The 72,089-nt window shown below is 44.8% G+C and overlaps 1 protein-coding gene across 1 annotated transcript; it reads right to left on the reverse strand.

The window, feature by feature from the left end:
- Positions 1-10,705: 10,705 nt before the first annotated feature.
- LOC132568798 (sorting nexin-33-like) lies at positions 10,706-58,977 on the reverse strand. The gene is made up of 6 exons (XM_060234990.1): positions 58,780-58,977; positions 58,426-58,602; positions 54,433-54,502; positions 53,358-53,437; positions 12,604-12,661; positions 10,706-11,586 (listed from the first exon to the last, which is right to left on the reverse strand). Exons 1-6 carry the CDS (start codon positions 58,975-58,977, stop codon positions 10,706-10,708), a joined length of 1,464 nt encoding a protein of 487 aa, XP_060090973.1.
- Positions 58,978-72,089: the final 13,112 nt, after the last annotated feature.

Raw genomic sequence — 72,089 nt, forward strand, 5'->3', positions numbered from 1 at the left:
AGAAAGCCCGCATTCCCATGAAATAACCATGGCAGCAGGCCAGGCCATTGAAGACCCTGGCGACCCTGCCATTCAACAGTAACATATTGGATGAGTCCCAGCTGAGAGCCGACCAAAGTCATCCAAATAATGAACAACATCCTGAGATCCAACTTTTTCACAAACAGCCCATTCCAAGAACATGTTGAAACACTCAAAAGCCACACATGAGACAGAACAGCCCATTGGCAAAGCTCTGTCCATGTAAAATTGCCCCTCAAAGGAAAATCCTAAAAGCTCAAAATCAGCCGGATGGACAGGTAGAAGGTGAAACACAGACTTTATATCGCATTTAGCCATTTCTGTCCCTTTTTCGCAGCGTCGTACAACGCCCATGGCCTGATCAAAGTTGGTATACCTAACTGAGCATAAATGCTCAGGAATCCCATCATTAACTGACACACCCTTGGGGTAGGAAAGGTGGTAATCAAACGAATTCACCAGGCACCTTCTTTAGCACCACTCCCAAGGGGGAAACCCTAAGGTTGGGCATGGAGGATTAAAAAATGGACCCAAAATCCTGCCCTCTGCTAACTCCTTGGCAATCTTATCCTTAACTATATGCTCTAAACCTTTAACAGAACTAAGGTTCCCAGACCGAAATGCAATGTGGAGATCCAGAAAAGGAATTCTAAAACCAAAAGTGAAACCATTTAACCCTATCAGCCCTTCGCGGGTACCTATACAGCCACTGCTCAAGAGGTCCCACTTTTATTGGACTGGGCCCCTTTTAAGAACATAAGAACATAAGAGAAGCCATGTTGGATCAGGCCAACGGCCCATCAAGTCCAACACTCTGTGTCACACAGTGGCAAAAAATGTTATATACACACATACACTGTGGCTAATAGCCACTGATGGACCTGTGCTCCATATATTTATCTAAACCCCTCTTGAAGGTGGCTATACTTGTGGCTGCCACCACCTCCTGTGGCAGTGAATTCCACATGTTAATCACCCTTTGGGTGAAGAAGTACTTCCTTTTATCCGTTTTAACCTGTCTGCTCAGCAATTTCATCGAATGCCCACGAGTTCTTGTATTGTGAGAAAGGGAGAAAAGTACTTCTTTCTCTACTTTCTCCATTCCATGCATTATCTTGTAAACCTCTATCATGTCACCCCGCAGTCGACGTTTCTCCAAGCTAAAGAGTCCCAAGCGTTTCAACCTTTCTTCATAGGGAAAGTGCTCCAGCCCTTTAATCATTCTAGTTGCCCTTCTCTGCACCTTCTCTAAAGCTATAATATCCTTTTTGAGGTGCGGCGACCAGAACTGCACACAGTACTCCAAATGAGACCGCACCATCGATTTATACAAGGGCATTATGATACTGGCTGATTTGTTTTCAATTCCCTTCCTAATAATTCCCAGCATGGCATTGGCCTTTTTTATTGCAAACGCACACTGTCTTGACACTTTCAGTGAGTTATCTATCATGACCCCAAGATCTCTCTCTTGATCAGTCTCTGCCAGTTCACACCCCATCAACTTGTATTTGTAGCTGGGATTCTTAGCCCCAATGTGCATTACTTTGCACTTGGCCACATTGAACCGCATCTGCCACGTTGACGCCCACTCACCCAGCCTCAACAGATCCCTTTGGAGTTCCTCACAATCCTCTCTGGTTCTCACCACCCTGAACAATTTAGTGTCATCCGCAAACTTGGCCACTTCACTGCTCACTCCCAACTCTAAATCATTTATGAACAAGATAAAGAGCATGCTTGGAAAAGCATGCTTTTCCAGCTTGGTAAGTACTTCCACCCCCACCTTGTCTCTTTTGGCCCTTACGTGGTCGGGCTCCGGGGCAGTTACTTAAGGAGTGTGGGCCACCACACATGGGGCATTCATGCTTGAACTGACAAGCTTTCCTGCTGCACACTCCTTGGGAGCCAAACTCCCAGCAAAGCAAGCGGGGTTGAACCGCCAGCCCCGCAGAACTGCGGGAAGAGGATGACGAAACAGAAGAAGTAGCCAATGTCCTAGCAACCAAATGACCACTATCAGAGTGGTCACCCAAATTTGGTCGTGCCGGGGACATGACCTGAAGCCACAACTGCTGGTGGATGCGATCCCACTGAAGGGAAGGGTAGAAAGCAGCCCTCATCCTGAATTCTTCATCATATTGAATCCAGGATGGCCCACTAAACATCATGTACCCCTTATAAATGATATCCATATACTGGATGAGCGCAGCAACCATGCCAACATATATAAAAAACCCAGGCAGCCAATTGGCCCAAGTCTAGTCCACTTTGCGCTTCTTCAACGCCTAAAGGTAACGCTACGTCCCTGAAAGGCATGGCAGTAAATGGGACCGACCCATATGCACACCGAACTGAGGGGAACAGCCTCATCCACCTGAAAAGGGGCATGGCATCCCTTGCTGACCGGCCGCAGGTCAGGGTCCATAGGGGTCAAACTGGCCCATTGGCCATGACCAAGCTTGCTGCGGACCAGTGCCTGTGGTGGGAGAGGTACCTGAAGCCCCAGCAGCAGCACCTGGCACCGCCTGAGAAGCAGGGGCCCAAGGACCCCATGGCCAAGTCATGCCCGAGTATGACTGTGTAGTGCCCCCAGCCTTACCCCTGGATCCAATCGGCACCAGTGCTGACCCTGCTCCCGCATCTGCTGGAAACAAAGCTACACCTCCATCTGCACCGCCGGTGCCCTTGACTCCTCCAGTGCCGAGTCCTGCAGACCTGCCCTCAAGGATGGACAATCTAGTTAATATATCAGCCTGCAATGCCACCTTAGAGGTTCTTCCCAAGCCCAAGCCTGACCTCTGCGAGGAAGGAATGCCCGCCACCTTTTCCAATGCCAAAAGCCTTTGCAGAATAGCTGTATTAACCACCTCATCGCCCTCCTCATTGGAAGAAGATGGAAGGGGGGCTGGCCTTTTCGGAGGGGCCTTAGGGGCCTTGGGTGCTGGCTGCTTGCCTTTAGGCTTCCCAGACTCTTTCTTCCCAGGCATTTTGCAAACCGAGATAAAAATAAAAACTAACAAAATGCCCCTAAAAATGGTTGCCCTTGTATTCACTGAAACTGACCTAAAATGGCTGCCGCCGGGCACCACTTAAAATGGCTGCCTACACCTTCACAAAGAACAACCACCAGAAGCTGATACTGGATGCCTTTATGAAGCTGCCTTATACTGAAACAGACCCCCAAAATGGCCTCCGGTCCACTGCCTCCAAAATGGTCGCTGTCCTTATGAAGAAGAAGCAAATATGGCCGACCCAGCCTGAAGCAGCCCAGAAAACAAAATTTTGGCCCCGTACAAAATCCCCCTCCCCTTGGCCAAACTAAAAGGGAAAGGTGCGCAAAAAAACACCACCACCCTGAGAACCCTCAAATACTTAGTTGGCAGAGGGGGGAAGGGAGGGGAGAGAAAGGGAAGAAATAACAGGCTGTGAAATGGAGCTCCTCTTCCAAAACACCACCAATCCAACACTGAGAAACAGCCAGCCGCGGGGCCTTATCAGAGACCTGATCCCAGCAGCTGAACTTGAGACAAGCCCCTACAGCCTCCGTCCAGGCCGCTCTTCAGGAGCGCACCTTATCTACGATCTGATCAGGCAGCAGAGGAGCAAGTGAACGCGCTGCTCAGTCTCCCCGTCCTGAAACTGACAAACACAGCAGAGCTGCCAAAGTAGTTCCGCCTGCCTTGATCTCAGCCTGGAGACTGAGGTAGGGGGCAGATGGTGCTGCTGCTATCACAGCAAGCCCCGCCCCTTCAAAAGCATGCCCAAATGGGCTGCAGAAGTCCTCCCTTTCTTCCCAGGAAGGCAAAGACATTCCAACAGCCTAGCAACGTGCTGCTGGCTGCTAGAAACGAATTATACATAAGCTGATCTGCACCATCTCGATAACACATTAAAGCATTATTGTGCTTGAAAAGCAAGCATCTACCCTGGCTCAGAGCCAGGTCTGGGATGCTTCCAGACCTTACTTGTCACGGCCTGCTGCCAGTGCATAGAGGGAAGAGAAGGCACGTTTCAGCCCATGATTGCAAAGCCTTAAGGCTCATCATATGCTCCCCAACCCAAAGAGGTCCCCAACTGAGACATCCTGACTGCAAAGCCCATCAGTACCCTCGACTGGCCAGTGCTCTTATGCTGAGCCCCAATTGGCTCCCTCTACCTGAGGAGGTGGAGGTAGGGTGACCATAATGTCTGAAGGCCAGCCAGGGACACGTTGGGGGGGGGGGGAGGTAGGGGTGCGCGCGTGCCGCCGGAAACAGGAAGTGACGTCACTTCCGGTGACGGCACTTCCGGTGACGTCATGCCACCACAGGAAACAGGAAGTGACATCACTTCCTGTGACATCATTTCCCCGCGTCACCTGCCGGAAATGGGAAGTGACATCACTTCCTGTGACATCATTTCCCCCAAATGCCACTGCCGGAAACAGGAAGTGACTTCACAGCACTTCCTGTGACATCCCCCAAAATCCCCCAAATATCACCGCCGGAAACAATTTTGTTCTGAAATCCTGTATATACTTCATCAGTATATGGGATAAGGCACTTTCTCAACTGTGCTGCATAATGCAGCCTATTTATTTTGTCCTGTTTGCTCTGTTGGCTCTATCTGCGCCACCTTCATCACTTTCGGGGTGTGGATCCCCCAGTGGGGTGCTCTCCCGACTCCCTCCGCCGGCTGTTTCTGATAGCCCTGCGCCCCCTCTTTCATTTGATATGTGTCCCGTGCGGGTGCCACCCTCCCGCCGGGAGATGCCGCAAAATGAGCCCCCTTGAGGCTTATGGTGGCAGGGCTCGGGGGAAGCGAGCTAGACTGCTGTTCTTTTGAGGGGTTATAGAGTGTTTCGAGCCCGTCCCTGTGGCATCGGTCCCATCGTTGTGGGGCCCAGGGGGCCGGCGCAGCGGCACGCCGAAGCAGCCTGTCACTAATAACACAGGTCGAGATGCAGGACAGGAACCCGGAAGTGACCGACAGGCTGCTTCAGCGTGCCGCTGCGCCGGCCCCCTGGGCCCCACAATGATGGGACCGATGCCACAGGGACGGGCTCGAAACACTCTATAACCCCTCAAAAGAACAGCAGTCTAGCTCGCTTCCCCCGAGCCCTGCCGCCATAAGCCTCAAGGGGGCTCATTTTGCGGCATCTCCCGGCGGGAGGGTGGCACCCGCACGGGACACATATCAAATGAAAGAGGGGGCGCAGGGCTATCAGAAACAGCCGGCGGAGGGAGTCACGAGACCACCCCACTGGGGGATCCACACCCCGAAAGTGATGAAGGTGGCGCAGACAGAGCCAACAGAGCCAACAGGACAAAATAAATAGGCTGCATTATGCAGCACAGTTGAGAAAGTGCCTTATCCCATATACTGATGAAGTAAATACAGGATCTGAGAACAAAATTGCACCAGAAGACACAAACACAAAGCTCCCTTACACTGAATCAGTGCTTGGGTCCACCAAAGTCAGTATTATCTACTCCAGTCACAAACACAAAGCTCCCTTACACTGAATCAGTGCTTGGGTCCACCAAAGTCAGTATTGTCACATAAGAACATAAGAGAAGCCCTGTTGGATCAGGCCAGTGGCCCATCCAGTCCAACACTCTGCGTCACATAAGAACATAAGAGAAGCCCTGTTGCATCAGGCCAGTGGCCCCTCCAGTCCAACACTCTGTGTAACATAAGAATATAAGAGAAGCCCTGTTGCATCAGGCCAGTGGCCCCTCCAGTCCAACACTCTGTGCCACATAAAAATATAAGAGAAGCCCTGTTGCATCAGACCAATGGCCCCTCCAGTCCAACACTCTGTGCCACATAAAAATATAAGAGAAGCCCTGTTGCATCAGACCAATGGCTCATCCACTCCACCACTCTGGTCACATAAGAACATAAGAGAAGCCCTGTTAGATCAGGCCAGTGGCCCCTCCAGTCCAACACTCTGTGTCACATAAGAACATAAGAGAAGCCCTGTTGGATCAGGCCAGTGGCCCCTCCAGTCCAACACTCTGTGCCACATAAAAATATAAGAGAAGCCCTGTTGCATCAGACCAATGGGTCATCCACTCCACCACTCTGGTCACATAAGAACATAAGAGAAGCCCTGTTAGATCAGGCCAGTGGCCCCTCCAGTCCAACACTCTGTGTCACATAAGAACATAAGAGAAGCCCTGTTGGATCAGGCCAGTGGCCCCTCCAGTCCAACACTCTGTGTCACATAAGAACATAAGGAGGGAAGGAAGGGAGGAGGGAGGGAAGGGAAGGGAAGGGAAGGGAAGGGAGGGAGGGAGGGAGGGAGGGAGGGAGGGAGGGAGGAAGGAAGGAAGGAAGGAAGGAAGGAAGGAAGGAAGGAAGGAAGGAAGGAAGGAAGGAAGGAAGGAAGGAAGGAAGGAAGGAAGGGGGAGGGAGGGAGGGAGGGAGGGAAGGAAGGAAGGAAGGAAGGAAGGGGGGCGGGAGGGAGGGAGGGAAGGAAGGAAGGAAGGAAGGGAGGGAGGAGGGAGGGAAGGAAGGAAGGAAGGGAAGGGAGTGAGGGAAGGAAGGGAGGGAAGGAAGGAAGGAAGGAAGAAAGGAAGGAAGGAAGGGAGGACGGAGGGAAGGAAGGAAGGGAAGGGAGTGAGGGAAGGAAGGAAGGAAGGAAGGAAGGAAGGAAGGAAGGAAGGAAGGAAGGAAGGAAGGGGGAGGGAGGGAGGGAAGGAAGGAAGGAAGGGGGCGGGAGGGAGGGAGGGAAGGAAGGAAGGAAGAAAGGAAGGAAGGGAGGAGGGAGGGAAGGAAGGAAGGGAAGGGAGTGAGGGAAGGAAGGGAGGGAAGGAAGGAAGGAAGGAAGAAAGGAAGGAAGGGAGGACGGAGGGAAGGAAGGAAGGGAAGGGAGTGAGGGAAGGAAGGAAGGAAGGAAGGAAGGAAGGAAGGAAGGAAGGAAGGAAGGAAGGAAGGAAGGCAGGGAGGGAGGGAGGAGGGAGGGAAGAAAAGAAGGCCGCCCCCCGCTTTCGGCCCCCTTACCTGATTCCAGGGGGGCAGAGAGTCCAGCGGCGGCGGCGATTCCAGGGCGGCGGCCTCGCGGCGAGGGAGGGAGGGAGCTGCCGGCGCTGGCCTCTGGAGGCCTCCAGGGACCAGCGCCGGGCCTCTCCACTACCGGCGCTGGCCTCTGGAGTCCTCCAGGGACCAGCGCTGGCTGCTCCGCGGCTTCCCCGCGGAGACTCTGGAGGGCCTCCAGGAACCAGCGGAGGCCGCGGGAGGCCTTCGCTGGCCGGCACTGGTCCCGGAAGGCCTTCCAGAGGTTCTGGAAGGCCTTCCGGGACCAGCGCCGGGTGCTCCGCGGCTTCCCCGCGGCCTCCGCTGGTCCCTGGAGACCCTCCAGAGACTCTGGAGGGCCTCCAGGGACCAGCGGAGGCCGCGGGAGGCCTTCGCTGGCCGGCGCTGGTCCCGGAAGGCCTTCCAGAGGCTCTGGAAGGCCTTCCGGGACCAGCGCCGGGTGCTCCGCGGCTTCCCCGCGGCCTCCGCTGGTCCCTGGAGGCCCTCCAGAGACTCTGGAGGGCCTCCAGGGACCAGCGGAGGCCGCGGGGAGGCCTTCGCTGGCCGGCGCTGGTCCCGGAAGGCCTTCCAGAGGCTCTTGAAGGCCTTCCGGGACCAGCGCCGGGTACTCTGCGGCTTCCCCGCGGCCTCCGCTGGTCCCTGGAGGCCCTCCAGAGACACTGGAGGGCCTCCAGGGACCAGCGGAGGCCGCGGGGAGGCCTTCGCTGGCCGGCGCTGGTCCTGGAAGGCCTTCCAGAGGCTCTGGAAGGCCTTCTGGGACCAGCGCCGGGTGCTCCACGGCTTCCCCGCGGCCTCCGCTGGTCCCTGGAGGCCCTCCAGAGACCAGCGGAGGCCGCGGGGAGGCCTTCTCTGGCCGGCGCTGGTCCCGGAAGGCCTTCCAGAGTCTCTGGAAGGCCTTCCGGGACCAGCGCCGGCTGCTCCGCAGACTCTCCGCGTCCTCCGCTGGTCCCTGGAGGCCCTCCAGAGACTCTGGAGGGCCTCCAGGGACCAGCGGAGGCCGCGGGAGGCCTTCGCTGGCCGGCGCTGGTCCCGGAAGGCCTTCCAGAGGCTCTGGAAGGCCTTCCGGGACCAGCGCCGGGTGCTCCGCGGCTTCCCCGCGGCCTCCGCTGGTCCCTGGAGGCCCTCCAGAGACTCTGGAGGGCCTCCAGGGACCAGCGGAGGCCGCGGGGAGGCCTTCGCTGGCCGGCGCTGGTCCCGGAAGGCCTTCCAGAGGCTCTTGAAGGCCTTCCGGGACCAGCACCGGGTACTCTGCGGCTTCCCCGCGGCCTCCGCTGGTCCCTGGAGGCCCTCCAGAGACACTGGAGGGCCTCCAGGGACCAGCGGAGGCCGCGGGAGGCCTTCGCTGGCCGGCGCTGGTCCCGGAAGGCCTTCCAGAGGCTCTGGAAGGCCTTCCGGGACCAGCGCCGGGTGCTCCGCGGCTTCCCCGCGGCCTCCGCTGGTCCCTGGAGGCCCTCCAGAGACTCTGGAGGGCCTCCAGGGACCAGCGGAGGCCGCGGGGAGGCCTTCGCTGGCCGGCGCTGGTCCCGGAAGGCCTTCCAGAGGCTCTTGAAGGCCTTCCGGGACCAGCGCCGGGTACTCTGCGGCTTCCCCGCGGCCTCCGCTGGTCCCTGGAGGCCCTCCAGAGACACTGGAGGGCCTCCAGGGACCAGCGGAGGCCGCGGGGAGGCCTTCGCTGGCCGGCGCTGGTCCTGGAAGGCCTTCCAGAGGCTCTGGAAGGCCTTCTGGGACCAGCGCCGGGTGCTCCACGGCTTCCCCGCGGCCTCCGCTGGTCCCTGGAGGCCCTCCAGAGACCAGCGGAGGCCGCGGGGAGGCCTTCTCTGGCCGGCGCTGGTCCCGGAAGGCCTTCCAGAGTCTCTGGAAGGCCTTCCGGGACCAGCGCCGGCTGCTCCGCAGACTCTCCGCGTCCTCCGCTGGTCCCTGGAGGCCCTCCAGAGACTCTGGAGGGCTTCCAGCGACCAGCGGAGGCCGCGGAGAGGCCTCCGCCACCGCTGCCGGCCCCGCACGCGGGCGGGGAAGGCGGCGAGGGAGGGAGGGAGCGTCCCTGCGCAGGCGCAGGGACGCTCCCTCCCTCACTCGCCGCCTTTCCCGCCGGCGCCCACGGCCCACCGCCTCCGGGGCTGGCTAAACCGGGACCTTTAATGGTCCCGGTATAGGCAGCCCGGGAGCCGGGATTGGGTGGCCAGAACCGGGAATGTCCCGGGAGACCGGGACGGTCTGGCCACCCTAGGTGGAGGGTAGGCAAATGCTAGCACCTGCTCCCAGGGCAGTCACTGGCCATTTCTCTATACACGGAAATACCTTATTTACTTTTCCATTTCCATTCATTAGCAGGTATGGCTATACAGCTCATAGGCGGTTGAGCAGGACAAATTTCTCTTTATAAAATACAAAATAGAAAATAAAACCCAAACTCTGGAGCTACACAATTTCTAACTAGCAAAATCATTAGCAAAATCAGATAATTACAAGGAGCTCAAAGAAATTAAAACAAAATAAATTAGAACTAAATGTATTAAACCCTTTATATCCCACCTTTCATAGTGACTTTATGGTTTACTTCACAGATTCCACTTCATCAAATAGCCACTACATAGGTTCAGCCTACTCTGTGGATTTGGTAATTCTTATAGTGTAGAAATGTTTTTTATAAATGCTTTTAGATGGGCAGTTTGTTTTTAATAAAATAAATTATGGTTGAACTAGTGCTAAATCTCTGTGCCTCTTCTAAGGTAGCCTCTCTGAGATGGCATGGATCAGAAGGATTTGATCCACATTATTTTTAATTGTGCAGCCTTTACTTATCAAGATTTCTGTTGATGCATGACAAGTGTCAAGAGGCCTATCTTGCCATGAATGTATGACTAATGCTTTGCTTTGCACCTGCAACTCCAGCTCTATTTTAACTGTAACATATATGTAACCAGGGCTTTTTTTGTAGCAGGAACCCTTTGCATATTAGGCCACACAGCCCTGATGTAGCCAATTAGGGTTGCCAAGTCCAATTCAAGAAATATCTGGGGACTTTGGGGGTGGAGTCAGGAGACATTGGGGGCGGAGCCAGGAACAAGGATATGACAAGCATAATTGAACTCCAAGATGGACAATTATGCCCACTGATGGATCTCTGCTCCATATTTTTATTCAATCCCCTCTTAAAGCTGGTGATAAGTCCTCAAGTGACATGTGGATCCACCCCCCAATGCAAATCTGCACTCCACCATGGTCCTGCATCTGGGGAGGGTGGGGTGGGGGGAACTGCTTCCCGCACTGCCACCGAGTCAGCTGACCAGAGGGGGAAGCCCCGTCCCCAGAGGATCATGGGCTCTTCAACTCTGGTGTGTATGTGTTGCTGTGAAGGAAGGCACAATGGGCAGCTGGTCCCGTGCTCCGTTGCGGCTGCCCTTCTGGCACTCGCTCGCTCACCCTTCCCAGCAGTCCCTGCCTTCCCCCACTTTGGCCAGGCGACTGTCTGTCCCCCAGCTTCAAGCGCCCAAGGCAATCCCGGCACCTTCTTTTCCAACACTGCCGCTCCCGCCTGCCCATTGTTTAAGGGCATTCCCCTCCCCAGCAACAGAAGCTTCCCACCGGGCTGCCTGCCTGCCTGCCCACCCACACCAGTTTGCCGCCGCGAGTTCACCTGCCCTCCCTCGAGTCAAAGCAGTCAGAAGAGCCAGTCCCAACAAGTCCCGGCACTCGCGTGCAGTCCCACCATCTCGTCCTTCTCCGCTTTACGTTTGCCCTGCTTCCAGGCCTTCTCATCCATGCTGGGGCAGGTGAGGAAGTGTTGGAAAGCATCACACTGGGCCAACACCGGATGGCTACACATATGGTCCATCCACCAGGCCAGGCCCTTCCGCCGCTTGGAGATGAAGTCCTCCTCGAAGCGTCCGGTGGCCTGCTTCTCAGGCAAGTGGGGCACCGAGATGACAGGGAATTTCTCCACCAGGCGCCCGTAGAGCCAGTCAAAGTGCTTGTAGTGCCGGTGCACCTGCTGCCCAGTGTGGCTGGGCACCAACTTGTAGGCAATGTAGCTCTTCATGCCCTTGAATTTGGTCTGCTTGGTGGGGTCTTCGATGGAGCACTGGAAAGGGTAGGGGTTCTCCTGCCACTCGGGCCCGTGGGGGCCCAGCACCACGCACAGCTTGTTGCCGTCCTTCACGAAGCCCGACGCCTCGCCCAGCACGAAGGCCTCTCCTCCTGACTTGACGAAGGTGGAGAAGCGGTTCAGGTTGCGGCTCACCGTGGCCGAGCTCTTGGCCCCGCCGCTGCCGCCCCCCACTGGGTGATGCAGGTGGGAGCCCGGCTGGCTCCCGCGGGAGCTCAGCGACAGATCCGAGCAGGTGGAAAGGTGGTACCTGCCCGAGGCGGGCCCCCCGCCGCCCCCCATGCCGGCATTCTTGTAGTCCGGGTACGAGCTGCCCAGGATGCTGGCTCCTGTAGAAAGCGCCCACTCCGCCAGGGGTTTCCCGAAGTGGCTCTGCTGCGACCCCTGGGAGGAAGTGAGGGCATGGGGGGGGGTGATGCGGCTGGAGCTGTCATCGCCTGCAAAGTGGCTGCGGCGAGCACGGCCAGCAGCAACGAAGCTCACTTTTCTTTCATTTGTTTGCCTGCCTTAGCTTTGATAATGTTTTTTTCCCATTTGCTGCCGCAGAAGAGGCCCACAAGCACGCTTCCCTCCCTCCTTCCGGGGACAGCCAACACTCCACCACCAGGGCGCGGAAGAGCCCCCAGCCAGCCGGGCTGAGGTGGGAAGGGAAGCTGTGCCACCAGAGAAAAAAGGGCTTCGAGAAGGAGCACCCGGCTCCAGCGGCGCGAGACCTCGGTGAGCAGCCAACCCAGCCAGAGGCCCGCTCGCGCTCCTCGTTTTGTCTTGGGCAGGTGGGAAGGGCCCTTTCCCCCCCGCTTTCCAGATTTTTGGTGAGCGGGGGGAGGAGGCTCCAAATCGGGGGTCCCCCGCCCAGGTGGGGGATTTGGGACCCCTATAGCCAATCCACCAAGAGCTTACAGGTCTCTTAGTACAGGGCCTACTATAAACTCCAGGAGGATTGGCTACATTAGGGGTGTGTGGTTAAATATGCAAAGGAGTTTCTACTACAAAAAATGCTGTGTGTAACTGTTCTGCCCTGGACAACAAGCAGGTTTCTCCCTTTTCATGAAGGCCAAGTTATCTGTTGTACTAGTGTTTCCCAGGTTCTGTTTTTAGCACACTGCTCCAGGAGGGGGTTCTTTTATCTTCCTGGGAAAATGTTTTGAATCTTGATTCCCACTATGCAGACCCACCAGATTTTGCTTACATAGTAACAGTTAAGGTAACAGTATAATTGTATGAACTGACCCTGAGAGGTAAGTTCTTCCAAAAGGTATCCTGGCTTTATCATGTCTCAAATAAAGGACCTTATTTGATTTACATCATAGAGACATTCTTATTGAGAACTATGCAGAACCTGACAACAAGATGGCTTCCTTATGTCCCCTATTTTTAAAGTGATAAAGATCTTCTTCAATGGGAAAGGTGAAGAAAAGAGAGTGTGTTATCCAGTAAAGATTTAAGCAAAGCACTGAAAGAGGAAGTAGGGACATACTGTGACTGACGAGAAAAGGAAGAAATGGAATAATCCTATCCATTGGGAAAGTGGAAGCAAATCAAGCATCTAAAGAAAAAAAAACCCACACCAGATAAATCTACTGATCATATGTAAAACTCTACAGATTTCTTCTCCCCTCCATACTGCTGTCATCAGGAAAAAAATAACACAGATGGTAACTGTTTGAGTCTTCCTCTTTTTCTCCTGAGCCCTGGGAGCTCATAATCCCTGTTGCCTAATAAAATGCAGCTATTAGGGATGGACACAATTTTCAGGAAGAACAAGCTCCTTGACAAGTTTCTTCTGTCTTGCCTAAGCCATATCACAGAATCTGTGCCACTGTGACTTCACCTCTGTTTCAGCAGACTGTGAACAATATGTGAAGATAAACAGTGCTTTCGAATGACAGCTTTATAATTACAGTCATGCGTATATGTTTGCCAGGTATTCTACCCAAAGTGCACATTTATCAGTTCATAAACACCCACTGGGAAAAGTTGATCTTTTTATTGATATTTCTCTCCATCACCAAGGGACTGTTATAAACTGTTTTAAAATGTGCAAGTGTTTTGAAATGTTGAGGATATGTCCCTCTTCCTAAGGATCTGGAGTTGAAGAGGCATTTGTAGGAAATAAAATATAAAGGATGAGACATACAGCTGCAATTGGGTGAAAATCAGACTGTACATGTGTGCATACATTTTTTTACATTTGCTAAAAATGCATGTAGGTCCTTCCAGAATAAATTGTTCCCATGTTCAGAAGCAATGCACATATTTTGCATGTGCATATAGTTTCTGTATATTGTGAACTGATCGCTAGGTTTTTCAGAGTCCTGATCTGCATATGCCAAAGCTACATTTATTGCTCCTATTCAGCTCCTATTGCTCCTATATGGTGATTTCGCATATCAGGAGTGTCATGGTGGACAGCACATACTCTTAATAACATGCAGCTGTTGGATTCCTGATACATGTGGATGCAGTGAATGAGAGGGGCTGTACTTCTAGGTAAATGTGCTTAAGAATACACAGGATATTATAGGCTGAATCTTGTTAGGAGTGTACATTTAGATATATCTGAGACATAATTAAACCTGAAATGACCTAAACACATCTGAAATTCCATGAATAATAGTAATCCTGGATTCTGAAGAGAGATTTTGATTCTTTTTTTTTGGGGGGGGGGGGGGAGAGAGACATATAGGAAGCACACACACACACCCAATCTATCAGCTGTTCCATGGTCTATGGTTCCTGAGACCATCTATCAATAAGAGAACAGGTTTACTGCCTGTTGAAAATAACAACCCTTTAAAATATAAAGGGAGGCTATTTTGAATGCCCACAGTGGTAACCAGCTTGACTGTGGGTTCTTCCCTCTTTGGAAATGTGGGCTAAATCATCCATTTTGGGAGGCTTCCAGAAGATGGTGACACCATGAAGATCTCATTGGAAATATGTCCCCATATGTCTTGCTTATACAGCATAACAATTAACCAAACCTGGCTACTTGCAAAGGGATAAACAAACATTGTACTAAATCAAAATAACACTTTATGAACTGAAATAGGTTGATGGCTCAGATAATTGTGTGATAAATGACTGTGACACTGGTTGGGACTGATTGGTTTTTCCAAGGATTCAAAAAGGATACTTCTATCCAGCTATTATACATGATAGCAAATTGGAGTCTCCATGTTAAATAGGAAGCATGCCTTTGAATACTGGGTGCCAGATATAAGCAACAGGAGAGGGCTATTATTTTCTGTTCTGTATTTGATCTTCCAAAGGCATACTCTTGGAGTTCTGTACCTCTATTCATTTGCATTCAGTGGTACAGCAAAACAACAAATTGCTCTAAAAGACAATAATCATGAGCCTATGTTAGAAAGACTACTCATGTATTAAAGAACCTGGCAAAACTGGAGCTATTTGAACTTTTTCCTGACTTCAGTGCCTTGCTCTTAATCAGCATTTTAAGGGTCATTCCTCACAATGACATACTGTTGCTAGTAAGGTTAGAAGTGCTTTTTCTCCTGCCTATGCTTGGCTCTTCAGCAAGTAGCTTATATTCAGCATTTATCTTTGTCTTTTTTCTGTCGTACATTACTTATTTTAGGTTATTGTTCTCTATCAGAAGAAAAGCTCACCATGAGGGTTAACAAGCTTTTTAAAATGAAGAATCGCTTAGGATCCATAGAAAATAATCTGTTACTTCCATCTGCCTTTCTTGTTCACTTTTTTGCTTTTTACAAGCTACTTGATTTACAGTCTTTGTAGAAAGCATGACTTTGAATTTCCAAACTTTGTTGGTCTACATTGGTATCTATATTGCTGAAGGTTGCAGTGTTGCTATGCCTATTTCCACTTACTGCGGAAACGCAGAGGTAGGAATTCCATAAGAACAACCATCCTTATTGGCCATTTTGAGGTACCTTCATTTACTCAGGGACACTACTGGTGTTGGTACCAGCTACACTGGATGCTTAGTTTAGATACAGATTATTGATTCACAGCCCGCAAAGGGTGAAACAGGCCATTCTTATCTATTGAAAAATGAAATAAAAACACAAACTGCTTCTATCTAGCTTATTTGTTTTTGGTTCAATTTGCCACATTTATTTCACATATATTAAATCATGGTAATCCACTTTCCTTAGCTCTTTCAATCAAGGACACTTTCTTAAACATGAATAATCCTTCCTAACATTCATAGAAGGTGGAAATCTTGAAGGACACTGCACTCCTCACTTTTGATGTAGTTCAGCTGATCCTTGCTGACTCAGTTAAAAGCCTTAGGGTCACACTGAATCCATCTTTATTACTGGAAAAGCAAGTTAATGCAGCTGCAAAAAAGTCTTTCTACCAACTCAGTCTAGCTTGTAAAATGGCTCCTTACCTTGATATGACTGACCTGTCCACTTGGATCCACATCACAGTAACATTGACTACTCTCAGGAGCTAGAGTATGCATATTATGGTGCTTCCGCTGACACTCAATTGGCTGTACATGTTGGCTTTCACATACAAAGCCTTGGTCCCGCTTATCTGTGGAACCACCTCTCTCCCTATGTTCAGCCATGACAACTACACTCATCTCAGCTTGAGTGGTGTGACTGCTCCTCCCCAGTGTGCATGACCCATCTCTGTTCTGGCAGCAGGACGCAGACTGTCAGACCACCCCTGAGGCACTTTCACCCCTGCTAGCTTTCTTCTGCCAGTTTGGACTCAGCCTTATGTTCTGGGTCTGTGCAAGGCAGTTTCTTTAATTTAATTAGCTTGACTGGTTTGGTTAGCGAATGGCAGGCTAAGACCTTTCACAAATATATTAATGTTTCTAAATGACAAAATGTTTCTTAAGAAGAAATTTTATTTTTTTATTTATTCATTCATACATACATACCCTGCCCTTCATTCGGAGTCTCAGAACAGTTTACAATCTCCTTTCCTTTCCCCTCCCCACAAGAGATATCCCATGAGGTAGGTGGGGCCGAGAGAGCTCTTTTGAGAACTGTTCTGAGAGAACAGCTCCACTGAGAATCTGTGGGTGACCCAAATGTTTGCTGTATACAGGAAGGTGATTCAGCCAATGGATGAGAGTATCAACAACCTTTGTCTTCCAAGTTAAATTATTTTCTTATTTGGCTTTTGCCAGAGCCAGAGTTTGATTTAAGGAAGGGGGGGGGGATTTCCTTATTTATCTAGGACATAGTTAACATGTCATGTCAAGTCAAGTCAAAATCCTTATTGACATCGATTTTTTTTTGAAAAAAATCTTAAAGACTACACATTTTAAATATACAAAGTTAGTCATCCCACCAGAGATTTAATTTTATATTCTCTAACCCTCATAGCAATAGAGAGGAATCTCACCACTGCAAAGGTACTGATACAATGAAGGATACAAGTCTCTCTTCTGGGCAATTGTGTCCATTGATCAAAAGGGGGCTAATTAAGGCATTCCATATTTTGTCCTATTGATTTTTATTTACTTTGGATTTATATCCTGCCCTCTCCACAAACAGACTCAGGGCAGCTAACAATCAACCAAAAATTACAGTATTAAAATAACTAAGCTTAAACAATATTAAAGTCAATTAAAACAGTATTATGGTGCTACTCAGAATAAATTAGATAGGTAGGATCACAACCTTCTTCAGCAGGCAATTTAGTTCATATTGGCTTCATAGTTACTTTTATCTGTCAGTGGTCAGATAAAACATTCACATATCTATCATAAAGGACTGCTGATGCTAAACCATCAAAGTGGACAAATATAAAAGTTCGTCTTAATGATGGGGCCGTAAGCTGTAAAAAATAGGTGACTATGGCTGATTACAGACTGGCACTTTGGGTCGACTCAGAGACACCTCTGAAGTTGACCCAAAAAATCTGTGCATACGGCAACATCTGCTGGCCATCCTCCTCCCGTCCTCACCCCATCCTCCAGGTGCCTGAGACCAGCTCAAAAAGCTACTACTTCCAAAGTGGTAGCAAATCTTTGAGCCAGCCATCAGTTGCCTCCCCACCGTCTGGATGAGGAAGGGTGCAAGTGAGGTGACTTGGCAGTATGGAACTGCCAAGCCACCCCAAGCTGGTCCCAGGTTTTTTTAAAATAAACCATTCAGAGAGATGGATCACTTGTGCACATGAGCGCTTGCCCTCCCCCAAGGGGAAAAAAAAGGAATCCGGCTTCTGGGGCGCCTTCCCGTGTGGAGGCACCCAGCCACCGCATAGACGGGATGTGGGCAGCATGCGGGTGAGCATGCCGAGGCATTGGGACAGCTCTTTTTGAGTTGTTTCAATTCGGGATGCCTCCAACCCACCCCAGAATGCCCATCTGTTCTCAGCCCAAAAGCCCATTTCTCAATGTTAGATTGAACTTTAGAGGGGAGCTGGTAATTCCAAAACAGAGAGCTTGTTTTTTTCCATGTCAAGGATCCACTGAGTTCTAAATACTTGAAATTTGCCTAATATGAGCAGGGAGATACTGATAGATTGTATTTTCCTCAGTATTTATTTATTTTTATTATACTTATATCCTGCCCTCCCCTAACGGGCTCAGGGCGGTTAACATCAATTTAAACAACATAAAATTACATTATTACAGTAAAATCACAATAGATTATTAAAACATCTCAAACATATACAATTTTAATCCCTAGGTGTTTTTATTACTTCTTAATTAGTGCTGTTTACTGTGATGTTATTAGGTGTTAATGTGCGCATTGCGTTTCTATTTGGGTCGGATTAAGATATTAATGCTGTGGGGTGGTGAAATACTGGATGCCTCCGTTAGATGTTAAAAGCCTGTTTAAACAGTTCTGTGTTGCAGGCCCTGTTGAATTGTGACAAGTCCTGCGGGGCCCTGATGTTTTCAGGGAGAGCATTCCAGAGGGTAGGGGTTGCCACCGAAAAGACTCTTGCCCTGGTGGTGGACAGCCGAGCATCCTTTGGCCCAGGGATCATGAAGAGGTTTTGTGAGCTTGATCATAGTGCTCTCTGGGGCTCATGTGGGTTGACCAGTTAAATGTAAATGAGTCTGACAGCAGCAGGCGGACTTAGCTCTCAGGTTTTGTTCTAAAATAAAGGCATAACCAAAATGTTAAGGCTGATAGCCAATCAAGTGTGTGTGTATACATATAAATACACACACACGTACATATACATACACACAGACCCATGCCTCTCTATAGAGTCAGCTGGCAGAGAATAAAAACATCTTACTAAATGTCCTTGGTAATAAACTAACTTTATTGGTAGACTTTTGAGGAGGTATGCTTGAATACTGATCAGTTTGGCTCTCACCAAACTTTTTGGATGTGCCTGAATGAATTAAAATGTCTTCATTTCATATAATCATGCTGGTTTGTTGCATGATTGCAATGTGTTGTGGTTTTTTTTGCAGCCATTGATTTGGAAAAGGTGCCCAGCAACACCTTATCCAGTCATTGGCTGGATGTTATCACCTGTATTTTAAAGGACACAATCTCCATCAGCTTCTAGACAGAGTTGAGGAAGGAAAGAACTGGAAGTATCCCAGTCCATCATGCTACTGCTGACACCTCTATGAACACCAGGTGTTTGGTCCTCCCTTACTGAAAACATGTCTGAAGCTAAGCTGTAGAAGAACTTGAAGTCTGCCAAAAACAAACAAACAAACATAGAACTATTAATATTTGAATACTGGTCATTTAATAAGCAAAAAAAAATTGTTCTAAATAGTCAATAGTGTATGAATCAGAACTAATTTGTAATTACCACATTTCCCTACCACCTCCAAAATCTAATGACCAAAATGTGTAAGGCTTAAGGTATTCTTGAAGAGGTACTTCTAATGCAAATAATGCTGAAAAGGCTGGAAAACAGCCGACGTGTGCCCTCTAGTGTGTGCTGGATACGTATTTGAGGCCTTTTTGAAGTGGTAATGCTTGGGGGAAAATAATGAAACAAAGGCAGCAAGATACTTTTTGAAACCATTTAGAAGTGAAATATCATGTCAGCTCCCATAAAATGGGAGATAGTTTGCAAATGTGCCTTGGTGTTGTCCCTTTGATGTTTTTTCTTACATGCCAGCTTTGGCAAGGTGAAATCAATTTCCCCTTTTCTTGGGGGAAACAGGCATTCCACCTGAAATATGCTTTGCTTCACAGGACTCTGTTCTGCATCCTAATTGCACCATGTGCCAGGGAAACAGATTGTTTGCTAATTGATATCATAAAGGAAGACAACCCAGTGAAGGATGATTATTTCAACGCCAGCTAGCAGCTGATGAAGAACTTGACAGGGGCTCTGTCATTTTTAACATAAACTGTACCCATAAGCTGATTTTCATGAATTTTGTGCTGTGAAGATAGGTAAAGAGAACGTCATTAAAAAGTCTGCTGTATATTTTAAATCAGTACAGTTACGAGCCATGGTTGACTGGAGAACTAGCTGTAAGCAAACAAGGCCTGGAATCTCTTGCTTATAGTGATAAACTCTGGAGTGCTAAGAACAGTGTGGTGCATATTAATGCATGTGGTAAATGGGAAAGCTGGTCACCATATTGTGCTACACAGCCACACTGAAGTTGTTTTTGACAGTATTTATGACATTGATGAGTATTACAAGTTGAATAGTTTCCAGTACAGGCCTACACAATTTGGGAGCAGATCTATCCAGAATTAAATCCTATGTTGTTCTATGTGAAGGAAAATGACCCTAAGATTAGAAGTCCTAATGATCCATCAAACATATTTATTAAGACTTTCTGGTATTTTGGAAAAATTCCTATTCTTTTCAAGTCCAATGGAGGCAGCAAATATTGGGGGGGGGGGGGTATGTTAAGTCCTTGGTGGGCTCATTCATGGGTTTGTGGGCTGAACTTAGTTCAGTGTATCACAAGCCTATTTATTTATTAAAATATTACACATGCAGTGCCTGAAAGACTGTTCACAAAATATACAAGTTACCATACAAGCCATAAAATTACAATATTTAACGCAATACAGAATTAAACTCCACCAATACAAAAAAAAAGTCAAGGAAGCAGCAAGAGTGATTATAAAGCACAAATGGCCTCTAGACAAAAGTTTTCAGATCTCTGACAGAGTAAGCAAGTCTGCTCAGAATCCCACTCAAGTCTATTCAATAAAACTTATTACTCTTGGAAATGTACCTTTAAGCAGTGTTCTTCCTAAACTGAGTTAGTGTGAACTAGTTTGGTTTTTTAACCTCCAGGTCACACATTTTTGTCTTAGCTCAGGAAAAACGGCCCCAGAACAAGCTAATTTATGCAGTAGCTCACAACTTTAATGCCAGTAGCTCATGAACTAGAATTTTTGCTCACAAGACTCCACAGCTTAGAGGGAGTATTCCTGTTAAGTCTTCTTAGAACTCTGCTACACAGCCACTTTATGAAAACAGATATAGTTCAAATGTAGTTATGAACAATATACATAGCTACTGTGGTCACCTACTTCAATTACATTTGTGAAAAATTATTACAGTGTATCTCCTTCCACTGTCACTTGCTAATAAGAGAAGTCTGGCCAACACAAAGAGAATCCTGTTCTGTAGTTTCTTTCCATGCCAGAATCATGTGGCCTACAAACTGGGATGACACTGGGCTGTGGAAAGACATGCATCCCACATTATGATCAGCATAGTAGGGATTGCATTGGCTCATACATCAGCAGCACAAGAAGGGGGCATTCTAATACATGGGAGAGTTATAAATAAACGTGTAACGATCACTTGTATTTTACCATACTTAGTCTATGGACTCCAGTAAGGGAACAACTAGTGCCAGTGAAGAATGGATCAGGGGTTGAAGGGTTGATCTTCCCTCCCTCCCCTTTGCAGTCTCCATCCTTATTGCAGCCATGTGCAGTTTTCATTTGGCAAATGGGGGAGATTTGATCTTCATTGTGTGTTTTGGCTCTAAGACTCTGTGTTGCTGTGGGGGGACAGGATTTGTCTTTTCTTTGGAGGAATGAAGATTTGTGAGTTTTGTCACATCTTTTGAGGTCCTACATTTTGACAGAGAGAAACAAAAGTAGGAGAGAAGGAAAATGAAAGTGATGAACAAAAAAGGGGGGATTGGGTTCAGTTACACTTTAGATGTGGACCCCAGTCTTATGCATGTTTATCCAAAGAAATACTATCACATTATATGTGGCTTGTTGTCAGTTTAAGTTATGTATATTGCAGCTTTAGTTTCAACTGAGAATGAGAATTTAGGTCACAGTGTTATCTGAATATTTCTAATATATCGAAAATCTGTTGTAGCTAGAAATAGGGATGGTGGCTCAGTGGTATAGTATCTGCTCGGTAAGCAGAAGGTCCCAGGTTCAGTCCCCAGTATCTCCAACTAAAAAGGGTCCAGGCAAGTAGGTGTGAAAAACCTCAGCTTGAGACCCTGGAGAGCCGCTGCCAGTCTGAGTAGACAATACTTTGTTGGGCATATGTTCATATACAAAACATTTTCTCTCTTTTTTTAAAAAAAATATTAACCATGATTATACATTAATGAGTATAACCATTTGACTTCGGTTTTTCCAAACCTCAATGTGTGGTTTCAATCATTTACATATTTACATAAAATATGCTCCTCTTATACTGAACTACAATTGGTTACAATTTTGGAGCACTTTTTTCCCTGCATACATTGAACATATGGCTCTCTTTTGTGCTCTCCATTAAATCAGTAGGTAGATTATTCTGTTTTTATGTTAAGATTTTTATTTCTTATCCATTGGGAAACATCTAAGGGACTACTAGGACAATTCCCTTATCTCTGAAATGCTCCCTGTTCATGTATTAGAAAACTTGCAATAAAGATAATGTTCCAGGAGACAACAAGGCATCTCAGTAAATATAGTCAAGTGTGTTTTGACATCCATATTTATTTCAAAGCCTTCATCCCTTCCAATGTGCTTTCCTTGGGTGTTTTAATGCCACAACACCATATGCCATGTTTTTAGAACATTCTTTCCCTACGTTATCATTTAATTTGCTTGACCTATGGGAGTGATGGCACAAGCCCAAGCTAATCACATAAATCCACTGCACACTCTGTAAAATCTGTTTCTGAAAAATGTCAGGTGGAAGAATTTGCTGATATGCAAACAAACAAGAAGCTCAGTGTACAGTTTTGGAAGCAATATATCACAATGCATTTAGTTGTGTTTCATTTTATTCATTATGCGTTTAATCTTTTTATCACTACACATGAAATATAAACTGATGGACTTCAGATTGTATAGCAGTTGGACTTTTAGGACTTATGTAAGGATCCCAGCAGTAGAACCAGAGGGGGAGAAAGCAATTCTTCTCTTGCCAGGGCAGGAAACCCAACACTGGACACACACACACCCCTGGGTATTTACCTTTATTAGTTAGTGGTTTCTAGCCAGGGCCAGCCCTAGACTGTCTGGCACCCTATGCAAGGCTAACTTCTGGTGCCCCTCCCCCTGCACTGATAGCATAATTGAGTCACATGGGGGACCCCAATTCTGTGCCCCCAGAAGGCTGGCACCCTAGGCAATCACCTAGTTTGCCTAGTGGCAGGGCCGGCCCTTTTTCTAGCAATCCCTAGAATTGCTAGTTTGCCTGAATGTAAACACAGGAAAACTACAATTAACTCAGACCTACTACCATCCAAAACAACAAAAGCTAGTATCCAACTCAGAGCCCTAAAAGCAGGCAATGATCTACATGTGGCCTTCAGGATCAAAACTTTGTTCATTCCTGTCCTTGATTATATGCTAAGCATGCCACATAATGGTCAATATTTGAAACCCTGCTGATATTCTGCCTTTCTCCCAAAGATATATTATGATCACAAGGCACAAACCAACAGGACATTTTAAAGGACCTCTCACCATTGTTTCCCTTCCAAAATCAAGAGTTCAACAGCCCATTTCAGATTGTCACCTGATATGGCTAACTGCATGTTTGCCCCAGTAGGGCAAACAGCAACTACGAAGGTCATTTCAGGTTAGAGAAAAAAGTGCAGGGAAAAGGCTTAAATTGTCCCTCTTCCCATGTCATGACACTGAACCAAGTTCATATTTCTGAACTTCAGAGAGAGAGAGAAAATTACTGGGACCTCATTCCAAAGAATTCCTAGTATCTTTTCTGTTTGAGCTTGCAGATGTGCTAAACAAGGGAACGGGATAACTGCTGGTTTTATTGACTGATTAACTGAGAACTTTTTTATGCCACCTTTACTGGAATCTGCCCAAGGTGGCTTACAAAATAAAAATAATAAAAACAAAACATTAAACATATTATTTTAAATCCAGCATGAAAAAGCAGCCCAGCATTAAAACATAGATGATAAAAGCAGACCACAGACAGCTTTTTCAGTCTACCTTTCCATATGCATACCCTCACTCCAAGCCTAAATGTATGTACTGCACTTGTACCACTATGAACAAGTCCCAGCTTCCAAGAGGCAAGCACAGAGCATGGGAAGCAATCAGACATTAAGTGCCCAATAAAAGCTGGGCAACCTCTGATTAAAACCTTTTCATTGTCCAAAAGTTCCCACTGAAGACAGGACATCTTGACTGTCTAACCATGTCACCTCTCTTAAGAACCGAGTTCCCACTGAAGGCAGGACTCAGTGTCTTGCTTTCAGTTTTGGAACTTGTAGCTTGTATACAATAATTCAGTCAATAAACTCTCCATCCTACCTTCCCTGCTAATTCCCAGCTCTATAGTTTTCTCCCAATAATTCATCCAACTTTCAAATCATTCCTTAACTTCTGCTGCAATCCTTTGTGTTCCAAAAAGAGCCCCAAAACTGTATAACCAGACTGGCTTCAGATCCAATAACGAGTTTGATCCTGGCTACAACCTGGATGGAGACTCAGGCTTCCAGCGCACTGCATCCCTCCTTCTATCCTGATTTCTACACAGACTAGGAAATGTATATCTTTCCTCCTCATCTAAATCGAAAAAGGTAAAGGTAGTCCCCTGTGCAAGCACCAGTCATTTCCGACTCTGGGGTGACGTTGCTTTCACAACGTTTTCACGGCAGACTTTTTACGGGGTGGTCTGCCATTGCCTTCCCCAGTCATCTACAATTTCCCCCCAGCAAGCTGGGTACTCATTTTACTGACCTCAGAAGGATGGAAGTCTGAGTCAACCTGAACTGGCTATCTGAAACCAGCTTCTGCTGGGATCGAACTCAGGTCGTGAGCAGAGTTCAGACTGCAGTAATGCAGCTTTACCACGGTCCTTATCTCATCTTAATCTATCCCCTGCCCCCTATTTTCCAAACCATACTGCACCACACAGAGAGCTGACATTTTGTTCTTCTCTCATATCTGAAAGCTCAAACTTGTCCCAATATACCCACTTCTCCTCTGTCCTATTTCTTCCTTTCCTCCATATTTACATTTTTAGCTTAAAAGTAACTCTTGTTCCAAATTAGATCAACTGGTGATTTCTGGTTATTGTTCATTTAGTATTTGCTAGTTTTGACTTAGGATAATTTCCCCCTCCCTGATATAATACCAAATCCCTCAGTAAAACTCCATATTTTTTTTAAACTTTAATCTGGTATCTGGCATCCTTATCTTACTGAACACACTACTCACAGCCACTTCTTTCGGTAAAAGACTGCACTGTGCAGGGGGTTGGACCAGATGCCCCTTAAGGTCCCTTCCAACTCTATACAAGGTAGCAACTTCCAATATATTTCAAAAATAATGGATCCAAGGTCGAGGCAATAGTGTGTGACAAGGACAGAAAAATACAAGGTTAAGCGTGATACAGAGGTAATTTGCCACAACATCTTACCAACTAAGAGATGGATAGGGAAGAAACAAGGAATAACCTGGGGAACATCTTTCCACTTGTTGGTTAGTGTTTTTTTTTTAAAGCAGTGTACACATGGGCTGGGTCCACACTGCCAGCTCAGGGTGGCAGCAAGCTGATCTGGAAGAGAGCTGGTGGAAATAGAGTGCTCGGGAGTGTTCAGATGGCATGTGGCCTGCCCCTGAACAGGGACGGGCTGTGTACACCCTGGAGGAGTGTCCAGAGTGCTCATGCACCCATCTGCTGTTCCCTGGGCACTCCTACAGCACTTCCCATCTGTCCAGGTGGCCGAGGAGGTGCCTCGGAGCTGCCTCAGAAATTAGGTACCACTTTGGAAGTGGTACCTTTCTAAGGTGGTTTTCCTTCGGGCCAGGACAGGGTGCATATGGGACAGGGAAGGCAGGCAGATGTGCATGTTTGGATGTGCTTTTTAGATCCACTCACCTGCTGTCCCTGGGGTGGCTTAAAGCACCTGTCTGCACCCACCCAAGGTGATTTTTATCAAGAAACTAAAATGAAGACAGAGATAAGACCCTTTTTGGTAAGTCCTTCCTCTGGCCCAATGTAGAACCTTTTGCCTTAAAAACAACAGTCAAAAAAAGATCACTAGGATTCTATGTAATATGTATTTTGGGTTTATAGAATCTGTAACTTGGTTCTTAAGAGAGGTGACATGGTTAGATAGTCAAGATGCTAAAAAGCAGTAGATGCAAGAACTATCTGAAAGTCACAGTTAAGGCCCAAATTATGTGTCTCAAGTGCCAATAAGAAAGCACATTATCTCCAGAAACCATCTGTCATGACGGTTTAAAAGACTGATGCTCAAAATTATGTAACCATTAGGGCTTGTGAAATGCTTTCTCCAACAAATTTCAAGGTACTTGAGAAATGAATCACTGTTTTCCATTATCTGCAATGTGAATTATATTTGTAAAGAATGTCCTACCATGTTATCTTAACTGAGATGAATTTAAAACATTCTAAAACTTGGCTTTGAAGGGAACTAAGTTTCTGTGGAATGGTCTGATTTGCAGGGATATAGGGAATGAGTTGAGAAGAATTTGCTGGTCTGTGGGCTGTACTGGGCTGTCAGAGGCTACTCTGCCAACTGGAACATGCACACACAAATGAAATAACAGGTTTCCATAGTCTAAAGTTAGGGCAGATTTACACATAGTAGGATTCCTCTGACCTGAATACATCCTGTTAGCCATTTTTGTAGTTCATCAAGATCAAGCATAAAATCCAAGGAGCAGAGCTTCTGCCAAGGGCGGATTTATTTATTTATTACTTACTTTAGTCTTCTATCCCGTCCTCTGCACAAGCAGACTCAGGCAGCTAACAGTCAATACAAAAACATTTACAATTACAATTTAAAATGATAAAGTAACAAAATATATTTTAAGGTGCTGTTCAACTTCAGCATAGGTGGGATCTTTCTTTCTTCTGACAGTGATCCTATAACGATCATAGTTCCTCAGCAGTGTAGGATGGCAGTCCCCTCCCGGTTTAAGTGTTGAAGGCCTGTCAAAATAGTTAAGTTTTGTAGGCCGTGCAGAATTGAGAAAGATCCCACAGATCCTTATGGCCTCCAGGAGGGCATTCCACATTTCTGTTGCTGCCACTGAGAAGGCCCTAGCTGATGTGGAACATAAGAACATAAGAGAAGCCATGTTGGATCAGGCCAATGGCGCATCCAGTCCAACACTCTGTGTCACACAGTGACCAATATATATGTGTGTGTGTGTATGTATACACACACACATACACATATACACACACACACACACACACATATATATATACACACCCACACACACTGTGGCTAATAGCCACTGATGGACCTCTGCTCCATATTTTTATCTAATCCCCTCTTAAAGCTGGCTATGCTTGTAGCCGCCACCACCTTCTGTGGCAGTGAATTCCACATGTTAATCACCATTTGGGTGAAGAAGTGCTTCCTTCTATCCATTTTAACCTGACTGCTCAGCAATTTCATGGAATGCCCACGAGTTCTTGTATTGTGAGAAAGGGAGAAAAGCACTTCTTTCTCTACTTTCTCCATCCCATGCATAATCTTGTAAACCTCTATCATGTCACCCCGCAGTTGACGTTTTTCCAAGCTAAAGAGCCCCAAACATTTTAACCTTTCTTCATAGGGAAAGCATTCCAAACCTTTAATCATTCTAGTTGCCTTTTTCTGCACTTTTTCCAATGCTATAATATCCTTTTTGAGGTGCGGTGACCAGAATTGTACACAGAATTCCAAATTAGACTGCACCATCAATTTATACAGGGGCATTATGATACTGGCTGATTTGTTTTAAATTCCCTTCCTAATAATTCCCAGCATGGCATTGGCCTTTTTTATTGCAATCGCACATTGTCTTGACATTTTCAGTGAGTTTCATTTTCATTTTCTACCACGACCCCAAGATCTCTCTCTTGGTCAGTCTCTGCAAGTTCACAACCCATCAATTTGTATTTGTAGCTGAGCTTCTTGGCCCCAATGTGCATTACTTTGCACTTGGTCACATTGAACCTCATCTGCCACGTTGATGCCCACTCACCCAGCCTCAATATATTCCTTTGGAGTGCCTCACAATCCTCTCTGGTTCTCACCACCCTGAACAATTTAGTGTCATCCGCAAACTTGGATAAAGAGCATGGGACCCAGTACTGAGTTCTGCGACAGCCCACTGCTTACCATCCTCCACTGCGAAGACTGCCCATTTATACTCACTTTCTGCTTCCTATTAATTAGCCAGTTTTTGATCCACAAGAGGACCTGTCCTTTTACTCCATGACTCTCGAGCTTACTAAGGAGGAACCTTTGATGAGGAACTTTATCAAAAGCTTTCTGGAAGTCAAGGTAAACAACATCTATTGGGTCTCCTTTGTCCACATGTTTGTTCACCCCCTCAAAGAACTCTAACAGTGAAGCAAGATCTTCCCTTACAGAACCCATGCTGAGTCTTCCTCAATAAGTTGTGTTCATCAATGTGCCTACTCATTCTGGTCCTTGATAATGGATTCTACCAACTTTCCTGGTATTGAAGTCAGACTGACTGGCCTGTAATTTCCCGGATCTCCTCTGGAACCCTTTTTAAAGATGGGGGTGACATTTGCTACCTTCCAGTCCTCAGGAACGGAGGCAGATTTCAATGAAAGATTACATATTTTTGTCAGGAGATCCACAAGTTCAACTTTGAGTTCTTTCAGAACTCTTGGATGTATGCCATCTGGACCTGGTGACTTATTAGTTTTTAATTTGTCAATCAGTTGCAGGACCTCCTCTCTTGTCACCTCAATCTGACTCAGGTCTTTCAACACCCCTTCCAAAATTAGTGGTTCTGGAGCGGGCAAACACTTCTCGTATTCCACAGTGAAGACTGAGGCAAAAAATGCATTCAGCTTCTCAGCCATTTCCCTATCCTCCTTCAGTAATCCTTTGACCCCTTGGTCATCCAAGGGCCCCACTGCCTCCCTGGCTGGTTTCCTGCTTCTAATATATTTGAAGAAATTTTTATTGTTGGTCTTTATGTTTTTTTGCAATATGCTCCTCATGGTCCCTTTTTGCCTGCCTGATCACATCTTGCATTTGATTTGCCACAGCCTGTGTTCCCTTTTATGAATCTCACTTGGACTAGCTTTCCACCGCTTAAAGGAATCCTTTTACAGCTCCCATTACTTTGTTAACCATGCAGGCCTTTTCTTATGCCTGTTTGTGCCTTTCCTAACTTGTGGTATATATTTTATCAAGGTTCTAGGATTGTAGTTTTAAATAGCCTCCAAGCTTCCCCAATGGTTTTGACTGTTATTTACCTTTCCTTTCAGTTTCCTCTTCACATGCCTCCTCATCTCAGAGAATTTACCCCTTTTAAAGTTAAACGTGGTTGTGCTGGTCTTTTGGGGCAACTCCCTATTTATACAAGCCTGGTGTCACAGGTGATTGCCCATATTTTGCTGTTGTTCAGTCACACAGTCGAGTCCAACTCTTTGTGACCCCATGGACCAAGTCATGCCAGGCCCTCCTGCCTTCCACCATCCTCCAAAGTCTGCTCAACTTCATGTTAGTTAGTTACCAGTCCCTAAATCCTTCTCTGGTTGGCAGATTACATTCTGTGCATGCGGTGGGGTGGGGAAGGGGGGGGGTCACAATTTGCACAATTCCGCCCAAGGACTTTTTGTCAGATGGTTTGTGCTTTTTTCCCCCCAGTGTAGCAGCTAATGTATTATATTCTCTTTTAGTGTTGCTCTTCTTGTTGTTTTGGGAGGGTGACTTGTATTGTTAAGAATCTAAGAGACAACAGTAATAAATAACTTAAAGTTCTCATGAATTAAAAAGTCCCTGATTTCAAAAGAGACAAAATTTTCACAGGATGAATATATTTTGTAAAAATATCAAGAGAAAATGGAAGCAGTCGACACAAAACAAAGCAGAACAGCATATCTAAATATTGGTATACATTATCAGTGAAAGGACATGGAAAAGAATCTGATTTGTAAGTAGATAGAATTGTAGAAGAAATGTTCTGTACTTTTGTTGAACTGCATTTTCCATCTCTGTCTTCCAATAAGAGGGTGTATTTACAAAGATGGTTGCTGCTGAAATTTCAGCTGTAAGCAAGTCAGGGGATGAGCAAACAGGATATATCCTCAACATCATTTGTGTTGGCAAACTTCTCAGCTAGAAACCTTCATCTCTGCAAGACATTAAATAGATTTATGGCCTATCAGCTTTAAACCAGAGGATGGATGTCTGCTTCTCACACTGAGTTGATGCATTAAATAATAAAAGCAGAAATAAAAAAGGCAACTGAAGTGCTAAGAAATCATTGCTCATTCAAGTTAATATGTATGACAAATTCCCTTTGTGGTTGATCTGTATCTAGCTATACCTGCCTGTAAAAGCTTTCATGAAGAGATACCCAATAGTTTTTAAATATAGAATAACTCAGAAACACATCCCCTGGTATCTTTTTGACAGCCTTCTAATCTCTAGTTTCTTAGTAAGACTACAGGAAATCAACCTGCTTTATATCTTCTCTCTCTTTTTCCCAAGTAAATCAAAAATTAAACTGAATAAAGAAAGGAAAGAGATAGATGCTGCCTTCAGCTCTCTTCTCATTAATACAAAGTAAATTTACTCTAAAGAGCTGTTTCACTTGATGGGAGAGACAAAACCCCTCCCTAACAATGATTTTTTTGTTCAAATTCTGATAGCACAAAAATCAAAACACTAATGCAACCCACCAGCTTTCATGGACAGTATTATGGGTTTCGTATACTATTTGTATGTTGACTTACTATGCATAGTCCAATGAAGCATCTCCATTTGCTAAAATTTTGGGAACTTGATGGAGATTACAGTCCCCCCACCGTCCTGCTTCTTTTTTCTTGTTACAGGCCTAGAACAAGGAGCATTGTCTTACAAAAGTCCTTTGCTTTATTTTTAAACACTTGATAAGCTCAAAGTATTTGTTTTCTTCTCTTAAATGGTCAGTGGCAGGACTCAACACTGACATACACCTTTCAATGCTCACATTCAAGCCTACTACCAGTCCCTGGTCCTGAAATTTGTTGCCTTCTTGCCAGATCTCTTCAAACTAGAGAGCAGTGAAGGAAATAAAAAGAAGGTATAGCTACCACAGTTCACCTCAGCCTTTTGCTCTGGGAACTAAACCCAAAGGGAGAAGACAAACTGAGTGGGTGGTGGCAAATATGATGATACAGTTAACAGACAACCAGTGGAGGATGGGGGGGGGGGGTGGCTTCAGTGACAGTGTGGTCAGTTGTCTCTAGAAATCACTTAACACTCTATGGCATTACCATAGGGTTTCTAGTGATTCCCAGAGAGGGTTTTTTGAGAACTGACATCACACCTTCAGCCTAGCACCAATGTTTTATTTTATTTTTCTCCCACTGATATTCTGAGAGGTTGCGGAAAGGGGTAGTTTAGGACAGGAGATTCTCTGCCCCAACTGGAAGTGTTTTTTATACCTCTAGATGCAAATCATCTCAAAGAAAGAGAACCACTGAAAACATTTTGCACAATGAAACCTATTGTCTACTCAGACTGGCAGCGGCTCTCCAGGGTCTCAAGCTGAGGTTTTTCACACCTACTTGCCTGGACCCTTTTTCAGTGGAGATGCCGGGGATTGAACCTGGGACCTTCTGCTTCCCAAGCAGATGCTCTGCCACTGAGCCACCGTCCCTCCCCAAATGATTCTTGAAGTATAATCATCGTAAGAAAACCTTACTCCCATCATACTTGTTAAATTATTTTCTCCTATGTGTCCATAGTGACCTGATAAAGATTTCCATCTTTATATGTTTTGGCTATTTCCCCATTTTTTGGGTGGGAGAAAATATTAGAAAGTTTGTCAGAGTTCAGCAGAATTCTCACAGTGGGTTTGAGCAATGGGGCCCATGTGGGTGGGGTAAGAAAGAAAGAGCATAATAAAATTTAGAGGTTCCAGAGTTCTGCTTCTATGAGCTCCTGCCCAAAATGAGGCCTGGATATAATGGACTGGATGTAGTGGGGTGGCAGCTTTTGGTTCTGAGGCTCTTTCCTTACAAGCAACTCTGTCTTGAATTCAGCAGCCGGAACTGTGCTAGAGCTTATTGGATGCAGCTGTGGATGTGGCAGGATGTTTTTACCTGCTGTTCCTAAAATGCCAAATCATTGTTTTGCTCCATTGCCTGAATGTGAGGTTTGATTGAAAATGCTTTTATTTAAGCTCTGTTTCCAAGAAATCACATTTTTTTTGGTTAAAGTTCCCCCGGTGCAAGACTGCAACTCATCACATTAGAGCGGTCACATCTTATTACCTTCCATTAGATGTGATTGACACAACTAGATGTTTTGTGCTACAACACAGCATATCAACTTGGGATATACTTCTTTTCTGGGGAAAAAGTGAGTCTTCTAAAGCAATATGCTGCAATGTTGTGATGAAATCATTTTTTTTAAGCTATGAGCCTTTACCATTTATGCTCAGTGTTATTTATTTTGGACCAGAAATAGCTTTGGATGTGTCAGTTATAGAGTATTAGGGAAAATCTATTAATAGGACCTTACTGGTGGTAAGGGAATAATATCAAAGGCATTTCATTTTTGATAGAAAGGTTTAACTTTATGTTGCTAGAAGTTTAGGAATAATCTTGTGAGATCTACTGGTTGAGAGAGGTAAACAATATTTACACATGCATACATTTAATCATATTAGTGTCATAAATCAAAGAGAAATGTTCTTTTTTTACTTGGAACAGGAGAAATTATGCTGCTTGTTCATTTGAGAAGTGATAGGGGGGAAATCAGTATAGAAACATTTCCCTGTTTCTGCAACCTGATCTTGGAAGCACAAATGAAGCTATATCATTCTGTGACAATTTTTAAAATTCAGTACTGTCTAGATGAAATGTTGCTTGCTGTTAGCATGAATAGTAAATAATGGCTTTGATTATAATCTATAAGAGTACAGCAGTATTCACAGAAGAAATATTCTGACCTACTCCCTCCCATTGCAGAGTGCCTTGCCTCTAAAATTCTGCTTCAGGGAACAGTGTGAGAACAGTGGAGATCTGCAATGAGACAGAGGAACTGGCAACTATAACTCTTCCTTCTATTATTTGATTTGCTTTGTATCAGCAGAAAATGTAGTTAGGATCTATGAGTGTGTATGTGTCAAGTTTCAAGTCACTTCCAATTTATGATCTCCAATTAATGATCTCCAAAGCATTCTATTGTTAACAGTCTTGCTCAGACCTTACAAACTGAAAGCTGTGGCTTCCTTGGTTGAGTCAATACATCTCTGGTTGAGGCTTCCCACTTCCTCTGTTCCTGCTGCCTTCAAGTTTTCCTAGCATTATTGTCTTTTCTAGTGTCTCTTGTCTTCTCATAATGTGATGGAAGCATAAGAGAGAGTTCAAGCTTGATTTGATTTACAACCTACTTCTTTGTCTTTTTGTTGGTTCACAGCAGGCCTTGAATTCAGCAGGAGCTCACAGGAGCACAGCTCCTGAACTTTTCTGACAGTTCCCCCTCCTCCTCTCCACCTTGTCCATTGACTAGTAGGTGCAGCTGCATAAAAATCTCTGGATGAACTCCACTACCTATTTTTCTAAAAAATGACCCCTGGTTCACAGTATCTATAAAATGCTCCTCTAATACAACTTTTCAAATGAATCTGTTTTCTTCTGGTCAGCTTTCTTCATTGACCAACTTTCACATCCATACATAGTAATGGTGATTACTATGGCATGAAGTATCTTGATATCAGTTGGCAGTGCCAGTGACACATTCTTATATTTAAGAATCTTTTCTAACTCCTTTGTGTCTGCCCTTCCAATTCTCAATCTCCTTCTGATTTTGGGGTGCACTCTCCCTGTTGGTTGATGGATTCAACATCTTTACCAATTTCATTTTCTTCATCATCAAACCTTTAAATTGTGTAATTCCCCAGTAATCACTGCTTCTGTCTACTTGATGTTTAGCTGTAATCTTGCTTGAGCACTTCCTTTTTCTAACCTTCATCAGTAGTCATTTCAGGTCTTCACTATTTTCTGCCAGTAATGTGGTGTCATCTGCACATCTCAAATTGTTAATATTCCTTCCACCAATTTTCATTCCACCTTTATCTAAATCTAATCCATCTTCCATTCTGATATGTTCTGTATACAGACTGAAGAGATAAAGGATAAAATACATCCACATTTGACACCTTTGCTAATTGGAAACCATTCTGTTTCTCTATATTCTGTTCTAATAGTCCAGAGTATAGGTTGTGCACCAAACAATCAGATGTTGTGGTACACCCATTTCTTTTAAAATATACAATAGCTTTTCATAATCTGCACAGTCAAAAATTTTGTTGCATTCTATGGAACATAAGCTGATTTTCTCTTGTCTCATATGTTCCAGTAAAGGTAAAGGTGCAAGCACCAGTCGTTTCCAACTCTGGGGTGATGTTGCTTTCACAATGTTTTCACGGCAGACTTTTTATGGGATGGTTTGCCATTGCCTTCCCCAGTCATCTACACTTTCCCCCCAGCAAGCTGGGTACTCATTTTACCGACCTCAAAAGGATAGAAAGCTGAGTCAACCTGAGCCGACTACCTGAAACCAGCTTCTGCCGGGATCGAACTTCTTCCTTTTCTGAATCTAGCTTCGACATCTGGCATTTCTTATTCCATATATGGTAACAGTCTTTGTTGTAGATTTTGAGCATCACTTTACTGGCATGAGAAATTAATGCAATGATCCAATATATATAATATATATATTTCAGAACCGGAATGTAGATTGATCATTTCCAGTCTGTGTAGTTCACTCTCTCCTAAGATGGCAATGTTTAAACATTCCATTTCTCATTTTACAATTTTGAGTTTACCTTGATTCACTCTTCCCACATCCCATGTTTCTATTATATGTGTCAAACATCTTTGGACTTCCCTTTTGTGTCCATTCACATCAGCATCTAAATATCCTTTCATACTCAATTTTTTTATTATAGACTCATTACAATTACTACCTGTTCCAACAGGTAGGTGTACCATAATAACAAATCAAAAACAACGCAACTTAAAAATATCTCATATGTTACCATTCCACACCACTTAATATATATATGTGTCTATTTATATTTTCTATTTTTTTATAGCAGAGGAATAATTAAGCTTAACAATGCTGCTTTCCCGAACAGATTTTTTAAAACTTAATACCACAAGCATTCAATATAACTTCTTATTTTCCTTCTTCTTCTATATCTTGATTATTCCTTCTACTCTCAAAAAAAATCCATAAAGAATAAATTCTAACTATATATCTCAGTCCCTAGAAACCTTAAAATTAAGGTCAAGAAGAAAAAAAAAAGAAAGTCCTTCTTTCTTCACCTGGGCTGAATTAAACAAGGAGGGATGTTACCCAGGTGCTCTCACCAGCTGACCCCACCCAGCCTTTAATTCTGAAAGAAAAAACAATAAATATAAATTATAAGTTTCTTCAGCTTTTCCCTTTTCTTGTTGCTTCAGTGTCTTTTAAATAGAGTCCATATTTTCTTCCAGATTGACATGAACTTCCTCAGTACACGCACGGGTTGTCCTTGGAGGAACAAGTGGAGAGGATTCCTTTCTCTTATTAACTCTTGATGTAGGGGAGGAGGGAATTAATTTAGAGAGTAGTATCTCACCCGAGGCTGCGTCATAAGCTGTAAATGAAGTGGAGCCTTTTTGGACACATAGTTTGCCTGATTGTAGCCATTTATATTTAATTTTTAAGTCCCGTAATTTGGCAGTTGTGTCCTTAAGGTCTCTTCTGATTCTTAAAAATTCAGGAGGAAGATCCGGAAAGACCTGAATCTTTAACCCCTGGTAGTCGAAGCCTCCCCTTTCCCTAGCCTCTGCAAAGACTCTTTGCCTCATTCTATAATCCTTGAACTGCACCACAATATCTCTGGTATAAGACGAATTGTCTTCACATACCTTGCCAACACGATATGCTTTCTGAATGAGTGGGAGAATTTCGACTTCCAGATGGGTTACTTCAGCAAGCCAATTTGCCATGAATATATATAAACCCATTTCAGCTTCCACATCCGATTTAAAACCTCTAAATTTTAAGCACAGCTCCCGGCTACGAAAGGCCATTGTTAAAACTCGTTCCCTTGTCCATGCATCTGAAGTCGTCTCTTGAGCTTTTTTTAAGGCTTCTTGTGCGGTCTGGAATTCTTGTGCCAGTTTACAAGAATTCTCTAATTCATCCAGACGCTGACACATTGGTTGAAGCATAGAAGTTATGTCCTCTCGTAATTCTTGTCTTAATTTAGACATTGCTTGAGACAATAAATTCACAGTGAGAGGGCTATCTTCAGTTTCTGGTTCCTCATCTCTCCCCAACCTTGCGTGGGAGGTGGACGGCTGTTCCAAGAAGTTAGTTAAAGGCTGAAAGCTTTTTTCCTTCTGCTTGGTTTTTTCCCCCCCTTTCGGAGGCATCTTTCAAAAGTTCAAAAAATATAGTTAAAGGGGTGAAAAAAGATATAACTTTGGAGACAGCTGGGAGAGCGTTAGGCAAAAGCTCCTGACCGGATATTGGTCAGAGCCACTCCCCCCCCCCCTAAATATCCTTTCAGTTTTAATCCAGTTACATCATTAACAAAATACTTGTGCTCTGTTCTCCAGGAGATGACTCAGTGACATCCAACCTGGGGATCCTGTCTTCCAGCACTTCATCTTCTTTCATTTTGGGTGGTCTCCTCATAGGGTCTTTGAAGTATATGATCAGAAGTGGTCTGCTGTTGCCTTCTTCTGCACAGTAGTACCCAGGGTCAGCTCAAGTGTCACTGCCTTTGTCTGTGATAGTCATCATGTCCTCCTCCAGTGTCCCCATCCACTACTACCATTGCCCATTAGCTACCCTTTCTAGATTCCTCTGCCATAAGACCACATTACTGTCAAATCAAAATAACTTATCTTCTGAATTAATTAGGTTTGTCAATGATGTTTGTTCAGTTCAAGTTTAATATTATGACATGGGTAATTTGTTCTGTTTTAGCTTTAAAGGATCATTAATTATCCTTCATCAAAATTATATGAAATACATTTTATAACAAAGACAAAACAATTGATAAGATATATTCAGGAATTATAATTATTTACATACAAATGGGGGGCTGAAAGCACTTCCTAGTAGCATTTCATTTTCCAGACTTCCGGGGGAGAAAAATGCCGAGCTGAGCTGTCTCTCATAACAGGAGCAGGCTGGAACTTCTGTTCGGGGTAGTGGAAGGCAAATTAATGCCTACTGCCTACTTTTCTCAGTTAGAGAAAAGTCCAAGACATGCACGGAAAACTTTGAGGAGATTTACCTTGGCTTAAAGGGAGCCCCGGAGGGGACTTCTTTGAGGCTTTGAGGGGTCTCAGGGGAAGTTGCATAGTCATCATCTGCAGAAGTGCCCAGAGTCATTTATTTGACATAAGCTCATCAGGATCTTAACCTTCTTGGACATTGCTAAACATCTAAAGCTTTGAAAGACCAGTGGAAACTTGGATAATTGGAAGAAAAGGTACAGAAGATTATTTTTTCATTCCGAAGCTATTTATAGCTTAAAGGGACAAAATTAAAAGGTGAGAAAAGAAATTATAAAAAGCTTGGAAGAAGAGGGAAGGAAGAGACGAAATTTGGATTTTATAAATATAAAGGACAGTGTTAAAACTGCTCAAAAGTGAGAAGGAATTTATTGTTTTGTCTACTTGCGGTTTGGAAGTAAAAGCAACATCGTCACACTGGAACAGACCTGCAGCACATCTGAGCAAGACAGGAAGGATGGCAAGTATCGTGAGATCTCCTTGTGAGTTGGTGGCAACAAAAACAGGAAGCAGTAAAAAGAAAACCTACTCTAGGAATATATACCATTGAGAAACATTGGCAGCCATTGCTGGGAGGCTAAATTAAAAACATTGTTTTTAAAAGAATTTGGGATATTAAAAATTGTTGGAATCAAATGAAAAGAGGGTAAGAATATAAGTACTATTGGTCATATTATTTGTGGGCTCCTCAGAATTTTTTAAAAGGAAAAAGAAATAATAAGAAATAATAAAAAGTCGTGGCCGCCATTTTGGAAAATTTAAAGACTTTAAAAATAAATATCTGGACTTTGGGGGCTCAGAGGACGGCGGAATTGGGCTTGCCATAAAGGGCAAGTCCTAATCTATTTAACCTGATAGTCAAATTGAAAATTGGTGAGGTCAAAAATTTTGTTATTTTTGGAAGGGTTTAAAAGTTTTGGAAGGGTTTAAAAGTTTATCTTGGCCTAGGAAGCTCCAAGGAAGATGAAATAAAGCTTATTATAAAAAGTAAGCCCAAATCTCTTGAATCTTATAGCTAAATATGAGATTTGTGAGATTAAAATTTTTGGTGGTTTTTTTTTAATGTCTGAAGCCAAGCAGCCCCAAACAAGGGCTCTTTCAATGGAAAAAATGCAGGAACAATTGGATGCAATGGAAGCCAGAATGATGAGAGGGGTCAGGAAAATGATAGATGAATTGAAAGAAGAAATTATTGCAGAGATTAAAAAAGACATGGAAGATCTCAAAAAGGAAACTGGGGAAACAGCTAAGAAAGTGCAGGAAGTAGAAGGAAAAATGAAAGTATATGATTCCACCTTGTTGAAAATTCAAGAAAAAGTGACAATTAATGACTGCAAATTGATGGAAACTCAGATACATCTGAGAGGAGTACCTGAAGTGGAGGATGGTGATCTGAAAGGATATATAATAAATATAATAACAAAATTCCTAGAAGAAGATCCTGATGAGACTAAAAATATGTATGACTATATGTACAGAGTGAACTCACTTTCTGCCAAGAAAAATAATTTACCAAGAGATATTGTTATAAAATATATGACAAAGGAAATGGTGGGAAGGATCGTGAACAAAAATTTTGAAAAGGCATTGATAGTGGGAGGCAGTAAAGTGAGAATCATGAAGGAGCTGCCAAGGCAAGTGATAAATGATAGGAGAACATACAAAAAGTTGACAGAAAAATTGAGAGACAATGGCATGAGGTTTAGATGGATAATACCTGAAGGTTTGAGCTTTGAACTCCAGGGGGAAAGAGTCACAATTACAAATGCTCAGGAGTTGCATAGATTTTTTGAAGAAAATAAAGAATTTGCACCATGATGGATTACAAATTATTGTCTTGGAATGTTAATGGATTAAATTCACCACAAAAAAGAAGGGCAACATTTCATTGGATTAAGAAACAAAATTGTAATATAATTCGTTTGCAAGAAGTACACATTAAACAAAAGGATTATAATTTTTTATGGAACAAACAATTGGGAGCAGAGTTTTTTTCACTAGCTGAACAGAAGAAAAGGGGAGTGGTTTTATATATTAAACAAGAATTGGAGCCAAAATTAGTATTTAAAGATAAGGATGGAAGATTTGTAGCAGTGGAGATAATATTAAATGGGGAAAAAACGTTGTTATTGGGACTGTATGCGCCTCATGGTGCAAAGGATGCCTTTCTTAAAGACATTACACAACAGTTGGATGAGCTGATTTATGACCAAGTATTGTTAATGGGAGACTTTAATGGAACAGTTAAGAACTCATTGGATAGATCTGGAGGGAAAAAAATAGTCGGAAAGAAGGGAAATTGCCAAAGTCTTTCTTTGAATTGGCTAAACAAGAAAATTTAGAAGATATATGGAGGAAATTTAATCCAGAAATACGGGATTACACTTTTTTTTCAGCAAGACATAAAACTTTTTCTAGATTTGACATGCTGTGGAGAACTAAAGACTTAAGTCTTATAACAAGGAAGATAGAGATTTTACCTAAAATTGGGGCTGACCATAACCCAAGAATGTGGATTACAAAACTGTCCAAGAAATTGCGAAGATGAAGATTGAATGAAGATTTGCTACAGAATAAAGAAACAGTGACATTCCTAGAAAAGGAAACTAAAGCTTTTTTCCAAGTGAATGATAAAGAAGATATTGATTTTCAGACGGTCTGGGATGCTTATAAAGCAGTAATGAAAGGGGTGTTGATTACTTTGAATAATAAAGACAAAAGAAAAAAAGAAAAACAATTGTTGGACATCCAAAATGAAATAAAGGAAAAAGAAGGGAAGCTGAGAAAAAGACCAGGGGGATAGCAAATTCTAAGAGAAATCTCAATATTACAAACTCAATTTAGACATTTGTTAAATAAAGAAGTGGAATGGAATTTGAAAAGACTTCAGCAGAAATCATTTGAAGGGGCAAATAAAATGGGAAAGTATTTGGCTTGGCAATTGAAGAAAAAGAGAGAAAATAAAATTATTAATAGAATTGTGATAGATGGAAGAAAAGTGGTTACTCAAGAGGGAATAAAAAGAGATTTTTTAAGTACTATGCCAAACAGTTTAAAGTTATTAAAGTAAAGAAAGAGAAGATGGATGAATATTTACAAAAGTTAAAAATAGAGCCCCTAACTGAAAATATGCGAAAAGTTTTGAACGATCCAATTGAAAAGATAGAAATTGAAGTAGCAATCAATGCAATGAAAGATGGGAAAGCTCCCAGGCCAGATGGATATACAGCTAAATATTTTAAAACTTTTAAGGACGAATTAATACCAAAATTGCAGAAGTTGATGAATATAATAAGAATAAAAAGGAATGTACCAAATACATGGAAAGAAGCTGTCATTTCCTTGATACCTAAAGAAGATAGAGATGCCACGAATGTAAAAAATTATAGACCAATTTCGTTATTAAATAATGACTATACAATATTTATAAGAATCTTGGCAGAACGACTTAAACAATATTTGATAAACTTTATAAAGGAAGATCAAGCAGGATTTCTTCCCAAAAAACAAATAAGAGACAATATTAGGACTGTTGTAAATATTGTAGAATATTATGAAAGACATCCAGAAAAAGAAGTAGCATTATTCTTTGCAGATGCAGAGAAAGCATTTGACAATTTAAGCTGGGACTTTATGTTTGCGGTAATGGATAAGATGGAGCTGGGAGAAAGTTTTATAAGAATGATAAAAGCAGTATATTCTGAACAAAGGGCAAGGCTGTGTGTTAATGCAGACCTCACAGAAGAAATGAAAATTAGCAAAGGTACTAGACAAGATTGTCCGCTTTCACCATTGTTGTTTATAATGACTCTTGAAATTTTATTGATGCAGATTCAAGAAGAAAAAGATATAGAAGGCTTACAAATAAAAGGATGTACTTACAAATATAGAGCATTTGCTGATGATATAATGTTTAAACCCCATACAAGTTACACCTTTGTTGTTAACAAAAATACACAAATATGGGGAGTTGGCAGGACTTTCTATAAATAGGGAAAAATCTAAAATTCTGTGTAAGAATATGCAGATGAATAGACAACAAGAATTACAAAGACTAACGGGCTGTGAAGTCACCTTCAAGGTAAAGTACCTAGGGGTGGAGATAACAATGAAAAACATTGATCTGTTTAAAAATAATTATGAGAAGTTATGGCATAAAATAGATGAAGATATGCTAAAATGGAACAATCTTAATTTGTCATTGTTGGGCAGAATAGCTGCAATAAAAATGAATATTCTGCCAAGGATAATGTATTTGTTTCAAACTATTCCTATTGTGAAAAATGCCAAATAATTTGATAAATGGCATAGGAAAATTTCAGAATTTGTGTGGGCTGGGAAGAACCAAGGATTAAAATGAAAATTCTGTCAGATGCAAAAGAGAGAGGCAGATTCCAAGTACCAGATCTAAAATTGTATCATGAAGCAGTTTGTTTAGTATGGATGAAAGAATGGATAACATTGTTAAACAAAAAACTTTTAGTGTTGGAAGGTCATGGAAATAAATTTGGCTGGCACGCATATTTGTATTATGGAAAAAAGAGGCTGGATGGTCTTTTCTCTCACCATTATATAAGAAGCAACCTACTAAATACATGGATAAAATATAAGAAATATAGTGATGAGAGAAGACTTTTATGGATAGTGCCAGCTGAAGTGATAAAGATAATGGCTAAAACACGCGAAGAAAAGTGGCTGTCATATAATCAATTATTAAAAATACAAAGTGGGAAAATAGAACTGAAAACTGCTGAAGAATTGAGTCATAAATATGATTGGTTTCAAATGCAACAAATAAAAAGCTTGGTGGAGAATGATATCAAAACTGAAGGAATAAGGAAAGAACAAACAGAAATGGGAAAAGTTCTGCTTGGAGACAATGAGAAATTAATTTTAAAAGTATACAAATTACTTTTACAATGGTCTACAGCGGATGAAGTAGTGAAATCTCAAATGATAAAATGGGCAATTAATGTAAATAAAGAAATAAAGATGGAATCTTGGGAATATTTGTGGAAGAACTCTATGAAACTCGCAACATGTCAAAGTATTAGGGAAAACTGTTTTAAGATGATGTATAGATGGTATACGACTTCTAAAAAATTAGCAAAGATGAATAAAAAGATGCCGGACAGGTATTGGAAATGTAAAAAGCATGGCGGCGGTCAAGTAACAGGGGGAGGGGTGGGGGGAAAAGTAAGATATGGGGTAGGTAAATCTTTCTTTTTTTTAAGTTGTAAGATATAGATATAGATTTGCTACCATATGTTACCAATAAAATTGTTTTAACCACTAGTGGCATTTCGTTTTCCCTTCCCACTATTTCCTCTTTCCCTTCCCTAAGCACCCCCAAAACTTCTCTACTTTGCTTGCTTCCTTCTCTTCTTCCCACTCACCAGCCAACTTCCGTTTATCTTCTCCTTATCTTTAGCTTTTCCTCCTTCCCTCCCCTCTACCTGGGAAAACTATGGCCCAATTGTGTAGTGCTGGCCAATAGGATGGGCCCAGTTAAGTTTAGGGAAAACCCCTCCATTTGCCCCTGTACCCCCTCCCCCACACTATTTCCTCTTTCCTTCCTCCCATATCTTCATTTTTTCCTGATTCTTTCTCTTCTTCCCAACCATCAACCAACCTACGTATTATCTGCCACACACCTGTATCTATACTTGTTAGTTACTTATTATTTATACCCCACCTTTGTTCATAATGGGGAGCTAAAGCAGCTTACACCTTATGTAATTCTCCTGTCCTCCATTTTATCCTCACAACCACCTGTGGTGTACGTTAGGCTGTGTGACTGGTCTAAGGTCACCCACTGAACTTCCATGGCAGAGTGGTGATTCAAACTTGGGTGTCCCAGATCAGAGTCTGAAACTTTTGAGAGAGAGGGCCCCTTTGTTTCTCTCTAGTCTGAGGAAAGGAATGTGCTGAAGCTGTAGAAGCTGCAGAAAAACTGTGCAAAGAGTCTTGTACCAGGTCACTACCTAGGTCGGTATGCGAAGAGATAAGATAAAGGGGAAACTTGGGAGGGGGGAAATGTACTCCTAGCTTAGACATGCGCGGTGTTGTTTAGTTTAGAATGGGAGGGGATCTTCTTATTGGAGGATCTCACAGGTTTTAGGATTTTTTGCATAGACTATATATTAAGCTGTGCTGCGACACAGAGTTAGAGTTGCTGGGTGGATCTTTCTGCTCTCAACTCTCCATGCAATTGCAATTCATGTAATCAATAAACGATCCTTGCTGGACCCAACCGTGTGAGTATTTTACTGTCAGGGGGACAGTTTCTTCTGGGTTAAAGTCCCAGGTCTGGGTTAGAGTCCCAGGTTACTACTCTACACGTGACACTTTGACCACTACATCACAGTAGCCAGCAGCTAATCCTGGTTAAGTCATGCAAGTTGCATAGTTCAAGTTACTTGCTGGTTGCTGCTGGGCATGGCTCCAATGAGACTACCCTCAAAGATCAAAAAATCCCTGAAAAAAACCCTGCCTTTTGCTTACAGAAACCAAGACTTGGATACTGTTGTTGTCTAGCAACAGCCACCAAGAGTATCTGTTTCTTAAAGCTTAAAGCTATATGCACTCATTTTAGCACCCCATGTATGTTTTTAGATTTCTACCCTGCAAAGATAGATAGATAGATAGATAGATAGATAGATAGATAGATAGATAGATAGATAGATAGATAGATAGATAGATAGATAGATAGATAGATAGATAGATAGATAGATAGATAGATAGATAAATTTATTGTCATTGTTCTCAACAAAAGAGAGCAACGAAATGAGGTGCTCTTCCACAAACATACCAACTCATCAAATACACATATTCATAAACTATTTAAATACATTTAAACTATTTAAATACTATTTAAAACTATTTAAATAAAGTTAAGGCTTTCTCAGGTTTGTAGAAATAACTGTCCTGTTTGTCCATGGCCCCAGTCTCCAGATTTAAATATCCACAGATGCGGCAACATTGAGAATTACACATATAGATATATATCTCATCTGCCCTCCAAATAGCAAAGGAAAGATTACTTGGCTCCTTCTCTTTATCCTCGCAACAACCTTGTGAGGTATTTTAAGATAAGAAGCAATGATTAACCTACAATCAACTAAGAAGCTTCACAGCTAATGAGGTAATTTGACCTAGATCTTTCAAGATTAAAAGCACAATCTGGTACTTTGGAAAAGGTGATGACAGGCAAACTTCTTTCTACATCTTGCAGGGTCACTCACTGTAGACTTTTCCCTGGTCTACAAATAAGATCAAAATAATAATAATAACATTTTATTTTATTTATATCCCGCCCTCCCTGCCGAAGCAGGTCACATGACCTATAGTCACATGAAATATATGCCATCAAATATTGCCAAGAGACTTCTCTGGGAAAACTAATTCTAAAGGTACAAAAGTCTGGTTTTTGGAAGTTCTCTTCCATCTCTTAAATTCATCTGTGTCAAAGACTGATTTATCAAAAAAAGGTAGTACAACTAACCCATTCCCCCATCTTGCCTGTCTTTCCCTTACCTGGGTTATCCTATATGAGTCTATAGTCAAAACCATTTTAATCCTGTAACACTTCTTTGTAATAGTTTTTTTTTTGTCCTGGCTATTAGTGGTCACCACACACAGTAGACATTTTTGCATTAAGATTACATTACATAACTCCTGAAAAAGCTATGCTGCTTCCTTGCTCAGACACATTGGCTGCTAACAGATGGGCATTTTGGGGTGGCTGGGATGTGTCCCAAATCAGGATGGCTCAAAAAGAACCATCCCGAAGCCTCCATACACTCCAGTGGGAGGCAACCCCATCCCGTCCCCAAGGCAGCTTGGCGCAATCAAATGGGGGGGGTGTCTAAAAAGGTGGCAGGGTGATAGGCAGGATTTAGGGAGTCAGGGGGCCTTGGGATGTTTGAGGGAGCACTCAAGTTCCCCCCCTGCCCAACTCCCCTCCTGCAGCTGACTGAGGGCTGTGCTCCCCAGTCTCCACCTCCCTCCCATCCCTGCCATTTCAATGCCTTGGAAGGGGCGATGAAGCAGCCGCGGCATCCCGGGCATGTAAAGCCCCCCCTTGATCAGCAGAAAAACTGCCTGAAGGGTGCCTGATTAGCTGATCGGCAGGAAAACTGGCTCTGAAGGCTGGGGGCTCCTATGACCGCCCTCTGGTGTGATCATAATCCTGGATTGTGTGGGATGGAAGGGGGGAGGAGGCAACGGCAGCAGTGGCCACGGTTGCTCTGTCTGTGGCTCATCGTTCCCGCTGCTGCTGCCCTCTCTCACCTCATGCTGATCATGATCACACCAGAGGGCTATCTTAGGAGCCCTCAGCCTCCAGAGCCAGTTTCCCTGCTGATCAGCTTATTGGCAGGGGAAGCTTTACATGCCTGGGAAGCTCTGGCTGCTTCACTGCCCCTTCCCGGGCACTGAAACAGCAGGGATGGGAGGGAGGTGAAGTCTGGGGAGCCAGGGAAGGATTCCCGCAGCCCTCAAGCCATGTGGGGGGGGGCAATTTATCCACTTCAGCCTGAAGTGGGGGGGCTGTGCTCTTCCCCTCCCATATGTTAGGCACTCATGCAATTCAGCGCTCCAGGCAGGTTTTTGGAGGGGCGAGGAGGCAGAAGTGGCTTCGGGCAGCTTGGCGGTTTCATATGCCAGGCTGCCTCACTTCCACCTTTTTACTTCCAGATGTGGTCCGGGCGACTGGCTGTTGGCTCAGAAATCCAAAGTGGTAGCTTTTGGGGCCTGGAGGATGGGGTGAGTATGGGACAGCCCAAAGTACCAGTCTGTAAGCAGCCATTGTTTCACTAACACCATCACAACATTGTTCTAGGAACAACCACATCATGGCCCATTGGTCTCTCTTGTGTCTTGACCTCAAGGTCCACCTATCTCTCTCTCTCTCTCTCTCTCTCTCTCTCTCTCTGTCTCTGTGTTTAAACATCCACTAAATTTACATCTCCAACATAAACTGAGTAGAATACTAGGGGTTTTTTGCTCACCTTTCTCCTTGAATCTCTGGTCTGGACTAGGTAAATATAGCCCCATGTAAACATAGGTGGAGATCCTGCTTGTTCACCCCCTCTTGCATTGTCTGGGTCTCCTTACTAATTCCTTCAACAATCTCAAGGGACTCTCACAACTACTTAGGATAATACAGACTAGAGTAACTTTGCACAGGATTATACAGCAAGTCAAATATACTATCTGCTCTTCCACATTTATAATTCCTTAAGGTTCTTTTGTAAAACAGCTACAAAATACATAATTAACAATGAAATAATTGAGTTCCAAGGACAATGGAAAATCTCTTTGCCAACAAAAATCTCCTGCCCTGCCTTCTTCATGAGATAATTCACCCAATCATGGCACCTATAGCCTTGCATCTAAGCCCATAGATGGTGTTTCAAAAATCTCAGTGTTCATATTTATTCAACAGACCATGTAAACTCTATGGTGATTTAGTGTCATCATCAAATGTGTTTGATGAAGTAATAGTGCAAAGCATGTTTTCAGGATTCTTATGAACAAATCTGATTACTTGCTAACTCCTGTGAACTGCCTTGGAAATATGACTTGGTGCACTGAAATAATGTATAAATATTACATTCAGAAACCAAGCTTGGCAGAAGCATTAATATCACTGAATGCTTGATCTTTTGTTTTCATTTTGCCTCTCAACCAATTACAGTATTTGTACACCTCTTGTCAATTAACTTTCCTACACGTTTCATACATACAGAAGCTGAAATAAAATTTGACAGCCACTTTCTTCTGGGCCTCAGGCCAGGCAGAATTTCTAAGTATTCTTTTTATTATTTCCCCCCCTTTAATTTGCTACCTGATCAGTGTATTGAAGCTCTCTGCTTTCTTAACATGCTGCATACATTCTAAATAAGGGATTTTTAATCATTATCCAGAAAGTTAGCTTGCAAATGGGTGATTTGCCATTTGTATTCAAAGGATGCCAAATTCTATCTCATTTTCTCAGGTATATTCATGGATTAATTCATTTTGGTTTCAGCTGAGATCCTCCATGCTTAAAATCAAAGTAAGTGAAAGCAGAATTTTTCTCATGTATTTGCAATTTCATTAATTTTGTGAAGGATTTTAGCAGGAGATAGTATGTTATTGCTAAGGGTTCATGCTAACAGATCAGTGGCCACGACTTTCAACTTGTACAAAATTATAAGTAGTTTCATATGCTACTTTCCTGCAGGTAGAAAAACTGTTCTTGCCAGGTGTTCTACTTAATCTGTTAGAGAACAATTAAGGCAGAATGGGATAAGAAATTGATTTTACTAGTCAGATAACCTTGAACACAAAGCTTCAGAAATTGCCTTGGCTTTTACCATTTTACAGAGATCGTGAAGAAGATATGTTAACATTATCAGCTCTATCTGTTACTCCCATTCACCATAAGCAACATATTTTTGTAGGGGATGACCTTGTACCAGCATTGCATATCCAGTATTGTGAAGGAGCATATGGGATTCTAAATATAAATCTGGAATGGCTTTATTCCAGTTCAATTAGCAGTTCCTGCAACAGATCAGTATTCCTGGTGCACTCTCCTATACTCAAGCCCTTATATTTATTTAATTTATTTTGGGAGGAGAACTTTATTCCTCTTTTTGTGTGCACTAACAGTACCACTCTAAGGTGAGATACTCTCCTAAACCCACTGACTTCAATAGACTTAGATAGATATTACTGTGCTTATGATTGAATAAATAACATAAAACAATGATATCATGGTGCAATTAGATAAACAAATACAATAGGTGCTAAGGTGCAAAAAAGCTCAAAGATGCAACCATACCCAATAACAAACGTGTCAAGCCAGCATGTCTCTTACTAATACCTCAGATCTACAAGAGAACCCTGACAATGCAACTCTGCAGCACCAAAAATCTGCAAGAATACACTTAATTCTTGAAGGTTTGTTGGAGATTTAGAAAACTTTGTCAGAGTAAGTGCCCTTTTGACCCACTCTGGCAGACTATTTCAAAGGATGGGTGCACTCCTCTAAAGATCATTGATCTTATTAGGACCACTGGCATCACTAGAACAAAGGTACCAGGAAAAGCAGGTGATCAAAATTGGCCAGGTAGTTCTTTGAATGTGTGGGTCCCAGGTCATGAAAGTTAAAGACCAGCCCTTAAAATGCTTTAAAAAAATAAACAATCAGCCAGTGTAACAATTGTAAAATTGGTGCAATGTTTGTACAAAGTTCCACATTCATGAAGAGATGAACTACTACATTTTTCAGAAACTAAAGTTTCTAGATTACCTTCCAAACACAGAGTACATAATTTTTCAATCAGGTACAAAGCTACAGAAATATCTGATGTCAAGGACAGTAATAAAATCAAGAGGTCCCAGTCCTGAGGTAGTTCTGGTTAACACTCCTAGTACTAAACATAACATCTCACCATCTAATTGTGTGAATGCCCCTTTCCGCAAGGTCATTTACACTCACCCCTCTGCTATTATGCTTTAGGCCTCAGAACTGTAGAGCACTGTGGATGAGCCCTACAGGTCCCTTATTTTGTCCTCCCTCTCTGACATTGTGCTGCTTCCTTCTTCCATGGCCTGTTTGTAAAGCCTACCTTTTATTTTCCTCTCTGGCCTTACTCTTGCCTCCTCTGCCCTTGAAGACCCAGTCATCCACCCCCTCATTCATCCTACAATTGGGTCTGGCCTAGCCTCATCCATTTCCCTGGTCCAAGTGTTCCTGCTCAATCATCTACTGACTGGCTCCTGTAGATTTCCTTATCTACCTTAGCTGGGCAATCTGTTCCCTGGTTTTGGAATTGAATTGAACCAGGGATTGAATTGAACCAGGAAAATGAGGTTCAGTTCAGTTGGTTCATGGCAGACACATAAACTGAACCACTGACCATTGTCAATGAAAAACTCTTCATATGAATTGAACCCACGAATGCGAAGTCTGTGATGTGGTAGACACCCCACCAGCATGCTAGAGACACCTAACTCACAGTGGATCTAGACTCTAGCTGACTTTTCTCTACCTGTCTTCCAAGTCTGATGAGGACTGAATTTACAGCATTCAATTTATTTGTTGTTGTTCAGTTGCACAACCAATTCTGACTCTTTGTGACCCCATGGACTAAGTCACGCCAGGCTCACCTGTCTTCCACCATCCTCTGAAGTCTGCTCAAATTTGTGTTAGTTACATCAGTAATACTGTCCAGCCATCTCATCTTTTGCCATCCCCTTCTTTTGCCTTCTGTCTTTCCCAGCATCAGGATCTTCTCCAGTGAGTGCTCCCTTCTCATTTGGTGGCCAAAGTATTTGAGCTTCAGCTTCAACATCTGACCTTCCAGGGAACAGTCAGGGTTGATTTCCCTTAGGACTGACTGACTTGATCTTCTTGCAACCTAAGGGACTTTCAAGAGTCTTCTCCAGCACCACAGCTCAAAAGCATCTATTCTTCTGTGCTTGGCCTTCCTTGTGGTCCAACTCTCACAGCCATACATTACTACTGGGAATACCATCGCTTTGACAATATGGTAGGGTGGCAGGGTGATGTCTCTACTTTTTATTATACTGCCTAGGTACACCATAGCTGTCTTCCCAAGGAGCAAACTTCTTTTAATTTAATGGCTACAGTCACCATCTGCAGTGATCTTGGATCCCAGAAATGCGAAGTCTGTCACTACTTCCATGTCTTCCCCTTCTATTTGCCAAGGAATGATGGGACCGGATGTCATGATCTTAGTTTTTTTGATTTTGAGTTTCAAGCCTACTTTTGTACTCTCCTCTTTCACCCTCAACAAGAGGTTCTTTAGGTCCTCTTCACTTTCTGCCATTAGAGTGGTGTCATCTGCATATCTGAGGTTGTTGATGTTTTTCCCGGAAATCTTAATTCCAGTTTGTGCTTCATCCAGGCTGGCATTCCGCATGGTGTACTCTGCATATAAATTAATATAAATCCAAGTTATACCTCCACCACCACCACCACCCCCCCAAAAAATAAAGCTCTGTCAAGACCACAGCAGTTCAGGAAAGACAAACAATTCACTTCATGAATGGCAGTTTATTATTCGCTGACATATCTGAGTCAAAACGAGTTTTGCAAAGACTGGCGGGCTGACCCTTGGGTCCCCTATATATCGAATTATATTAATGGTTACATTTTCAAGCAAAAGCAGGAAGCAAAGTGCTGGCATTTCTGACCCCTCCTCCATTCTCCAGTCTCCTCTTCTTGCAGGTGTCTCTTAATCAGCAGTCTTACCTTGGGGTTCCCTTGGTAACCTCCTAAGGCTGGCGGAAAGGATCTTGGTAACTTGGTACAGCAGATAGCAGGGCAGAAGCAAAAGCAAAAAGGCATAGCAATATGAGTGTTAACCCATTAAACATGACAAGGCACTTGACAGGCTCCCCCATCCTTCATTGTTTCCAATGGGGGGTAAAAAAAAGCAATGACAATAGAAACCCAGCAGAACATAATCAAATTCCCTGAGAATCTCTGGAACAGAAACTGAAGATGGGAAGAATTTTTGCTAGTCCAGCAGAATCAGTGCAATGGGCCCTGAGACCACCTGAGACTCAAACCCAAAAGCATGCAATAACATATGTAGACATGGTGGCCCAAAGTCCTGAGACATATGTAGAGATGATGGCTCAAAGCCTTGCATCCATTCCTGAAACTCAAACCCCAAATGGTGTTCTGACATATGTAGATGTAATGGCACATAGCTCTGAGTCCAACCCTGACAGCCAAATAACCAAAGTGTACAACAATGTATGCTGACATGATGGCTCAAAGCCCCAGTCCAGCACTGACACTCAAACCCCAAAGAGTGCAAAGATGTATGTAGATGTGGTGACTGAAAACTCCAAGATCAGTCTTGACATCCAAACCCCAGAGGGTGCAATAAGTCCACCACTGACACCCAAACCAAAATGCTCACAGCCCATAATGGTCACAGCCCCCACCTCCAAGGCTGAAACACACAGCCAGTATTTCGAGGGCAGATGGAAAAAGCAGAAATCCCCAGAGTTTCAACAGGGGCTCCCCAAAGTACCTCCAAGGTTAGGATCCCAAGGCAGGCCACCCTCTAAGAGGTCATGCTGAGCTTTGCCCTTTTGGGTGACACTGCTGGCATCCCTTGGAGCATGACCTCTTAGAGGGTGGCCTGCCTTGGGATCCCAACCTTGGCACTCAGAGTGCAGGAAGCCTTTCATGGTGGGGTCTCCTGCTCCCCCTCCATTTGTCTCTGCTGAGAGGGAGTGGGCTTTTCTTCCTCCTACTGCCCACCACACTTCTTCCTTTGGTGGCAACAAAGTGGGGTGCACCCTTTGCAGATGCAGGAAGACAGGTGTTGGGTGTTTGTGCCCCTCCAGCATGCTGTGGCATATCTGACACTCCACCACACAGGAGTCACTGGGAAGAATGCACATCTGGCACTCCACCACACAGGAGTCACTAGAAAGGGGGCCCCATGATTAGAGCAGGTGGGACTAGGACTAGCTACTTTCTGGCGCTGGATTGGGAGACACCAGATGGGGTATATGCTTGGGGCAGCAGGGAGTTGGAAGGAGATTATGCTTCCCCATTGATCTCTGAACTACTGCTGTCAGAGTTCTCATCAAAGACTTTCAGCAACTGCTGGCATCTGGACATTGCTAAAATCTCTGTTTCCTCTTGGGAGAGCCCCAAGAACAGAGCAGGGGAAGAAGTCTCCAAGATCCTAGTGATGACATGCTGGGGTGGGACTCCAGAGGGAGGGTGGCAGGCTGGGTTTGATGACAGGTGATAGGGGCCTCTAATATGTCAGGGGGAGGGTTCCTTCTCCCCATGCTGAGCACCCCTTTTACCCGCTTTCACCATTACAGTGTTCACAAGCAGTTGTCAGGAGGGGTGGGTATAAATATGAGCCCTCATCTGAGGCATCCACTAGCTAAGTTCAGCTGGAGCAGAGAGACTGTATGGCTCAGATCCCTGACTTTACTCCACACCCAAACCCCAGAATCAGGGAGATCAGAAGCAGGAAGGGTGGGGGATATATAAACGTGAATCCTCTGGGGAGGCACCAAGTAGCTAAGCACCAATGCTCAAGGCAAAGTGGCAACACAGTATATAACAGACAAAGACAATCACAGCTGTGTATGCAAACAATAAATAGTTTATAAATCAAAATTCAAAAGTCTTATTATTTCTCAATAATACACAGTACAAAAACTTCTTAAAGGGAATGGGTACCACAACACAAATTTCTGTCCAATTCTTTCTGAAGAGTTCCAAAATTTATTGACAGAAATTTCTTATAGAAGCTTTCATTTGGAACATATAATCACAGTCCTCATTGTTGTGGCAAGTCCAGTTCACCTAAGGTAAAGGCTCCAGTCTTCTCTTTTATGTGCCTGTCGACTTTATGGATCACATTTTGCAGAGATGCTTTATCATAGAGCCATTCTGCAATATCAATCAATTGACGTCGAGCTAAGACTTCTTACAATTTACAAAATGCACAAGCTGTGTTCTTAGACCTCCCCCCCCCCCGCCCTTTACTTTAAATACAGATCTGAGAATGTCCCTACTTTTTAGTCCAGTATAGTTTTTGCCCCCAGATTGGATCAGTTGAGGACTCCATTTTTGAACAAAATGGTTTTCAAACCCTGACTCTGTGTAGTTTGCCATTTGAAACTGTGGCTTTTGCTGAGACTGCAGTAATACAGCACTGGGTTTATTGCTTTGCATTCCATAAGGAACATCTAACTGCAAGTAGCTATACACACTTGAAAAGAACCTTTTAACACTGATAAAAAAACTTTTGTTCAGAGAGGCAGCTTGTCCAAGTAGATTTTTAAAATAAAAGACTTCTCCCTCCAGATGACCCTATCTGTGTTTGGCTCTGCAGTGTATTTGGTGAAGGGAGAAGCATGATTGATGTTTGAACGCATGGTAGTGATATTTAAATAATTTCTCATAATCTGCATTGTTTCATTTATGTTAATCACTCAGATATACAGTGAGAAAGCTTGTGTAGTATGTTCAAACCACTTGACATAACTGGTTAGAATAAATCTAAAATTTCTTCAGTAGTTTAGATCTCACACTTTTCTGAAAACTAAACAATTAAACTAGTAGTGTATAAGATAATTTTTCTGTAAGGCTGTCAGGGTACATCAGACAAGAACCATTCTATCATCTGTTTTAAAAGTAGAATGTTGTTTGTTCTCTCTCCTCTCTCCCCCCCTCCCCTTTCCTCCTGATTCAGTATATAAAATAGGACGCAGCTGAAAATCCCAAGAACCATTACAAATGATTACAAAAAAAATGATTACACTGTCCATTTTAAAGGAGCTAACAGAGCCATACACCTCTTCAAATAGATGACTGTCTTTCAAGAGCATCATGCCCTCATATATTTCCACTGCAAGCAAAATTACTTTTTGTTCATTATGTTTACAGCATTTCACCTCTTATCTGATGAAACTAAAGGAACTGAAGGCAATAGCAGAATAAACTTCAAAACAAGATTCAGCCTGATGCTATGCATATTACTCTGATGTAAGTCTCATTGATTTCATGGAAGTTTAATTCAATGGGATGCACATCTTTGTAAATGTTCTCAGGTGTGCAGCCTATATTCAGAACAAGAACAAGAGAAATATAAAAGCAGGAGACAGAAAGTGTTTCCTAAAGTAAAGGTTTTTTAAAAATAAAAAACCTGGAGCAATTTGCACACTAAAAACAAAATGCTAAAATAATCAATGCATAAACTTAATAGAAAAGTAATCAGATTAGAGAAAAGGTGCAAAACTGGAACTGGATAAAGATTGCTTTTATCAATAGAGAACAAGGACACTGGTGAGTAAATTGACCTTTTTGACTCCTGGCATAATGCAGAGAACTAGCCAAGTAGCTCTGTGTCTTGTCACATCTTTTGGTTGCAATCTCTTGCTCAGCTTCTAACAGGCTGCTTACAGACCGGCACTTTGGGTTGACTCAGAGATGCCTCTGAAGTCGGCCCAAAAAATCCTTGCAGATGGTAACATCTGCCAGGTGTCCCCATCCCACACTCACCCCGTCCTGTGGGCCGGTTCTCTCACCTCAAAATGCGATCACTTAGGAAATGGTAGCAAATGTCTGATGTGGCCAGGAGTTGCCTCATTGCTGTGTGGAAACATGGTGGCAGCATTCGAGGGGGTCTGGAAGCGGCAAGGCGTGGTGAGACCATCCCACCCCATTTCCCGTAAGCAAATGGGTGACAGCAAGCGCTAGTGTGCTCATGCACACTAGTGCAGTCGGGATGCACCTGGTGGAAGTTGCCCAATTTCTGGCCCACTCTTGCTGTTCCCAGGCCCCCCATAGCAGCTAAAAGGGCCATGGAGCGAGCACCTGCTGCCCTCGCTGTCAGAATGGCTGAAGTCAGAGGGCCTGGTTGGAGGAGGGAGGAGGTTCTGGCTCTCATTGCTTCTTGGGGGCACCCTGAGATCCAGGGCAGGCTATGCCAGAGCCATAGGAACTTCGAGATATTTGAGGAGATTGCCAGGGACCTGGCAGATAAGGGGTTTGCCCGGTCCCCTGCCGAATGCCGCCGGAAGACAAAAAATCTCCGGATGGAATACAAAGATACCCTGGCATACAATAGCACACCAAGCAATGTCCGGAGGACCTGTCCGTACTTCAATGATCTGCATGCCATTCTGAAGAGGAATGCAACCATTACAACAGCTACCCCGCACAGAGCGCCACCACAACCAGATCATCACAGAGCACTGTGCAAGCAGGGGCTTGGGGTGCTGCAGGTGGTTTCCACCTTGCCCTGCAGTCGGAGACTGAGGATACCCAGCCTTTGAATCTGGTGCAAGGCAAGTTACACCCTGGACTTTGGGCGCTGCTTGCACTGGAAGTAGAATCCACTGGAGCCTGCTATTCAGGGTGAGGAATGCACGGAGAAAGCGGCTCCACTGAGGGGTTGTGTCAGCATGTGGTTGGCATGTGGTACAGGAGAGCAGACAAACCTGGTGGCCTGTGTTGGCTCTGGCAGAGGGTGCCCAATGGTGCAGCAAGTGCTGACCCCCTAGTGTGGAGAGTGCTGGCTAGCTGAAATGGTGGCACTCACTGGCCTGGCATGGCCCTGGTGGGCCCCAGCTCCACGACAGCCAGCAGTGTGCAATGAGGGCACCGACCATAAAGGCGTTCTCCCCCATGAGTGTGATGGCACCACTCAGCCCCTGCTTCTGCACTGCACCCGGATTGCAAGCCACAGTGAGGCCTGAGGCCGCAGAGGGGCAGGGGTCCCTCTTGGGGGCCCAAGTGGAGTCAGGGTCTATGCTAACCCTGCTCATGGTCACCTGCTCCCTATAACCATATAGAAGGGGAGGCCACCCTTGGCCTGGGCCTCCAATCCATGCCTTGAAGGGTGTTTGGTGCCCCTCATAACCATCTTCTTTGAGCCACAGATACAGCTGAGCATGCGAGGGGCAGGGACTCTGAGCAGGCAACCCACAATGAGGATGGTGATGATGAGACCATGGTCAAGTTTGAGCTGCAGCCAGGTGAGACCACGAGGGGAGTGAATCTGGCTATGAGGGGGCCTGCAGACATGGGCGCCGTACATTGTGTCACTTGGACATGGTCACTGGATACTGGGTGATACTGGGCCCCTCAAGTGGCCTGCAGGGATGGTGGTGGTGACCCATGGTGTGGCTCTGGAATGCTGCCCACACATATGTGCTGGTTCCCCCATTGTGATGAGAGCTGGGAGGGGGTGGGAGCATGCTTGCAGGCCACCTGCAGGGACCCCACAGTGTGGGTCCAGGGAGTGTGGCAAGGGGAGGGTGAGCCGGCAGAAGAAGGTGACTCTGTAATCCCTCATGGTCCCCCCTGACCTCCCCCTACAGGTACCTTGGATCAGAATCCCCAACATCCGGTGCATGTCAAGGACACCCACCAGGGTGGTGGATGGTAAGTGACTGCAGCCATCCCCATCCCAAGCGGTGGTCATCTGGTCTCCATAAAGATAGGTGCCGGGGCACCAGCACCAACCTTGGATGGTGGGGAGCCCTCTGCAGTGGGTCATCCAGAGCGCCAACCCTCAGTGAGGCTGGAGGGCAGAGAAGGGGCATGTTTGGCTGCCCTTCCACCTTCTTACACCAAGTGCACCACTCTGCAGACTTGCCACCAGGAACTGCCCTTCGAGAGATGTCGCCGGCCACCAGGGACGCCATCCGGAGAGCCCGTTGATGCCATGTATCAGCATTGTAGAGGGTGGGAGACTACCTCCTAGAGCAAGGTGACCACCACCATGAGCATGTCAAATACCTGGAGGCTCTGATACTTGGTCAGGAGGAGGAGTGAGGCAGCAGACAGACCATCATGCAGGCCCTAACAAGGACAGTGGACCACCTGGATGTATTGGCTGCATTCTTGGGGGGGGGGGCTGCAGTGCCTCCGGTGATGCGTGCAGTGGGGGTACAGGCTAATATAGCAGAGGGGCTCAGCCGGGTGCAGCCCATAGACGCTGCAACCACCATGGAGGAAGAGGAAAGGAGGGCCGCCAGGGGGACCACCTAGGAGCCAGGTCAATGGTGAGGCAGCTGACACGCGATGCTCCCTGTGGGGTCAACTTGGAACCTGCCCCTGCAGCAGCCCAGCAAAGTGTGCAGGCCACTCATGGGAGAAGAGTGACCTACACCCCCCTTAGCGCACACCAGTACCCACAAGCACATGTGGTTCTGGCTCTGCATACTACAAAGGGGTGTGCACATGGGTGGGTTTCCCCTCCCCCAATAACAGGACACTGGGTGCAATGAGTGAACATGGGAGATGGTGTGGAACTGACTGGCTGGGGAATGTGGGGAGAGGAAACCTTGGAGGGAAGCCTGTGATAGGGTATCAACAATAAACCTGGTGGGGAAACATGGGCCTGGACACAGACGGCATGGTGCTTGTCGTGCTGGTCAGAGGAAGGGTGGTGTCACCGAGGCCTGGTCAAGTTCTCTCACTCCTTCTGGCTGGTGGGTCCAGAGGGCAGGTCGCTGTCTCCGTAATCCGGGTGTGGCGACAGACCCACAGCTACCCGCACCTCACACATATCCTGGTTCAGGCACAACAGTAGGCACTGGTGGCCCATCAGGAGGTGCAGGACACAGTGGTCTGTGGGGACAGAGTGGGACCCATATGTCAGGGACCCCTCTATGCTACGCACAAAGGGAAGTGGTCCACCCTAGGGCATTCCTGCAAATGTACAGAGCGCAGCATTCAGCTGACTAGGCAGGACAACATGTAGAGGTTCATAAACCCAGAATGAATAGGGTGGGTGCTGCCACTCACATTGCCACTCAAGGCACTGCACAGTCACAGCCAGGGCAGGAGACAGGGGGTCTGGAGAGGGCCCACCTTCCCCCCCCCATCCCAGAGGTGACCCCCGCCATGCTATTCCACAGTGTGGAGAGCCTACCCCATGGACTCGCCAGCAGTGCGGTCTCCTCGCAGGCGGCCACTTTCACCTCTGGTCGACATGCCCCCCTCATGTGACATGGACGGCCCTGAGTGACATGGTGGAAGGCTGAACAGGCAGCAGCAGCAGCCCGCAGAGGACATAACGCGGTGTCGAATGTCACACAAAGCATGGGAATGCATCACGGACACTCAGGAGCAATGTTTCAGAACTAATGAAGAAGGCCCCGCAGGCATCTCTTTGCACATTTAGGGCATAAGAGGGCTCTGAAATAGGGTACAGCAGCCATGAGGGAGCTGCAGTACAGAATGATGTATTGGAAATGTGGGCACACAAACATTGCATCCCAGGGCAGGATGCTTCTGGAGCACCCCCGATCAGGTGGAAGGGTCAGTCAACACACAGCAGTGTGAGAGGACAGGAAACCCAGCTGGGTGCTTGTTCAGCACTGTAATAGAATGCTTGGGAACTCCGAGGGCAGAAATGCTCCGCACCTAACTGCGGTCTGGTCCGGACGGGCATGAGCACACAGTGGCATGAGCAATTAGGAAATGAGAGCAGTAGTGGAGGAGGTTGGATGCATCGCGGTCAGTCCGAGGCACGTTTTTGGAGAACATAATGCACACAGAGCACACTTGTATTAACCCCCAGCCCTGCTTCATTTAACTTTCCACCCAAGCTATAGCAGCCTCTGCATCACTGGTTTTGCTCCCCGCACATTATAAGCAGCTCACTAGGGCCATCCCCCCATCGATTTGATATTTTGAGGCACAATGTGGAGAAGCATGGATCACACTGGCCCGGTGGAAGTGCTGTAGTGCAGTCGGTGAAAATACTGGTCAAGGCAATCTTTTTCAAGCTCTGTGAGGGATGAATCTCTGCCTGCCAGCCAGGCAGACTCATCCTTTGGAAAATCTCAGATAGCCACCGCTGGTCTGACTGGAGGCAACTGCCAATGTGGAGTGCTGCATCACCCATTCGTGTGCTTCCCTATATCATGACATCACTGCCGTGCTGTAACCTCGGGGTCCCATGGTGGCAGGGCTGCCTGGGGAGTGGCATCCTCCTTGGCACACCTCAGCCACTGCTGGCTGCCCCCCCACACACCACCTGCTGCACGCATCCTGTTTCGTAGCTCACAACATGCCAGTGGTGGGGGCCCACATTGACATCAATGAATCGGCCCTCGTGGTCCGCCGCAGCTTGTAGGATGATCGAGTGGAAACCTCTCTGGTTCCTGTATCTCCCCTCGTAGCCAGGGGGGGCCTGCACCGGGATATGGCATCCATCCAGGGCAGCCACACAGTGGGGGTACTGCAGCGCTGTGAAACCCTCAATCACCTGGAAATGCAAATGACAACACATTAGAGAAGCAAAACATGGGACCTAATCCCACCCCCTCATACCTGCCACCACTGGACAGTGGTGGCTGTGCCCCCTGGCACCTTGCCCTGGGGTTGCAGATCACAGGCCAATGCCACTGCACATGGTGCCTGGAGTTGGGGGGTGGACCCTCACCTGTCCAACGGCGCGGAGATTTATTGTAGCTGTCAGCAGAACATTGCCGATCGCCCAACACACCTCTGCCACAATTTCCGCCATGGTGGAATGTCCCAAGCTGAACGGGCTGCTGACTTCTTCTGCATAGCCCCCTGTTGTGGAGAGAAACCAGATGGTGATGCCCACTCGCTTTTCTGGAGAGATAGCTGCCCTCATCACAGTTTGCTGGTGCGTGATCCATGGCTGCAAGGTCTCCACCAGCCATGTGAATGTCCCCCTGGCCACATGGAAATGTAGGAGCCACTGCTCATCCTCCCAGACTCAGCACACAAAGGTCTCCCACCACTGCACTGAAGGGTACATCCACCAGCACCGTGTCCCCCCGCTCTGCCCAAACCCTGACTAATGCTGCCCTGACTCGGGCTCGCATGACCCTCGAGTGATTAGCTCTGGCTCTTCTGAGAGCCCAGTACCACTGGGTCACAACTGCCCTGTGGGCTTCCTGTCTGTCAACGGCAGCGAGCCATGCCCTGATTGCCTGGACGAGCACCTTGCATCCCAATATGCAGGCTAAGAGCCCAGCTGCCTCCCTCGCCATGGTTTCCGGTAATGTGCATCAAGCACCCTGGGCCCTGGAATTTCAGGACCTCATGGATTCCTGGGAAGGAAGAGCCCCCCCCCCGCTGTGTGCGCATGGCTACGAGGGGAGATACATGTGAGTGCCCATGCAAAACTACATACGGATGCTTACCACTCACGGGATATTTCCACACGCCACTCTTTCGCGGACAGTGACATCTGGAAAGCGCCAGCTGACTCATGGATGGGAACCAAGTGCCTTGGAAGGGGCAGCACAGCAAGCATCTGGGAAACTCCGGGCGGCTTTTTTTGAGCCATCCCAATTTCGGCTGCCACCCAGCTGTCCCAGATTGCCCATCTGGTATCAGCCACAGTGTCCTTATGTAATTTCTCTTGTCCTCTCATACCCTCTTTGTCCCAATGCTGTGCTGGGGATGGTGGCTGGAATGCATCTCTTTTGCCTGTCCTGAAAGCATCCAGAAGCTATGTCTTCTTAAGCTCCACACAAGAAAGTAACTTGTACTGCTTGACGTGCGAGCCTGGAGGTGACCAGGCAGATGAAGGGGAGCCAATATTTTCACTAAAGGACTACTTAGATGAACACTGGAGGGCAGGATTTTATTACAGTACAGCATTTATTTATGACTGATTTATATAATCTGTGAGATACTTCATTGTCTAGTTAAACAATTGCCTGCTGAGTGGAAGAACTTTTATTCAATGAGCATTTAAATTGTGGGATTTGCTGCCAATGGATGACCATGATCATTGATAACTTTAGATATTAGATTAATGGAGAATAGGTCCATCAGTAGCTACTAACCAAGGATACTAAAGGGAACCTCCATACTCAAGAGGCAGTAAGCCTGTGAATACCAGTGGTAAGAGGCCACATCTGGGGAAGCCCTTAGCCTCTATGGCTTCTATATGAGACAGGTTGCTGGTTTTGTCCAGCAACCACTGGTTTTATCCAGCAGGGCTCTTGTTATGTTCTTAAAGGGGGGGAGGGGGGTTGGAGGGGGGGTTGGAGGGGAAGGGGATATAATTCAATTGGGTTGTCTGAGAATGTTCATGTACAAAAAGCTGATTGCACTGTACTGCATGGTTAGGAAGCTAAACAGTAAAGAAACCTGTCAAACAGCCACAAACAGATTAACAAATGGTGGAAAAATTGGCTTTCTGTCTGTGACCAGTGAACAGGATGAGCTGAAAATGCAGATGTTCATGCATCCTTGGTTAAATGTAGTTCTTGAGTCTAGAAAGTTGGGAGATAACTGTATGGGAACCCTTATAACTCATCCTCTTATTTAATATTAATGCCCAGGGGAGAATGGCTTGGAACATCTTTTTAGCCAGCAGAATGAGATCTGGCTTGAGCTTCTGTTATTTCTTTGTTTCAGGTATTTAGCCTGGGTTTGACCCTCGGCTCTTTGCCTATGGTTTGTTTACCATGGAACTGTGAGGAGGGCCAAAACATACAGGATTAGTCCAAAATGTAGTATATTATATTGCTTGGGGGTTTTCATAGAATCATAGAGTTGAAAAGGACCTCCAGGGTCATCTAGTCCAACCCCCTGTACAATGCAGGAAACTCACAAATACCTTCCCCTAAATTCACAGCTGTCAGATGGCTATTGCTGTCAGATGGCCATCTAGCCTCTGTTTAAAAACCTCCAATGAAGGAGAGCCCACCACCTCCTGAGGAAGCCTGTTCCACTGAGGAACCGCTCTAACGGTCAGGAAGTTCTTCCTAATGTTGAGCCAGAAACTCTTTTGATTTAATTTCAACCCATTGGTTAGAACATAAGAGAAGCCATGTTTGATCAGGCTAATGGCCCATCCAGTCCAACACTCTGTATCACACAGTGGCTAGTATTAACACACACACACACGTTGGGACACAATGGCCCATCCAGTCCAACACTGTATTACACAGTGGCCAGTGTGTGTGTGTGTATACACACGCACATGCACATTCTGTGGCTAATAACCACTGATGGACCTCTGCTCCATATTTTTATCCAATCCCCTCTTGAAGCTGGCTATGCTTGTAGCCGCCCCCACCTCCTGTGGCGGTGAATTCCACATTAATCACCCTTTGCGTGAAGAAGTACTTCCTTTTATTTGTTTCAACCTGACTGCTCAGCAATTTCATTGAATGCCCACGAGTTCTTGTATTGTGAGAAAGGGGGAAAAGGCCTTCTTTCTCTACTTTCTCCATCCCATGCATAATCTTGTAAACATCTATCATGTCATCCCGCAGTTGGCGCTTCTCCAAGCTAAAGAGCCCCAAGTGTTTTAACCTTTCTCATAGGGAAAGTGTTCCAAACCTTTAATCATTCTAGGTGCCCTTTTCTGGACTTTTTCCAATGCTATAATATCCTTTTTTGAGGTGCAGTGACCAGAATTCTAGTCATACCTTCTGGGGCCACAGAAAACAATCCCACACCATCCTCTATATGGCAGCTCTTCAGGTACTTGAAGATGGTGATCATCTCACCTCTCAGCTGCCTCCTCTCCAGGCTAAACATGCCCAACTCCTTCAACCTTTCTTCATAGCACTTGGTCTCCAAACCCCTCACCATCTTAATTGCTTTCCTCTGGACCCGTTCCAGCTTGTCTGTATCGTTCTTAAAATGTGGTGCCCAAAACTGAACACAATACTCTGATTTGTTAATATAAATGGTATTTTTTTATTTTGTAATTGGGATGGTCCAGGGTAGCCTGATCTTGGAAGCTAAGCAGGGTCAAACTTGGTTAGTACTTGGTTGGGAGACCCTGAAGGAAGTATAGGGTTGTCACACAGAGGCAGGCAATGGCAAATTACCTCTGAACATCTCTTGCCTTGAAAACCAAATAGGATCGGCTGTCACTTGATGGCACTGTGCACACACAAGTTGCTTTGAGTCTTCATCTGAGGAGGGGGGGAAGCATGGTAAAACCACTTAACAAATAAATATATTTTATTGTTTTCAAAGACTGGAAAAGTTGTGTCCCAGCTAGGAAAAATATACTACAAAAGAACTATAGCATTTTATTTTTAATGTTTCTTTTTTTCTTGTTATGCAGTGCTGTGTGTTTATAACACCTCCATGATATGATTGCATTTAAACTATTTTCTTCCTACTGTCTCTATTAAACATATAGTTAGCAATGGAACCTAACTGGAGGGTTTCATACTTGAGCAAAATGTGCCTTCTTACACTGAGTTAGTCCCTATGAGGCTAATAAGTCTTAAAAGAGGTGACACCCTGAGAGGGTGAGACTTGTTCATGGGCCTTTGGCAACTGACTCCTAATCTAAAAAGAATGTGTAGAGGAGGATGCTAAAGCAGGATTTTCTACAGAGAGAATGAAATGTGTGCACACACTTTTAAACATATAAGTGTGTGTGTGTGCGCATGCCCCCTTTCACCTCAGGATGTGAATGCTGTTTTTGCTGCAGCTAGGCAACTGGCAAATTAAAGTAGCAGCAGCCCAGCTATCATGGTGACCTGATATAACTTCAGAAATTATTACTTTCACATATAATTGGGGGCAACATGGTGAGCCAGTGTTCATAAGCACAGGCCATATGCTCTTAAACAGGCCCAAATTTGTTTGTGCACTGTTTAAGCTCAATAAATTAAAGCAAAATGAAAAATCTGCTGACAGAAAGTAAGCAGCTATAAGGGGAGAGCAGTGTGTTAAATCTTTCATTCTGGATCATTTAGGTAATGTTCCAGTCATTTCCAATTCATGAGCTGAGCCCTTTTTAGACCGAACAAGCATGCTATAAATCTCAGGTTATCCATTATTAGGTGCTATTTGCAATTGTACAGGTTTATTTTGTGCATAATTAACTACATAATGGCAGTCTGTATTAAGTATGCAATTTTCATCCACATTCCCATCTAAATAAAGTAATACTAGAATACAGGACATTCTGATCATGATGGTTGTGGGTTTTCACATAAATGTCCCAGACCCTATCTGCAAATAAATAAGCAAACAAATATCATCATAGTCAAAGAGTCACATGACTTTACAGACTTCGACTCTGGCATTTTGTTGCCCACATCACCTTTCCAGACTCCCTAAAGAAGGAAGTAGCAGGGCTTTTGCCAGACTTTCTAATAAGAAGGCACTTAAAAGAAATGAATAGCAAATCCATAATTTCCTGATAGTTATCAGAAATTTCATAATTCTCTTGCCAAGCCAAATGATCTAAGTATATTCATGAATGTCAGCATCAGACATAAAAGACAGGTACTAAGAGGTTACTATTTTATGAAATTGAATTTGTTATTGTCCTTCCTCAAGAATCACCTAATTTCATTGACCACCTAGCTTAAATAAAAGCTCCCTTATATAACACCTCTCTCTACACTTAAATATCCTTACCTATCGTATTTTGATCTAGATAGCTCTGGCTAGTCCATTCTTGTCAGATCTTGGCAGCTAAGCAGGGTTGGCCCCAGCTCTAAGGCAATGGCAAACTACCTCTGAACATCTCATGTCTTGAAAAGCTCACAGTTGGTCAACTGTGACTTGACAGTACTTTCCACCACCACCAATCATGGAAAGGGTTGTAGTGATTGGGGTGGGGGGATCCAACTTGAGGCAGAGGGGATCTTGAGTGGGCAGGGCTAGTCTGTGCAATGAAGTTGGAAACATAGCTACTTTTGAAGAGAAACCAGCCACCATTGATTTTTGACCTAAATGTCCCTCTTCTGAAAACAAGATCTCATTCTTTAAAAGAATGGCAAGAGCCAGAAGGCCTAACAGGCTCAGTTCCCGACTAGGATAGAGAAGATGCTGACTGGGTGCCAAGCTGACTAAAATGCTCATTAAGGAGGACCAATGTCTGCAAAATGCCCTCAAAAACCAAATCAATGCATGCAGCCAAAGATGCTGGGACAACAGAAGGCATTGAGGAGCCACTCAGGGGCCAGCACCCCTTAGGAACCACCCTTGCTGATGATTTGCTGATGATTGAATTTATGGAGCCCATGTTACAGGCCCCCCCCCCAAGAAGGAAATTACAGATCCAGGAGCATATAGAATGCACCATGTGCAAGCTAGAGAAATCAAACTTTCCTCTACACACCCTCCATGCTATGTGCAGATTGGATTTAAGGGGTCCAAGTGATGACACCCCCCCTCCCAAAGAAGATGTCCCAGGAAAGTGCTTTTGAGGAAAATATCAGGTTCAAAGGTGTATAGAATGAACCCCCAGCAAGCTACAGACACCAAACATACAGCGCCACCTGCTCCTCTACCTGTTCTTGTTGGGACAGATTACATTTCTCGGGTCCCAGTTATGTGCCCTCCAAAAAATAGGTCTCCCCGGTGTTCTCTCTGGAAAAGACAGCTGCAGTTACAGGAATCTATGGAACAGCTCAGGAACCAGCAAGTGACACCACACATATTGGGAAACTTCACTTGGGTGGACCCTCCCACCCCCGGCCAGACACTGGAAACAAGGCAAGCATTCCCCCCTTCTACACTTGCACACACCCCCAGTCTCCTAAGACAAGTTCTGAAGGACAGAAAGGCAGACAACCCCAGAGCTTCAGTAGGTAGTCCCCAGAGTAACTCTGTGGCAGCTTTGCAGACACCCTAGCCACACAGCACAAGAAATAGAAGGATGCTTACAATTCTCACAGCCCCACCCCCAGGCTAAAACACTCAGGTCCAGAGTACACCCATCAACTAGAGTGTTTTAAGTAGCAAAGGAAAGCACATGTGGAGCAGGCAGTGCCACCCCCAAGTCTCCAATGGCATGTTTTGAAGGGCATAAAGGCAGACATCTCCATTGTTTCAACAGGGGCTCCCCAAAGTATGCCCACAGACAGGGCCAACTTGCCTACTAAGCAAACTAGGCAACTGCCTAGGGCACCAAAGAGGGGCTCCGAATTGGGCTCTTCCCTCCTCCCCATACCCAAGGCAAATGCCTAGTTTACTCACCGCCCCACCAGGTGCTCAGAGAAGTGCAGCTAGAATTGGCCCTACTCTTAGACTTGGCCCAGGCCTCTCAGAGTTCCCCTCCCTCACTTTCACCAGAAGTGAGAGCACTGAGAGGTCCGGGTTAAGTCTAAGGGTAGGACAAATTCTAGCCATGCTTCTCTGAGCATGCAGGGGGATGGCAGAGTGTGGCACCACAGAAAAAAAGGGAAGGGGAGAGAGAGGGCAGCAGCAGCAGTGTTTTACCCACCAATAAGCTGATCAGTAGGGGGCATGGCTATCAGCAAGTCTGCCTGGGACGCCATGCGCCCTAGGGCCAGTCCTGCCCACAGCAGCTTGGCAGAGACCCTTGGCAAGGCCAGGAACACAGTGAGGTGTGCCCACAATGCTCCAAGGCCCCCTCATTCCCAAACAAATAGATCTCTGGCCACAGCCCACTTCTAGGTAAAATTTCACCATTAGTCAAACACATTGTACAAAAAAGAAATCACATGTTGAGAATTGCAGCAATGCAATGGAAGGGGGTAGTCAAACGGGCAACCCAAATAAACTGTGGCAACCCAAATAAACACAATCACTCTCTGCCTTTTGGAATAAAATGGCTACAACTTTATTAGTCAGAAAGGAATGAAAGAAGGAGAGCAAAAAGCTTAACCCAAATAACTGAATTAAGAACCTAGAAGGTTTAATGGATGCATATCTGAGGGCCAATTACTAAAAACAATAAATGTGAAACATATTTAAATAATGCAAAATTATTTTAAAAATGTATTTATTACAAGGCTAGGAGTAAGGCCCATTGTGGAAAAAAAATGCAATGGGCTCTAGAAGGAGGCTCTGGGCAAGTGCCTGCCACCCTTGCTGTCTTCCCATCCACTTAAGTGAAATTATTAACTTCCCACCACCTTAAGGGGAGCTTATCTTTGCTATTTAGAGAGCATCTGTAAATCTGAGCGATCTCCAGTGGTTCCCTAGGAGGAAATGGCATTGTACCTGTCTGAGGTTCCACTCCTCCTCAAACCCCACCCCTTAAATATCCATGAATTCCCTAACCTGGAGTTGGCAACCTATCGCCTTCCGTTTATCTGCCCCTCTGACTTCAGCTTTCCATCTCCTTTCCCCTCCCTGCAGCTTCTACATAGGTTGTCTTTCTCCACAGTGGGGAGTGGGGAACCAAATTAGCTTACATAATTCTCTTCTGCCCCCTTTGATCTGAGCAACAACCCTGTGAGGCAGGTTAGGCTGGAAGTTTGTGACTGGTCTGAAATCAGTCAATCAGCTTCCACAGCAAGGACCTGGATCTGGCAGACCCCAGTCTGAAGCCCTAACTCCTATGCCTTCCTCAAAGTCTACCACAGAATCTCCAGGAATTTTCCATCAACATGGAAAGATACCACTGAAGGCCTCTGAGTGAGTGTCTGCCACCCTTGCTGTCTTCCCACCCATTCAAGTGAAAGCATTCACTCCCCCCCACACACACAAACACATCAAGGGAAGCTGATCTCTGCCATCTGGAGAGTAGTTGTAATTCTGAGTGCTCTCCAGCCCTCACCTGGAGATTGGCAACAGTGGTTACCAGGAGAAAATTGTTGGTTTGGAGTCTATGGCATTGTGCCTCTCTGAGGTCTCACCCCTCCTCAAACCCTGCCCTCTCCAGGCCCAGCCCCTTAAATCTCCAGGAATTTCCTAACCTGGAGTTGGCAATCCTATCTCCTTCCTTTTATCTGCCCCTCTGACTTCAGCTTTCCATCACCTGTGCCCTCCCTGCAGCCTGCATATAGGAAAATTAGTCTTTCTTCACAGTGAGGGGGGGAGGGGGAACCGAAGCAGTTTACATCATTCTCTCCCCCCATGTAATCTGTGAGGCAGGTTAGGCTGGAAATCTGTGATTGGTCTGAAATCAGTCAGTCAGTTTCCACAGCATGGACCTGGGTCCGGCAGACCCCACTCTGAAGCCCTAACTCCGATGCCCTCCTTAAAGTCCATTACAGAATCTCCAGGAAGTTCTCACCAACCTGGAACTGGCAGCGATAGCATTGGGCCCAGTGAGTTCTGACTCAGAGGCCTGTAGTGAGACCTTTCAGACCAACAGGCTATCTCTAACAAACTGTTTAATAGGGAGGAGTCGTCAGCCATTACATCAGCTTACACCATTTCCCTCTCCTCCCCCCCTTTTATCTGAACAACAACAACCCTGTGAGGCAGGTTAGGCTGGTTTGAAATCACCCAGTCAGCTTCTACAGTCCTTACCTGGAGATTAGCAACAGTGGTTCCCCAGGAGGAAAGGCCTCCCTCAGAGGTCTGTAGGGATACCTTTCAGATCAACAGTCTCTCTCTGACAGACTGTTTAATAGGGAGCAGTCCTTAGCCATTACATCAGTTTACATCATTCTCTTCTCTTCTCCTCTCCCCTCCCCCCTTTCATTTGAACAACAACAACCCTGTGAGGGAGTTTAGGTCGGTTTGAAATCACCCAATCAGCTTATACAGCCTTCACCTGGAGATTGGCAACAGTGGTTCTCCAAGAGGAAAGGCCTCTCCCTCCCATTCTGTCATATGAGCCCACTGTAGCCTAATTGGAATAGAAAGAGTGAAGAGTATTGGCAGCTGGAAAGGGCCCCTCCCTGCTGTGAATGAACATTCCTTTTGCCTCAGTTGAAGAGAAGGAACTCTACTGTTTTCTTATGAACACAGGCCCGTAGCTGGGGGGGGGGCAGGGCTGAGGGGCCAGGCTCCACAAATATTTCCCTTTTTACACCCTCACACCTCCTTGCCTGCTCTCAGACGGACTGTCCTGGGCTTCCTACAACAGGCCCTGAAGAGAAGCAGTCCTGCTAAGTAAGCTCTCTGTCAGCAGAGAACTGTCTCCGTCAAATGTCAGTGGCTTTCTGCTGGGGTTCTTGCCTGATGGGGCTGGCGGCGGGCGGGGGAGAGCAGAATCAGCCAATGTACAGCAGAGACAGTGTGAGCCAATCCTGTGCAAGCCACATCTAACCAATGAAAATCCTCAGAATTGCCACCACGGTTGGGCTTTTATTTATATAACTGATTAGCCCTATATGGCCTAGGACCTGCCTACCTTAGGGACCGTCTGTCCCCACACATTCCCCAGAGAGTACTTAGATCTGGATTTCAAAATCTATTAGCAATCCCTGGGCCAAGGGAGGCCAAACTAAAGAACATTAGAGAGCCTTCTTGATAGCAGCCCCCTACTGGTGGAACCAAATGCTAGAGGAAGTGAGGGCCTTGCGGGACCTTGCCCAGTTCCTTAGGGCCTGCAAGACCACTCTCTTCCGGTTGGCTTTTAACTGATGCTGAACCTGTACTGTAGGGAAATTGAAGAAATACTGTTGCCATTGAAATTATATAACATCAAAGAAGCTAGCACCAAATCATTTTTTGACTTTTAATTATTGAATGTGAAATTTTTATAATACTGTATGGATTTTAATTGTTTGTTGTGGTTTTATGCTGTGAGCCGCCCTGAGCCTGCCTCGACGGGGAGGGCGGGATATAAATCAAATAAAGTAAAGTAAAGGATTATTTAAAAACACCAATTATAGCCTCAATACAAGATAAAATTGTACAATGTACGCAAATGAAACCTAATGCAACCTGACAAGTTTCAGCTTAACTGGCCTTCTTCAATAATCAAACATAAATAATACACTTAGGTCAATATAATAATAATAATAATAATAATAATAATAATAATAATAATAATAAGTTATTCAATGAAGGATGTTTTGATTGAGTGGAGACAGTCTGTCTGGAAATGTATCCATTCAGAAACTGCCACAAACCACCATGAACCACTTGAAAGTTCATGGTAAGTTCATGCTGGTTGACCTGCCATGAACTTCAGTTCGCAAACCATGAGCCAGCCAGAATTTTTCACAAACTTTAGTTTGTGAGTCAGTTCATGCCCATCCCTACCCACACTTTTCACGAATTCTGCCACCGAAAAACCTATCTTATCCAAAGTAGGAAACACAACATTATCCAGAACACTTGGCTAACTGGCCAGTATAACCTCAGCCCTATCTGGATTCAGTTTGGGCTTGGACTTCCTCAACAATTTGACCATAGCAGCTAAGCACTGGTTTAGGACAGAAACAATAGCATTTGGGTGTTTTATTTAAAAACTATTAATATATTGACTACACATAATTCAATAACTATGGGTGATGTCATTCCAATTCCACAGTGTACACTTATCTTCTCCTATAAATATCTTTTGAATACAGTCAGATGGAAAAGAGGCCCTCTAAATCCCTACACCAATCTCCAAATCGTTCAGAAACAGTGAGTGATCAACCATGTAGAAAACTGCTGGGAGATTACACAATACCCACAGTGAAATCTATTGAACAGATCTACCAAGACTGCCTCTGTCCAAATCCAAATCTGAAATCAGATTGAAAAGAGTCAAGGGCAGATGTGTCATCCTGGAAAAAAACTAGAGTTGGTTTGCCACACCAGTAGGAACTGACATGTAATTAGCCAAGAACCTATTTTACAAGAGAAGGTTCTTTTAAAAATAGAAATGGGATAAAGATGGATATGGAGAAATGGGATAAAGATGGACATGCTCACCACTGTCACTTAATTTTGGCAGGTGGCCTTCAGTCCATCATCCCCTCCTTCTCTTTTCACCAAACAGTTGACAAGTGGTATTCATTACAGGTAACAGGGGCTACAAATATTTCCAGGTTTTTCAGTCTTTGGAAAAGAAACATCATTTGTGTTCCAGGTTGCATAGGAAAACAGTGAAGAATTGGGGTAGAATTTCATTGCATGGAGCCAGCTGACCATGAGGAGGGGGGGAGAATCACTAGGAACAGCCAGGATAAGGAAATTTCCATAAAATAATAAGTACAGAACAGAATAATACAGGCAATTGATCACTGAAAAACATGACACTATGGATCTTTTAAAACAAACAAACAACCCCTGCAGTCCTTGTATTTCAACTCAAGATTATTATAGCCAACACCAAATTATTTTACTGAGGTCAACTGCTTTTGGAATGCTTTCAGTTTCCATATTTGGGGCATGCTGGGAGAAAATGCCCAAATCTGTTCTTCCTTACATTACAAAATACAGAGGGAAAGTTAATCAAAGCAAAGAGGCAAGCGCTGGCAATACTGATGTCTGCATGAGTGGAACAAATGGGAGAGACAAATGAGAGAAAAGTGAGATGGATGAATTTTAGTGCACATCACATTGCAGACTCTGTGCTGTGTATTATACTTACACAGTTAGGATAATTGATGCAATTACTACTTAAAGAAAAGAGCATTTCGCTGGAGAAGAAAGTAGCAATAGAAGCAGAAAAAGGACTCTGAGGAGAGCTTTTGGGGAACTGACTGCTAAGGAAAAATCTGCTTGCAGATATCTCAAATCCCACATTCTCTGGCAACACAGTGGTATTTCTTCAAGCTTCTACAGCCTAGATGATCTAAACAAAAAATAAGTACTCTCAGCTTGGGGCAGCTCTAAGCTAAAAAAGCATGACAAATTGAAATGGCATAGTAAGTTCTAATGAGTATATTTCCTTCCCTTTAGAGTGATCCTGAGCTACACTTGAGGAAAGAAAATTAAATGTGAAATTAATTGCTAGAATGATTACATGTTTTAGATAAACTCTTTCTTTTGTCCTGTTTTATTTTCTATGATGCAGTGTCTAGGCACAGTATTTTCTATAGTCAGAAATACAATGAATTTGATTTTTCTGCTTGGTATGATGAAGCATCCAGAATGCTCCTGCAAGTAAACTGAGCTTCTAATTCTGAAATAAGAGCAGTGGAATTTATGGCTGCAGGCCTGCATAGCTTAGAGTATCTCTAACTACCTGCCTATCAGTGTTCCCTCTAAGTTAAGTTAGTGTGCGTTAGCTCACAGATTTTTGCCTTGGCTCAGAAAGGATGACCCTAGAGCACACTGATTTATGGAGTAGCTCACAACTTTAGTGCAATAGTTCACAAAGTAGAATTCTTGCTCACAAGACTTCACAACTTAGAGGGAATATTTTCCTGCACCTGTTTGGCTGCAAAACATTTCTCTTCAAAGTCCGCCCATTCTCCTCTTGCCATCAGCAAAGAAAACCGTTGTCCAGGAGAGGGTCAGTCAGTTGTTGGAGATGATGCTGAGCTCTCCATGCGGAATGGACATGGAGGAGATGACATCCTGCACCACACCCCTCTGCTCCACCAAACAAACAATCACGGAGTGGGTGGAGTTCTCCCCTCACCATCAGCTGCATGTTTGTGCCATTATCCACTGTGCCAGGTAGCCATGGGTGATGTGTCTGCCACCCAACCACCCCCTCAGGCTACTCTGTACCATTGTGGTGATGTTCACTGCTGTGTGGTCCACATTCCCCTCCTGCACATGGAGGAGAATTATCTTGTAGCCAAGAGGCAGCAGGCTGTCCTCACCTAAAGCATGGCCATGATCCCACTCTAGAATTCCTCTGGTTAACATAAGTGCGCAGTGAAGGAGAGGTGAGTGGTGCTGGCTACTTTACAGGTCCACTATCAGGTGGATTATTCAATCTTGCACTTCGGATAGCTTGACCAGTTCTACCATGGAGTGGTGCGTGATAAGCAACATGTGCTGGCTTGGTTCTAGGGAAAAAGCCCAAAGGAAAAAACCCAAAGAAAAACCCCCACAGACATAAATACTCACAGAAAAAAGCCCACATGGAAATAAACTCACATGGGAAGAAGCCCACATGGAACTTTCAGAGATGACAGCTATGCATGTTTGACTTGAAAAATCGTCGTGATTGTATCACTAGAA

Source organism: Heteronotia binoei, chromosome 1, assembly GCF_032191835.1.
Source record: "Heteronotia binoei isolate CCM8104 ecotype False Entrance Well chromosome 1, APGP_CSIRO_Hbin_v1, whole genome shotgun sequence".
In the NCBI taxonomy this organism is placed as follows: domain Eukaryota; kingdom Metazoa; phylum Chordata; class Lepidosauria; order Squamata; family Gekkonidae; genus Heteronotia; species Heteronotia binoei.

Coding starts and splice junctions, on each gene's coding strand:
- LOC132568798 (XM_060234990.1), bottom strand. CDS start 58,977: ATGAGGGCAGCTATCTCTCCAGAAAAGCGAGTGGGCATCACCATCTGG. Junction 53,438..54,432: donor GTGTGCTATTGTATGCCAGG/GTATCTTTGTAT, acceptor TTCTGAATATAG/GCTGCACACCTGAGAACATT. Junction 11,587..12,603: donor TGTCCCTACTTCCTCTTTCA/GTGCTTTGCTTA, acceptor GCCACTTTGCAG/GCGATGACAGCTCCAGCCGC.